This window comes from Aedes aegypti, chromosome 1 (genome assembly GCF_002204515.2).
Source record: "Aedes aegypti strain LVP_AGWG chromosome 1, AaegL5.0 Primary Assembly, whole genome shotgun sequence".
In the NCBI taxonomy this organism is placed as follows: Eukaryota; Metazoa; Arthropoda; class Insecta; order Diptera; family Culicidae; genus Aedes; species Aedes aegypti.
In genome coordinates, this window is record NC_035107.1 from 298,273,475 (window position 1) to 298,345,563 (window position 72,089).

At 37.7% G+C, this 72,089-nt stretch overlaps 2 protein-coding genes across 7 annotated transcripts; both read right to left on the reverse strand.

Annotated features, from left to right (window-relative positions):
- Positions 1–950: 950 nt before the first annotated feature.
- On the reverse strand, positions 951–32,026 carry LOC5565958 (serine/threonine-protein phosphatase 5). The gene is made up of 7 exons (XM_001650248.2): positions 31,577–32,026; positions 12,438–12,830; positions 12,260–12,381; positions 11,848–12,118; positions 11,337–11,787; positions 1,587–1,668; positions 951–1,516 (listed from the first exon to the last, which is right to left on the reverse strand). Exons 1-7 carry the CDS (start codon positions 31,734–31,736, stop codon positions 1,460–1,462), a joined length of 1,536 nt encoding a protein of 511 aa, XP_001650298.2. The 5' UTR covers positions 31,737–32,026; the 3' UTR covers positions 951–1,459.
- Positions 32,027–50,090: 18,064 nt separating this feature from the next.
- LOC5565944 (zinc finger protein 658B) lies at positions 50,091–65,661 on the reverse strand. Of its 6 annotated transcripts, none has more exons than XR_002498731.1 (10): positions 65,388–65,660; positions 65,057–65,328; positions 64,488–64,994; positions 56,954–57,199; positions 55,740–55,985; positions 55,529–55,678; positions 55,269–55,466; positions 55,011–55,214; positions 54,701–54,947; positions 50,091–50,246 (listed from the first exon to the last, which is right to left on the reverse strand). XR_002498731.1 is itself a non-coding variant. In XM_021838233.1 (10 exons), exons 1-10 carry the CDS (start codon positions 65,538–65,540, stop codon positions 50,240–50,242), a joined length of 2,175 nt encoding a protein of 724 aa, XP_021693925.1. In that variant the 5' UTR covers positions 65,541–65,660; the 3' UTR covers positions 50,091–50,239. The 6 variants fall into 6 exon arrangements, 4 of the variants coding, with proteins under 4 accessions (XP_021693925.1, XP_021693923.1, XP_021693926.1 ...); XR_002498730.1 differs by having other exon boundaries at positions 55,517–55,678; XM_021838233.1 differs by having other exon boundaries at positions 54,756–54,947.
- Positions 65,662–72,089: the final 6,428 nt, after the last annotated feature.

Consider the following 72,089-nt stretch of genomic DNA (forward strand, 5'->3'; position numbering starts at 1 on the left):
ACTGATAGGGCTTTAGGGTAACTCAGTGTTGCCACTGTTCGAAAGTGCCTGAGCGGCGGAAGTTCATTTGCCGAGGCGAACAAGCTTGTAGCCGATTCGCGCAAGACAATGGGATGAACGTCGCACAATAGAACCCCAACTACCTGGAGGGGTATAAAAGGAGCTCGCACCCTAGAGCAGCTCTCTTTTGGTGAACATCCTGGCTGACGAAGAAGACTGGTGCAAGTATACTAATCCAAAGTGCTCAAAAAGTGATAATCCTCAGTGAGTCTCAAAAGTGTTACGATCCGGACAGTAGTTGTGTGTGTAGTGATCATATCACCCATCCGGTAGATTATTCGAGTAGACTGGACCCCCTTATCGCCACGTTGGGGCCAGCTATAGTGAAAATCCGGTGTGCAAGTCTTGAATCGACTACATAGACTGTCCGTAAAGTGCGTTATCCGGTCAAGTACGTGAACAAGATAGTGTCGTAGTGAAGTGAACCGTCTCTCCCAGGTGCACTGAGCCGGTCGTAACGTCACGAAACGACCGTGGCCATTCGTTATACACGGCCCAGCACCTCGTTCCACGTTTTGGAACGAAACCCAGCCCTGGTACGGGTGAAGCGCTCCAGAAAGATCCGGCAGTCATCGGTTCCAGCCTTCAAGGTCAAGGTAACTCGAGCAGTGAGCTAGGCCAAGAATAATCAAAATCAGATCAAATTAACCCCCCCCCAAAAGATTGAGTAGAGTTAGATTATATTTTAAATGGAAAAGCTTGGTGTTTAGAATTTGTAAAACCGAAAGAAAGATTTACAGGTTGAGAACGATCGAGGTCTGTTACGGTGAGTATTCCCCAAACACGTGTGCCGACCCTGAGAGGCAGAATTACAGGTGAGCTAGCTCGGGACGTGAGGACGTCCATGCCATAGACGCGTGGGCGTCATCGGTAGTAACAATATTTTCCAATTATCATCTGTAAGATGTTACTTTTTAATCTAACAGTCTAGAGTTTAACAACTGCTTCGTTTGTTTTATTTGTGTATGTTTGAGAACATGTTTGAAGTTTTAAATAAAAAAAATCAATTCCCATCCTTCCAACACTTGAATCACACAATGTTGTTCTAAAAACTGTAAAACGATGTAACTACACAAAATGCAGTATAATTTCACTGAACTCAATGTTCTTCGCCTTGTTGTACTGGGATCAGTTAAAAGAAAAAAAAAATACAATTGTTTAAAAGTGATACCTACCTCTACAATTTCTAACAGAATGTCTAAACAACGAAATAGCTAAGTGTGGTTGTTCCGATAGAAATCACCAGAACAACAGAAACGCTTCCGGTAGCGTTCAGCCCCAGACCGGGACAATAATAAGGGTTCATGCTGGGTGCTGCTAGTCAAATCATCCCCGCCGATCGCTTCCACTTACTACTAGGAAACAGTGTGTTGTTGGCAGTATCCGTTGGGCCTAGGTACTACGCTAGAAAACTTAGTGAGCTGGCGTAGGCCATTGGTTTGACTTTGGGGTGTGGCTACACGGAGAAAAGGGATTTGCATAAGTTACCTATTACATTGGGCCATGTTCTGGCAAAGGATACTTACAACAGCGGCATAGGTTTTGTACTGGGGCGTCAGATCGTTGCCTTTCATGTTGATGAACGCTCCTAAGTTACCCATGGTGTCACTAGAAAGAAAATTGAAATAGCAGTTAGAGTAAAGACATTGTTTGAACGATAAATCGCACCAGAAATGTTATGCTGACAATGCAGGGAGAATCCTTACCAGGATTCCGGGAAAACCCTTCTCAAGATTCCAGGAACAATTCTTCTCATGATTCTGGATGAATCCTTCTCAAGACTCCAGCAGAATTTACAGAATTGTGGAAGAATAATCTTTTTCAGGATTCTGGGAGAAACCTTCTCAGGAGAAGAAGAATTCGTCTCCGAATTTTAGGAGAATCCTTCTCAGGACTCAGAGAGATTCCTTGTCAGGATTCTGGGACAACTCTCCCAAGGATTCTAGAAGAATCTTCCTCAGGATTCTGGAAGAATCCTTTTCAGGCTTTTAAGATAATCTCAGGATTTCGGAAGATTCCATCTCTGAAAAATTCTTCTTTATATTCTGGGAGAATTCTTTCCAGGGTTCTGGGAGAATTCCTCTCAGGATTCTGAGAGAATCCTTCTCAGATTTCTAGGAAAACCCCTCTCAGGACTCTGAGAAAATCCTTCTCTGTATTCTGGGAGAAACCTTCTCAGGTTACTGGGAGAATCCCTCTCAGTATTCTGGAAGAACCTCTCTCAACATTCTAGAAGAATCTCTCTCTATATTCTAAGTGAATCCCTCTCAGGATTCTTGGTGAATCCCTCTCAGGATTCTGGAAGATTAACTTTCAGGATTCTTGAAGAACTACTCACAGGATTCTCGGAGATTCTCTCTCAGTATTCTGGAAGAATCCTTCTCAGGATTCTGGAAGAATCCTTCTCAGGCTTTTGGCAGATTCCATCTTAGAAAAAAATCTTCTCTGTGTTATGGAAGAATCATCAGGATACCGGAAGAATGCTGCTCAGGATTTTACAAGAATAAGGATTCTGGAAGAATCTTACTTAGGATTTTGGGAGAATCCTTCTCAAAATTGTGGAAGAATTCTTCTCATGACTTTGGGAGAATCTTTTCCGGATTTTGGGAGAACATTTTTTTCAGATTCTGGACGGATTTGGGGAGTATTGTTCTTCGTACTTTGGGAATATTCTTCTTTGGATTTTGGGAGTATCCTTCTCGAGATTGTAGGAGAATGTCTCTTAGGATTATGAGAAAATCCCTCTCGGGGTCCTGGGAGGAACCTTTTCACGATTCTTTCTCAGGATCCTGGAAGAACTCTTCTCAATATTCTGGGAGAATCCCTCTTATTGGATTGGATTAGGATTCTTAGAGAGATTCTAGGATAATCCGTCTCAGGATTCTGGAAGAACCCTTCTCAGGATTCTGAGAGAACTCTTCTCAGGATTTTGCGAGCACCTTCTCAGGATTCTGGGGAACCCTTCTCAGGATTGTGGGAGAACCCTGCTCAGCATTCTGGGAGAATCCTTCGCGGTAGAGACTGGACTCAGAAAAAATGAGACGCACAAAAATGATCACCAAAAAAACATATTGAATCGAATACTTCTCAGATTTTCAGGGATCAAATAACTATATATGTAAGATGTTGTAACGCCCTTTTCGAAATGTACCGCTTCTAACACAACCCAGAAATAAATTAAAGAGAAACACGTGGTTTTTTGTTTTTTTGTTTTTTACAAGGGGGAAATCTGCAAACAGATCCCCTGAGAAGATAACTCAGGGAATGCGGGGATGACGCACCAACGACGACCCGCTAAAACCAGCCTATGCACTGTGCATGAGCAATTCATTTAGAATTGCTCAAGTGGTGAACAGTGCATCGACATGACCCTTGGACTCAGACCCTCATCTCCCCGGAACCACCTTACGGTATTTCTTCGGGAAGGGACCAGTGCATATAGCACAACACGTGTAGCAGAAGTAGCCTAGGCAAACTGCTTCTCCTAGCCAACTTAAACAATGTTACAAGGGACCAGCCTCGGCAGGGCTAATCCTCTGCAGCCAACTCTTGGTCGGCGCGCCATAGACGCTGCATAGAGAAACACGTGGTAACACTAACGAACTGGTGGTTTATTGGAAACTGATTTTCGGTCTTGGTAACATGTGGATATTTACATCAGAATGGTTGCTATGCAGTTGTTATACATAACGATCATAGTGACATGAAAATTAACTGTACATAAACAGAATTCAAATATTGCTGAGTTGCTTTGATTTCAACATAAATTTGTCAGATTCTAGTACTCCTTCCACTCCTTTTCTACAAAGCTCTCCACAACTTCGAGTGAGGTGTCACATCTGCGTCTTACCCTGAACTCGTTCACTTTCGCTACAACCAGCCAACCGTTACCAGCTCATGAGTAATAAACAATACATGAGCTACACTCAAAATAATCCAAACGTCATTGTTACGTGAAAAAATACGTGATTTTTTTCCATCGCACTTTCCACGTAGCTCTTACGTTAATCATAGGTAGCCCAGAATGAACGCATGAACTTTTGAACTTCGTCCATTCCACCGTCGCTAAACGTAAGAGCTACGTGGATTTTCCGGTAGCCTTTACGAAGCGTTTCAATAGGACCTAGATGGTTTTGCATTAAATTTAACGGTAATAAAGACCAATCTTATTTCTAATAGGCTTTGGAAGAAAACGAATTCCCAATTGGAAAATGTAAACAAACTTAAAAGATTGTGATATGTTTATTGTCAAACTGAGCATTTTGAATCCTGTTTCCCCAATTTTGTGAGTTTGGTCTGCCTTGTTGTAGCCTTCGCGTGCTATAATTGATAGAGGTTGTAAATCACGTATAAAATATGAAGTAATGCAGGGATTCTTCGGTATTCAAAGCATATTTACCTTGAAATCAATCTTACACAGTGTTTAAAGCAGCAGCAGCTTCTGAAGTTCTTCAAAAATCAAGCGGGCGCCATCTTAGGATTTGAGCTCAACACCAAATGTACGTCCACAATGTCAAAATGAACTCAGGCACCTACGTGAATTCCACGTAAGCGCGATAGGTAACCTCAGTAAACATTACCGAGTCACTATTTGGTGATTATGAATGGTTCAGTGATCTTTATCTTAGTCAGGTGAAGTGAAGGTAAAATGAATTGATCTAAGTGATTTTTCACGTACCAATGACGTTTGAATTTTTTTGAGTGTATGTTTTGGCATAATTTATTTATTGAATTTCTTCCCCCAAGCTGAATGCTTGTACTCTTAACGAATGGCAGATCGCCTGCCACAACAGGTACTTTTTCGCGAAATTGTCCATCTTTCTCTTCTGGAACTTTTCCGGAACCTCCATGCGGGACGTACCGACAAAAAACTTGATGCCGAGGATTTGTTTGGTGTCTGCCTTGATATATGTCTTGTCGTCCATGACGAAACAGCCCGGCTTGACAAGTCACTTACGTTACGGTACAGCTTCCGCGCACGCAATTTGGCCACCGTGTTTTGCTTGTGAACAATTCCACCGAACATGACGATTTTTTTTTTTTAATTTAATTTTTGTATTTTTTGAATGGCCTGAAAATTTGCATACAGATTCTTCATGACCAAAAATGCCATTTTGCACCTTCAGACCGCCATTTTGAACCTCGCCTTATTTTTGAGAAGGGCGTATCGGAAAATGCATAGCAAATCTTTAAAAAACTGTAACTCGAAAACGGTTTGTCCGATCGATTTGAGATCTTCTACAAAGCTGTAGGTATTACTTAGGACTATCTGGAGAAAAATATGCACGGTAAAAAAAGTTACAAATTATTTTTTATTTCAAAAACAAAATTTTAAAATCGATTTTCTCCAGAAACGCAGTTTTGATTTGTTTTATTTTTGGATATGTTTTAGGGGATAACTTATGTGATTTATTGCACAGTGTTTCAAAATGGAAGAATTATGGACAAAAAAGTTATGATTTTTTAAAAAATTACAGATTAAAAAAAAACGAAATAGAGGAAAACAATATTCTTTTATGTGATTATTTGAAAGTACAGAAAAATTGCAATCGAAAAGTACTTAAGTAAATTTTTTCTAGGTTGCATCAATTTCGAGATATACTCATATTTGTATAAAATTTTCAAATAAAAAAAGTAAAATAGGCCCTTTTCAAACATATTTCGTGTTTCTCCATTCCAGAAATATTTTATTTTGATTGAGTGAATCGTAGCTGTATTGTTTATTGTTTGATCAAAACCTATATACTAAAGTATTTAAAAAAGTATGCACGGCAAAAAAAATATAAACGAAATTTTCAAATGAAAATTTGAAGTTCATTGTTCTTAAAAACCGCAAAATTGATGTTTTTAATTTTTGGATATGTTTTGCAGCATATTGTTTGTAATTTCTTGCACAATGCCTCAAAACGGAAATTTTTTGGATAAAAAATAAATTATTTAAAAAAATAAATAAAACGAATTTATCTAAAACGATATTTTTGGTGCGTTTTTTGAGTACAGAAAAACAACTATATATTTTTAAATATGAAAAATTTCTATCGAAAAATACTCAAGTAAAATTTAGCTGAGATGCATCACTTCCGAGATATACACGGTAAATCTAAACGTGGCATTAAAAATGTGATTCTATCACAACGGTGTACCTTTGGTCCCCAGGGCTAAGCCCGGCTAATGGGTAAAGCCCTCTCATCGCGGCAAGATCGTACAACCATGGAGAAAAAGTTTCAATATCACACCTGTCGGTTGTGACCCACTGTTCAAATTGTAATTCGTCAATGCCATTCTCTTTGATTTCTGATAACAAGCTTCGTTCAAAGGTAGTAGAATCTGAACATTTTTCACAACAACGTAAGGTGCAATCCACTGTTTTTGTTTCACATAATAAACTATCAGTAAAAAAAAATTAAATCATGCAGTAAATTATATTTCTTTAAACTATGGATTATCAAATTGACATTTTCGTGAATAGTACATACGCACACATTATGTGTTCCAGAGCTAGTTAACAATTTACAATTCTTCGGTCTCAATTTTGGTAAAGATGAAATTCCTATTTGAACACCACTATGTAATTCAGTAAATCGATTAAACGACTCTTTTAATGTAGTCATCATTAACCTTTTTTGAATTGCCAGCCTCTTTCCGTCTCTCATTACAGAAACATAATTACGTTGGCCAGGCATCACTCGGCTAGTTTCATCATCTTCGTAAAAGTTTACTACAATTTCTTTTGCTACATTACTTAGCCCGAAAGATGTACGAGATTTACTTGTTCCTTCTAATGACTGTTTAGCTTGTGTTGCCAAATACCTGGATGTATTAAATGTATCCATTATTTTCTGAACCGTCCATGACCTCGGCAATATTGAAAGAAGTTGGAGTTTTTCGTTCCTGGTGATACCGTCTCTTTAGAAAATTTATCTTTAATTTGTGCAATCATTTCATCAAACTCGTTAACCTTATGTCTGTCAATTTCGTCAATTGTATTTAACTTGAATATTTCTCTTCTTATTTTTTTCTTAACTTCTTCATATTTTCGCTTTACATAATTTATTGAACTCATTTTTTTACGATCAATTGGAGATGTTAAAATACTGGAAATTGATTTGTTAAAAATTTCAATATTTACACTTTGTGAACATTCACCTATTTCAGAATCAGTCGTATTGACCGAGGTCATTGACGATACAGTTACCAAAGACTCCTGACTTGGAACATTCATTTCAGTATCAGAAGTTACATGTTCATCACTGCTCGATGAGTCATCGCTACTAGAAAGTTGAGTACAATTAGACAGTTTTAAACGACAAGAATCACAAATTTTAAGCTTACTATTTAATTTATTCTGTTCAGCAAATCCCAACAAAACCAATTTCTGAATATTATCTTCCGTAAGATTTCGATAATGTTTAGAACAACTTTGTTTGAACACTTCAATACATCTTGAACTGATATAACTCATTGCGAAAAAATGATATTTGTACAGCTTCACGCACAACAAAAATAAATACCTCTGTAAAACGCCTCCTCAATCCACAATATAATGCTGTATCTTCTTTCGTAGCACGTCAATTTCACAGGCAAATAAATGTCACTTACAACTGTTGATACAACACTAATGCTCTCACGGTTTCAGACTTATCTTATATACTATATAGGTACTTCACACCACGAAGTTTTTGTACCGCATTTTTTTCAATGATGATTGCTACAGTGATAAAACTTGACAACATAGCGCATTATTTTTGTACCCATGAAGTACGTTTAACAAAAAGCATCGTTTTTCTTTTACTCATTTACCATGTCCAAATGTATATTGTATTCTTCGACAGTTACGCGTATTTCAACCTCAACTGTAAAGCCGTCTTCAGTGTTGTGTACTTGACTTGATTTGGTTTGTGTTGTTGAAATCAAAATAAAATTTTCCGAAATGGAGAAACACGAAATATGTTTGAAAAGGGCCTATTTTTCTTTTTTTATTTGAAAATTTTATATAAGTATGAGTATATCTCGAAATTGATGCAACCTAGAAAATTTTTACTTAAGTATTCTTCCAATGCATTTTCTGTACTATCAAATAAACACATAAAAAAATATTGTTTTCCTTTATTTAGATTTTTTTCAAAATTTGTAATATTTTATAAAATTATAACTTTTTTGTCCATAATTCTTCCATTATGAAACATTGTGCAATAACCACATAAGTTGTCCCCTAAAACATGTCCAAAATTAATAAAAATCACAGATGCATTTTCATAGAAAATCGATTTAAATTTTTTTTATTAAAAAAATCAGTCATTATTTTTTACCGTGCATATTTTTTTCCAAATAGTCCTAAACAATACCTACAACAACCGCAAAATATATCCAAAAATTAAAAACATCAATTTTGCGGTTTTTAAGAACTATTAGCTTCAAATTTTCATTTGAAAATATGGTTTATATTTTTTACCGTGCACTCTTTTTTCAATACTTAAGCATAAATGTTTTGATCAAACGATAAACGATTTAGCTACGATTCGCACAATCAAATTAATTTGTTTCTGGAATGGAGAAACACGAAATATGCTTGAAAAGGGCCTATTTTTCTTTTTTTATTTGAAAATTTTATATAAATATGAGTATATCTCGAAATTGATGCAACCTAGAAAAAAAAAACTTAAGTACTTGTCGATTGCAATTTTTCTGTACTTTCAAATAATCACATAAAAAAATTATTGTTTTCCTCTATTTCGATTTTTTTTCAAAATCTGTAATTTTTTAAAAAATCATAACTTTTTTGTCCATAATTCTTCCATTTTGAAACATTGTGCAATAAATCACATAAGTTGTCCCCTAAAACATATCCAAAAATAAAAAAAATCAAAACTGCGTTTCTGGAAAAAAATCGATTTTAAAATTTTGTTTTTGAAATAAAAAATAATCTGTAACTTTTTTTACCGTGCATATTTTTCTCCATATAGTCCTAAGCAATACCTACAACTTTGTAGAAGATCTCAAATCGATCGGACAAACCGTTTTCGAGTTACAGTTTTTCAAAGATTTGCCATGCATTTTCCAATACGCCCTTCTCAAAAATAAGGCGAGGTTCAAAATGGCGGTCTGAAAGTGCATAATGGCATTTTTGGTCATAAAGAATCTGTATGCAAATTTTCAGGCCATTCAAAAAATACAAAAATAATCGGGTTTGCGAAACGGCGTGGAACCGCTCTTGTCAGTCCGGTTTGGCGCTTTCCTGACCTTAAAAACACGTAGCCCAGCTAGCGTTGGGCGAATTTGATCAGAACATCGATGTTACTGAATCGATTCAAATTCGATATGTCGAATCGATTCGCCGATTTAATCGAATCATTTGAATCGATGTTTTTGAATCGATTCGATTTTAAAATTCACATGAAAATTTACAAAAACAAGGTCTTAAAATAAGACCAAACGTAATTGCATTTAGTAATTAAATTTCTTGAATTAAAAAACCTTTGAAATTAAACAAAATGAAATAAACACCTCAAGGCTGATTCAAAATAAGGTTTATGGTTCTTCAACTCATTAAAAAATTCTGATTAACTTCGTCTTTTTGAATCGAAACGAAAAATCGAATGAAGAAAATCGATTCACTCCATTTTGAGTCATCCCAACATCGATTCAAAAAATCGATTAATCGGAACGAAAAAATCGATGTTCGTAACATCGATTCAAAATCGCCCATCGCTAAGCCCAGCCCGCTTCATCGACGAATTGAGCTTTTTGGCCACGTCTCGGGTGGAAAGGTTCGGGTTATTCTGAAAGTACTGCCTTCTCTTCCATGCCTTCTCTGGGTATTCCGTTTTCGGACTTCAGTCTCGTGGAACATCTTCACAACGCGGGATACGGTGGAATGATGAATTCCATGCCTTTTCTGTGCGACTGACCAGAATTATCGATCATCGCGCCCAAGATTTGCGGACATAGCTCTTCTTGTTTCGAATGCATCTTGAAAACTACTTGACAGATCGCGATAAACATAACACTCTAAACTACACGTAGAAATATTTTTACCTAATTTTTGAGTTTACTTTACCCAAAATTAAGTATATCGATTATAGTTTCAACCCAAAATCTCTCGGTTTTCTCTTTCTCCCACACGAATGTTGTCAAAAATAGAGAGAGCTGCATCTACCCAATGGGGGTACTTTGGCCCAATAAGCCAAATTTGGGTAAATGCTATTTTTGTATGTTTGGGTGGAAAGAACTCAATTTTACGTTAAATCAACCCAAAATTGAGTATATTTTTCTAATGGAATTAAAGCCAAACTACATAGTGGGGACCTTGGAAATTTAGCCAAAATTGAGTTATTGGGCTCAACTACGGAATTGCGTTGAAACAACCCAAAATTGAGTTGAATTCCGTCTCCGTGTAGTATTTCCCAAAATTTCATTAAATTTTACCCACCCACGCGATAAAAAGTTACACCCAAAAACAAGTGTCGCATTTTTTCCGAGTCCAATCTGGGAGAACCGGATTGTGGGAGAACTCTTCTCAGAACCGTGAGAGAATCCTTCTCAAGATACTGGGAGAATCCTTCTCGGGATTCTTTAGGAATCCTTCTCAGCAGTCTGAGAAAATCCTTCTCAAAATTCTGGGAGAATCATCCCCACATTTCTGGAAAAATCCCTCTCAGTATACTGGAAGAATACCTCTCAAGATTCTGGGAGAACCCTTCTCAGTATTCTGGGAGAGTTTCTCTTAGAATTCTGGGAGAATACCTCTCAGGTTTGTGGGAAAATTCCTCTCAGAATTCTGGAAGAATCTCTCTCAAAATTCTGGAAGAATCCCTTTTAGGGTTATAGGAGAATCTAAGGGACGAATGACCTTCGGGTTAAAGTCCCTCTCAAACAACAACAACAACATATAGGAGAATATCTCACAGGATGCTAAGAGGATTCCACTCAGGTTTCTGAGAGAAACCCTCTCAGGGTTTAGGAAGAATCCCTCCCATGATAATGGGTGTATTTCTCTCAGGATTATGGGAGAATATTTCTCAGTATTACTGGAGAATCTCTCTCAGGATTATGGGAGAATCTTCCAGAATTCCGGAAGAATCTTTCGCAGGATTCCTGGAAAATCCCTTCTTAGGATTCAGGGAGAATGCGTGTCAGGATTTCGGAAGAATCCTTCTCAGGAATTCGGAAGAACCCCCTGAATCTTCCATGGGAATCCAAGCGAACAATATTGTCGTACACAGTCAACAATGACTTGTATAAGTTTATCCCTTCGCCCTCAGATTTCAAAAACTCACCAGTAGTTGGGTGCCGAGAACACCGTGATGCACTTGCCGTCGTGGGCCACCTCGTATCCGTCGTCCTTCACCTCGTGACTCCGGATGATGTAGTCCAATTTGTTATGCTCTAGGAATTCCTTCGTCACGTCCGGCCCGAAATGGACGCCGACGCCGCGCTTCGATGGGGCCAGCCCATTCTGCGGCTGCGGGTCCGACCACAACAGTTCGCACATGAGGCCCTGCTCCGGCGGCTGTCGGTTCCGGTCGATCGCACGGAGATCGTCCAGCGACACTCCAGACGTCGAGAAGAGACCACCGTGCATGACCAGCACCTTCTGATTGATGCAGTGGCACAGCGGAAGCCAGTTGTACACGATCGTGAACATCTCCGACATGGTCTGGGAATACTTGGCCACGACCTCACCGGTGAAGCCGTACATTTGGTTCATGTTGACGCTCTCGTGGTTGCCTGGAAGATAAGACCGTTGAACCATTCGCTGGTCATGACTAGCAGTCGGTTAGAACATACCTCGCGACAGGAAGAAATGATTCGGATACAGCAGCTTGAACCCGAACAGGGTGAATATGCACTCCACCGAGAACGAACCCCGATCGACAAAGTCCCCATTGAACAGATATGGATTGGTCTCCGAGGGCAGTCCGTTGATTTCGAAAATGTTGAGCAAATCGTAGAACTGACCGTGGATGTCGCCACAAACGGTGAATTTGCACTCGTCCGGCACGGTGATGTCCACCAGCGAGGGTTGCTTCTTGAACAGGGCCTCCACGTCGCAGAGGATCTGGAAAAGAGGAAAAATGGTTTTCAAAAAATGATACCTATAAATGTCGCACGTCGCACGCCCTTTTTCGGGATAAACTTCACAGTTAAATCATGACAGAATCTAGGAAAAAAACCCGTTAGGAGTGTTTTCAAAACTTACCCTATAAGCAAAGTTTTTGTGAAGCTTCTTCTCATTTTTGTACCACTCCATTAGGTGCTTCATGAACTCTAGCGTAACTTTGCCCTCTTCCAGTTTAGGCCCTTCGTAGTCCGATTCGATTGCTGCAAACAATATTCCCAGATTAGACAACAGTCACTCAGACTCAGGCTTTCCTTACTTGCCGACTCCAGGTCGCGACACATCTCGAGTAGACTCTTCTCCTGCTTGTCCACGGCGATCGCCCGCTCGAAGGCCATCTTCTTGACGATCTTGTTGCACTCCGTGTACTTCAGCTGAGCGTCTTTGTCGTTGGGACACCGCTTCGCCACCAGCTCCAGATCTGCCAGGGCCAGTTTGTACTTCCCTAGGGCCATGTGGGCCCCTGCTCTCCGGTAGTAGCCTTTCAGGTAGTTCGGGTTGCACTTGATCGCCTGGACGGCATCGTTAAGGGCGTACCCGAACGCTTCCTGTCGGAGGTAGGCAAAGCTACGATTCGCGTAGAGGATCGCATTGGAACCGTCCAGCTCTATCGCTTCCGTGTACAACTGGATGGCCTTGTCGTTGTCCTTGTCTGAAAAAAAGGGGAGAAAACATGAATAATCAGAAATCGCTTTGCCTATTTTCAAGCACACTACTTCCCCAGATTTTTTGAAAAATATCTGGAAGAATTTTTGGACGAATCACTGATAGAACTTTTGGAAAATCTAGAAGAATTTCTGGAAGAATGTCTGGACGAGTCCCTGATAGTATTACAGACGTTTTTTTGTCGAAATTACCAGGATAGTTTATGAAGCTTTTCCTCGAGGATTCTGTGAAGGAATTCCTGGAGCAAAATTGCGTTAGAGTCAGTAGAGAATCTAGAATTTTGCTCCAGGATACATGGCAAATCATTAAGACCGTTTTGATTTAAATAGGAGACTTTAGAGGTCTTATATAAAAATAGAGGGTCTGGATCATTTGACGTAATGCCATTTGCAATGAGGTCATCTGGCACAGCGCCATTTGGCATAAAGGAGTAACGGTTGTTTCCCATGTCATCGATGAAACTTTTTTCAATTTACCTAGAACTTCCTTCCGTTTAGAGCATCTTCTCGAATTCAACCTTTAATTTCTACCAGTAGTTTTCTCGTATCGCAGGTAGATTATCTTTACGTGGTGCGTTACGAGCCAAGATCTACCAACCTGAACCATAGCGTCATTCCTTTCCAGGGATTTCGTTCTGGTTATTTAGGGGCTTGCAGTCTCTAGTCCTTTTTTCCGGTAACAGTCTTTGAATTAAACATCAACCGCTTAAGATGAAACATCTCGGAATCCAAAGATGGCCATCATAATGGTTGATTTAGTTAGAGTACTAATTCTTCAAAAATCTACTACTTTTCCCTCGAACGCCAATTCTCCGAATACCCCGATTCTCCGAAAAGTGTTTGGCACTCATCATTGTCATAACTTCATATATTTTATGGTGGTGAACGAACCGGTCATCTGATTGTACTCTTCATTACGTGATAGACGGTTATTTCAAGTTTCGCCATCCTTGGTATTATTGGCAATTAGGTATGTTCAATCCAGAATGATCAAAATATTACATTCTTTTTTTTTTATTTCATATTTATCCTTAACTTATACAATTTGATGGTAAGGGCTGTTACTGAGATGTGGATTACCTTACAGCAGTGATATTGAACATGTTTAAACATTAACAATTAGGCCAAGTAACAAAAATTGACGAATAAGGAAAAATATAGAGAAAAAAACCTTAGGAATTACATGAAGGAAATAGACAGAGAGAGAAAAAGCTTAATAATATAGTGTCGTAACCACATTTTTTCGGAATGCCCGGGATCCTAAAAATTACCGAATTTCACTATTCGCCAACACTCGCCGTAAAAAAACGCGGATGTCGGACAAAGCACGTCCGATCGTGTAAACTTTAGTCAACAGAATGATCTTCTCGTGTCGTCGTGCTATCTTCGCCCCCTTCTCTTGTGGCTACATCCGATTACCGCATTCGTTTTTACCTCTCGTTTTTTATTAGAGACAATCTTCCGAAGCTAAACCGATTTCTCCCCGACACGAGGAGGTCGCAGTTTAAACGGTCTCACTTTTCACCACATTCGCTCTCGCTGACGAAGCGAAGTTCATCAACACATCTGCGCATGCGTTCTTTCATCACCCTCATCAGTACGATGTTCCCCACACGCTCTCTTTCGCTATCTGTCTATCGATGATCGCCCACCATACATACAAACCATTGCCAATCATCCGAGTCTGAAACACCGGATAATTTCGCGCCAAAACTCTCGCTCTTTATTCGTTATGCCGAAGCATCTGTATTGACCCGAACAAAATACCAATACTCAAATCACATGCAAGCGCGCTCTGCATTTTTTTTCGGCCAACGACCGCATCATATTTCCAGGTCATTCGTTTCGCTCTTTCCCGGACGTTGAAGCATGCTTCGAATTACTTTCAAACACGCTAAAATTCGCTTATCATGTTTTGTTACTGTCCGTTTTTTTTTCTTCATGTTTACCACCAGACTTTTATCTACTACATATAGTATCACAGTTCTAGATGGCCAATTCTTGTATTAGGGGATTGGCAGAGGCGAAGCAACTAAGGAGAAATTTTGGCATCAGTCTTAGGAACCAATCGTCTACCAGCTCAATTTTGGCGAGTTGATGAACTTCATCGGTGGGATGAGACGGGTGTAGATTCAGCATCATCTTCAGTAGGCGATTTTGTTTCACCTGAATTTTCTTCCGGTGACTTCGTGCACAGTTGGACCACACAGGAAAACCGTACGTAACCGTGGGCCGAAACACGGTTTTGTACAGTATCAGCTTGATGTTGGGGTCCAAGCGAGATCGTCGGTTTATAAGAGGGTACAATGTTTTGATGAGCATATCACATTTGCGAAGACAAGAGGTAACGTGAGTTCCAAAATTAAGCTTTTTGTCTAAGGTTACTCCCAGATACCCTACGGTATCTGACCACGGGATAACTATGCCCCCGCAGATCACTTGATTTTGGGGCATATGTCTCGGACTTCGGGCGATGACATATTGCAGGAGTAGAGAAGGGATAAAAGGAGAGAAGAGAAAAGAGTCAAAGCTCTCTCAATGCAAACTATATGGAAAACGCGCTTACCTGGTATACTGAAGGCGAAGTGAAGAGGTTCAAAGAGATCTGTGGAAATCATTTGCTGCTTCGACGCGCAAGAACGCTAGTGAACGCTAGAGGAGTATGATATGACTGCGCTCGTTTTTGGCGTAAATGGAGCACGGATCAGAACGTTTGCTAGTAAATTAAATCCACAAATAGGGAATTTTATAATTAAATGAATTAACTTTTGTAACTTATCATAATTACAACTGATTTATTGATAAACTGTTACCGTGATGAATCAAAATCCGGACAGGACCAATATCCGGACACTCTGGTGAAATTCAATCATTTCAATGTTAAATATTCTTCCTAGTGTGAGAATATTATTCCTACTATTAATGTTAACTATTGTTGACCATTGTAACATGAATCGACATCAAGTTAGTCTTGTAAATTATTAATAAAGACAAAAACAAAAGTCGGTTCCGCTAGGACGCGTTTGCTTTCAAAATTAACGATAACCAAAGAAATTCTACTCAATGCGCCATCGCGTTTCGGCGATTCATCACGCGTTTGCTACGTGCTTATCATATGTGATTCATGTTCTGTAGTGATTTGTTTGTATTTTGTTCTCGGTAAAGTCAATAGTTTCGAAGAAATTAATGAAATGCATGTAATTCTATGCTAGAAGAAGACTGTCCGGATACTTATATGTGTGGTTTCGAATCCTGACACAGTGTGTTAGCATACAATTTTTCAAAGTTCAAAAAGAAATACAACATCATAATTGTTCGAAAACCTGGAAAACTCGATGAATGTTGTACCGTTGTGATTTTAAATAGTATTAACTGAAAATGTTTGTAAATGTGTAAATGTGTAATTATTGGGGGAACGATGCACATATCACAAGTATCTTTTGAAGACTTCAAAACCTACGTTTTATGATATTTCTGTATAATCCAACAGAGGAACAACATTATTTTTACAAATCCATGAATCTTTGTATCGTGATATCAAGGTATGTTTCATGGTTTTTATTTTTTTAAGAACAACTGCGATTTTTTGAATGTCCGGATCCATTGACTGCTTACAATTCTGAAATTATTCTTATTGTGCATGCTCATGCATTATATTAGTAATGATCATAATCATGCAACAGATAAGAAGGTGAGAAAGAGAGAATTAGGAACAGTGATTAGTAATGAATAATTATGTAGATGTAGATGCACCGATGTCCGGATTTTGATTCATGTGTCCGGATTTATGGACACGACATGATGCAGAATTAACTCAATTTTCATTTAATTCATTGCAAATTTGGTGAAAATTATCAAGTTCTAACCTAAAAGCTATCATCTCAAAGTAATACATACTACATTATGCCACAAAAGTTCAATCCAATGGACGCAGTGGCTTAACCCAACAAAAAAAAATACATAATAAAATAACGATTAACCAATCGTATGCGAGCATTTGAATATGTGAATCATCTTAGGTGTCCGGGTTTTGATGCATCACAGTAATCAGTATTTTTGTTTTCTATATTATTTTATTGCTTTCTCCAGTTAATAACTACTTCAGAACATCTTTTATCATTAAATGTGGTGGAAGAATCCCTACTTGGTATTGTTGGCGAAAATTAAAAACTGTTTTCGATCGAAATGGCATTTGAATATAAACAAGAACAGGGGTGAATAATATTTTGCTTGTTCAGCACTAATCTCTCTTTTAAATATCTATATTTTTCAACATTTTTATTACAATCATGAATAATTATAATTCGTCAATCATATATTCCTTATTTCTATTTGTCTTGTTTCCTGTATACATTTTCCTCAAAAAACGAGATAAAAAGATGTCGAAGAATATGATCAGTTGATCATGTAAGCTCAGGCTTTGATTTAAACTTTCATCAGTTTGAATATTCACTCTTGTATAATTTTCAGAGTACTCTTGGCTTTATGTGACTCCATTTTGCTGATTTGAAAAGCAGATTGTTCATTGTTAGATGATTTGACAGCAAATAAACAGAAATACAGAATGATAATACTGACATCTAAATTCATTTTCATTTTCATTTCATTTTGCAGCGTTTGGTGGGGCAATGAGAGCGCAAGTCAGTCCAAAGCCGGGGGCAGGGATAGGTAATGGCCGTAATAGTCTATGCGGACCACTTGAACACCATCGGAAATGATAGGAAGGGTTGGGGTAGGGTATAGGAAATTGGAGAAGACTTGACACAGTAATGCGATTAATGCTGCAAAATGTAAATGTGCTGAGAGCAATTTAATTTAAGTTTTGAAGTTTGGTTTGATTTTTTAAAATTTCAAACAATTGTACAAGTAAGAAAGAATGAGCTGATCGCTTTACATAAATTTAATAAACAACAAAGTAATAACAATATGAGAGTGATGCTAAGAACTGTTGATGGCACGATGCGACGCTTTAGGAGCTTTTGATAATGATTGAACATTACTATAAAGAACGCAATTCAATTGATGGTGACAACTGTACAAACTTTATCTGTTTTTATCATGTACAGATATAAAATTATAATTCAGTTCACTGATTGGCGGTGCTGATTTATATGAAAATATTTGATATTATTGAAATGAAATGTGTTACTTACTCATGATGGTCATACTTCCCTGACCAGAATTATTCTGTTTTGAGCATCCTTTTCGAAGCTATTCTATCCAGTTATCCATTGACTGCTTACAATTCTGAAATTATTCTTATTGTGCATGCTCATGCATTATATTAGTAATGATCATAATCATGCAACAGATAAGAAGGTGAGAAAGAGAGAATTAGGAACAGTGATTAGTAATGAATAATTATGTAGTTTTGTTAGAATAATAAACAATTAAACCGCACTAATGAATAGCTTAAAAATGACATTACAGCATAGCTGAGCCTTTCGGATCATAAGACCGATGTATAAAAATAATTTGTTTCGAAATTGTCCGCGTGGTCTTCTAGTGCCCCTATTAGATCAGAATCAGTCATAGACATACATACCGAATGCTCGCCATGACCCTATGACCAACATTTGTATATGTATAGCCTTAGCTGATGTGGCTTTTCTAATAGGTAGTTCTTTCACTCATTGATTGTCTTCAAAACCTTGTCAAGTATAGAAAATTGATTTTATTTCATTTAATACTACATTGAAACTACATTGTACTTATTGAGTATTAGGTATTATTTTATGTTTAGCACTATTTATATTATCAAGGCCAGAATTCCCAGTGAGTGAAGAATGTTATAGTACTAGAACACCATAGAAGATCGCTAAACATTACCTAATCATGGAACGGCTTTTTGCTCTATTATTTTAAGTAGATGCTATTGATCTTCCTTTGCTCCTATCCGCAACCCGGTGCACGCGCCCTGTTGGTTTTCGAAAACCTCGTAGAAGATTACAAACCGTCAATGGCATTCCCAATTACTACCCCACATTGCACATTCAAGGGTCTGACTGTGCTCCTAACCCACCCTCAGTTTGTAATCTTCTCACCAGTTTGAAATTATATTTTCCCGAAGTGAAAGTAATTTTGATGAGTGATAGCCTAGTGCAGTCCAACTGCATAGTACAGTAGTTTAACCAGAATCTTTAGGTCAGAAGATAAAATCTAAATTTTGTAATAAAAAGGTTGCCATTGCTTTGAAATTCACCCAACATCTAATCAAAACTAGGGTTTCAATGCTAGTAATGGACCCCTTAGTAGCTGAAATTCATTCTAGACGCTTTTCCGCAATGATATCTCAGACGCATATACGTTTTGTGGAGTCTAACAACAAATTCAATGTCTTTACTTCATAGTACGTCTATGAAACATACAAAACCATTCGATTTTTCCAGCGAAATATGCATTTGAAAAACTGTTGTCCGAATGCCTATTATGGACCCTCCCGGGGTCCATAATAGGATTGTTTACAAATTTGACGTTGCGTATTATGGACCCTCCATTTGATTCCCATGTAATCCGGCTCGCTGCCGACGAGCCTATTATGGACCCACCTGGAAATGCGTATTATGGACCCTTTAGTGCCAAACACTGTCGAATGCTTTTTCTATATCTAGATAAGCAAGACTAGTAGAATAGCCTTCAGATTTGTTGGAACGAATCAAATTTGTTGCACGTAAAAGTTGATGAGTGGTCGAATGTCCATGGCGGAATCCGAACTCATTGGCAAAAAATGAATGTTCGTTGATGTGGGCCATCATTCTGTTCAAAATAACCTTTTCAAAATGTTTATTGATGGAGGAAAGCAAACTGATTGGACGATAGCTAGAAGCTTCTGCAGGATTTGTGTCTGGTTGCCAAATTGGTACAACCCTACCATTTTTTCATTTGTCAGGAAAATATGCTAATTGAAAACATTTGTTAAAAATATCAACTAAGAATGATAAGCTACTCTCGAGAAGTTTCTTGATGAGGATGTAAAAAATTCCATCATCGCCAGGAGCTTTCATATTTTTGAATTTTTTAATAATAGTTCTCATTTCTTCCAAATCAGTATCCCAGGAATTCTCGAAAACGTTCTCTAGATTGAGAATATTTTCGAAGTCCTGAGTAACTTGATATTCTATTGGACTAGTAAGTCCTTAATTAAAATTGTGCGCGCTTTCAAACTGCATAGCAAGTTTTTGAGCTTTTTCGCAATTAGTTAGTAGTAATTTGTTTTCTTCTTCCAATGCCGGTATTGGCTTCTGAGGTTTTTTTTTAAATTTTAGATAATTTCCAAAAATGCTTAGAGCCAATGTACAATTGAGAAATTTTATTTTCAAAATTTTTGTTTCTTAATTGAGAAAAATGTTTCTAGATTTCTTATTTATTCTGTTATATTTTTTTCCAATTTTTATGTTGTTCCATGCCCACGCAGTTACGGATCACCCACAGTGACGGATCACTTTGGCGTTCAACATCGAATAACTTGCCCAAAACATAAACGTTTACGTAAAACATATTGTTCCCATGTTATACTATTTGTCTTCTACCATTTGTAATGTTCAACCGCTAAATAACGGTGTATTTGACAAATGTTTAGTTGGTACCACACAGCTATCATTATTTGGTCGTTTTCTGTAAGAAGTGCCGTCAGCATTCATAAGCTCCCACAGGTGGTAAAATTCAAATGTTATAGCATAAAACATGCTCGTTCGCTTCGATTCAGTATGAAATCATCATGGGAAAACATTTTTCTTGATTGTTGATTCTAAATACCAAATATTAGCACTTCTAACTAGTGATCCATAATATGGACCAGGAAATGATTGTTTACTACGGTTATGGATCACATCCAAAGAATGTAGATTTCTTCACACGCCATCGAGAAGCAGTCTTCCTGCTTGATGAGAAATGATTTTAACAAACTTGATGAATTCTACAGAGTCGCCTTTACAGGCCTCTGTTGATGCGAATGGGACATGGGAAAGGAGAAGAAACCGAATAAAGCAGCCGTGCGCGCTCTCTCTCCGGTCGCAGGCAGCATGCTGTTGCCGAAGCACAAAATCAATGAAAACACGGAGCGCATTGAAACTCTTTCGAAACCTCTTCCAATATGCCATACCATTTTTACCTCTTCTCTTCTCTTTTCGCCAACACTTCATTTCACTTCTCTTCTCTTTCGGTATGCCATCAGCCTTCTTCGGCGAGTGAAGAATATTGCTTGGGATTTTAGCGCATTCACCTTCACCTTCCATTTTTTGTGGTATTGCTGTATAGTCTCTTGAGCTCGTTGAAAATTTTCCACGATAACTTGTGCGTCTCGATCGGAAGTTAAAAATCCGGTATCATCAGCGAAGCAATAGTAATTAACTCCATCGATTTTGGCGATGTCAGCAGAAAAAATGTTGTACAGCGTTGGGCTCAACACCGAGCCTTGGGGAAAACCAAAAGGCACTCCCATACGATCTGATGTACAGCCGTTCACCATGACTTGGAACGTTCGATTTTTCAGGAATTCTCGTACGACTTTCAATAAATAGACAGGAAAGTTACCCAGAAACATCTTATGAAGAATAGCGTCGTGCCACACCGAGTCGTACGCTTTTTCGACGTCGAGGAGAACCAACCCCGAAGATTTTCCATGCTGGAAATATTGCCTCACTTCATTTACCAAACGGACAATCTGGATTACATTCTTTTGATTACTTATAATTATTTCTAGTGCATTACCCTGTGTCTGAACACTATTCTTGTTCTTCTAAGAAAATTAATCAATTATGAATAATAAGAGCCTTTGTTGAGTTAATTCTCTTGAGGTCAAAATTGTGGGACGTTTCGAACTTCTTCAGATGCTTCTGAGTAAACGAAACAAGAACTGCATCGAAATCTAGTTTCCTATGAAGATATAAAACATGGAACTCGTAAGGACCATTGGGTATTTAGAGAATCGCTCTTTACATTTGTGAAAAGAAAGATAGGCACATATTTCCTAGATCTCCCGATAACGATAACGATAACGACAAGAATTACATGTGAAAATCGGACGTTTTTTGTGTTTCATAATAATCATTCTCTTATGACATTTGTACGTAATTTTTGGCACAGTGAGATATTCCTTGAAGGGTACTATACAGATTTTCTTGTATAATTCATGGATAAATTTTTGGTGCCATTTCTGGGAATTAAATGAATTTTTGAAGCAAATCATGGAATGCCTGGAAGAATAACTGAAAAAAATCAGTGTAGAAATGAGCCTCTATGGAATTCTTTGGGAAAACTTCTGTAGGAAGCATTGGAATAATCTAGCCAGAAGTTTATAAAGTATTTTTCAAGAGTTAGAGGAAAAATGCTTTCATTCAAACAAAAACCCCAAAAAATATCTTGCAGGTCAAGTACCGTAAAGTGCCCTAATTCAGCGCAATTTCATACAAAATTATTTTTATAAGTATGGAAATACACGTTAATATTGCAGCAACTTTTAATGCCAATTGATGCTACTACGATTTATAATAAGTTTGAATCACAAATAAAAGCAAATATGGTATATTTTCGCAGCGTAAAAAAATAACCAGAGTAGGCACGTTTAAGCAGACGCTATTTTCCTAATTTCTTTGGCGTCCGTGCTAAGACTGTAGGACGAAAACAAACGCGATTCCTTTATTGAAAATGTTTTTTTTTTCTATGCAATATTTAATGCAACTACCTACTTGCTAGAGATACGTTTCATGGTGCTTCTATGAAATCTTATCAAATATTAGCATAATTATTGAGTTTTATCCCACAATGCGTTGCGAAAACAAAATGTTAATAGGTACTACTATTAGGCCATGTATTGGAAAGCTTGCCTCATCCACGCCCTGCTGTTAAACTATCTCCGGTAAGCTACCAAAACCCGAGGCCTATTATTAGCAGCAAGAGTATTTCAAACAAGGAGATTCGTTCAATAATAAAGATTCTCGTATATTCCTCTAATACCGGCATTTACCAGTCTTTGACGATCCCTAACCTATTTTTATTGCTAGTAGCAAGGAACAAACAACATAATCGAATTATGAAACACTACTCCTCCATTGATTTTTGACGAATTCGAGGCAAACCGAATCAGGTGAATACTATGCAATAGTTATTAGAATATGATTCCACACTCATAAGATTAATTCAACAGTGCAATAACTGTTTCAATTGTAAAACTGCAGCATTGTTTGTTAAGGTACTTAAAAAACGCTTGTTCGTGAAGGAATAGTCGTTCAAAGTCGTGAGAAAGAAAAGATTAAGGATAACCTCAGAAATTCCTCCAGAGACTCCGCAATTAATTTCTTCATGAATTCCTCCAAAGATTACTTAACATATTTCTCTAGAAATTCAGTGACTCTTCAAACGATTTCGCTATGATTTTGTCCAAGATTTCTGTTTAGGGCATTTCAAGAGTTCAAGCAATAATTTATCCACATATGTCGCCTTAGAAAATCCATCATAGAATCTTAATCTTCATTTTTCATTATCCATTTTCTTTGCCAAAACATTTAGCAGCATCATCTCGCCTAATCCATTGACTGGTTGCTCCGGTAGCTCCAAGTTCTTCAAACCGTTGACGTTCTTAGTGCATGTGTCGATGATCTTGCGCAATCCCACTGCACTATCCTTGTTCATGACTGGCAGATTGAAAATGGCATCGATGGGCTTATCGATGATTACCTGTTTGCAGTGCCGGGAATGGTAATAGTAGTAGGCTTGAATTTCGAGAAACTCACGTGGCTCTTCCCAGTACAGTAGTTTAAAAACGTGAATCTCATAAAGTAGCCTATGTTGGGTGCATACACTTTTTTGTATAGCTGAATCAAAGTAAGCTCTGCTGAAAAACCAGTTATGTTGATATCGGAACGTAAAAAGTTTTCACTTTTGTGTTTTGAGAACAACAATTGAAAACTTATTACGAATATACGAATATATATAATAATAATATACAAATTAATAGGAATCATATTTGTGGTTTGAGACCTACAAATATAATCCTAGACTAATTGAAAAGCCCAGATAGCCGTAGCGGTAAACGCGCAGCTATTCAGCAAGACCAAGCTGAGGGTCGTGGGTTCGAATCCCACCGGTCAAGGATCTTTTCGGGTTGGAAATTTTCTCGACTTCCCAGGGCATAGAGTATCTTCGTACCTGCCACACGATATACGCATGCAAAAATGGTCATTGGCATAGTAAGCTCTCAGTTAATAACTGTGGAAGTGCTCATAAGAACACTAAGCTGAGAAGCAGGCTCTGTCCCAGTGAGGACGTAACGCCAGAAAGAAGAACTAATTGAAAAGCAGGAGGAGGTGGAACTTACTCCGAGTGATAGATTTCTGAACACAATTCAACAGTCTGATGTCTGTTAAGGTGCTATTTTATAAGATATTCCCCCAACCCCCCCCCCCCCCATATAGCGATATTAGATAACTCTGTTGAAATCAAGGAGGTGGTCACTCTACGCACTTCATTCGGCACAGCTGTGCCTTCAATGCGCCAAGGTGTGCCAAACGTGCCGAACGTGCTATAATACTAGGGTGATGTGCTAGTATCCATCGTACAGTCAACTCTCTACATCTCGATGTTCTATATCTCAATATCTCTCCTTATGTCGATGATTTCTTAGGTCCCTTCATTCTGCATACAATGTCTCTCTCCACATCTCGATATCCTCCTTATCTCGATTCTCTCCATATCTCTTTGTGTTCCTGTTGACTTTTCGTTCCCAGTTTTCTCTCTGTATGTCGATATGACCAAAATCAACGGTTGCTAGACGAAATTTTTGGGATTCAAAGCAAATAAGGAACAAGCAATGACGTCTGATTGTTTATTATTTTCTTGGTAACGGAGTGTTTTCAATCTAGTATTCAATAAAAATTCGTTCTTTGTCTCAATCTCTCCCTATCTCGGTGGTCCCTTCGATATCGAGATGTGGAGAGGCGACTGTATTAAGCTTTGATCAGTGAGAACCTGCCATTTTCCCAGTATTGAAATGAATGCTGCTGATACAAACGATGCCAAACAATTCTTTCCAAAAACGGCTTTCGCATTGTACAATAAGATTCTGATAAATCTTGATCGTCTTTTTGGAAATAATGCAATGAAATCGCATTTTGCCGTTTTCTCAATCCGTCAGATTCGTCTCACAACTTATGGCGCGCTGTGATATAGTGAGTGGTCAAGATACAACATATCAACAATTTAAAATGTTTTACTTATGTCGTGTGATGGAATGAAATCTTTCACTGAAGAAGTAAGAAGGTTTTCCAAAGTGAAAATAAGGCCCCATCTTATTTTCCGCTAACCAGGATATTTATCGCAAATACGTGCTCATTTCTATATTCGACTGAAACCGAGTTGAGGCCTATTGAAAAAAAACATCAAAATTGCAATTTAGATAACAAAAAAACATTTCAACTTACTAAGTAGAAGTAAGTTATGCTACGGAGCGACTACGCTTTGTATTATTTTACACAGCGCTTGTCGCAACGGTGAACATTATCAAATTTTCTGTCAGGTTCCTGTAGACTGATGTATTTTGTATCACACTACCTAATCATACCTGCGTCAGCCTGTCTGCACTTCACTAATTATCAACAAAAACACGATTTGATTACTATTGCATAAAAAATAACGTTCAATCGCAATATTATTAAAATTGAACCAATATTTTCTTGACGACAAACTAGCGTAGCACATACCCTATGTTCATGAATGACAAGGGAATTAATAAATCACATAGGAATTTAATCGACCGCACGAATCTTCTTCTGCTATAGAGATTTCCTTGTACCTTACTAAGTGAACAAACATTTGAAAAAGGGCCCAAGAGGTCTTGAGCCTTTTTTCAGAAACGTTGCTGTTGAGCCCTTTTTAGCCCGCCCACGTAAACTAACACCACTATCAGAAAGATTGGTCTGAGCTCTTCCTGATAGTGGTATTCGTGAGCGTGATCGAATTGAATTGGGCTCAACAGCTTCTTGCAATGCCAATGTTTACCAATGTCGATGTGCTCTTTTGAAATGTTTGTCCAGATTTCACCACTTAACACTCTTTTACACTTCAATTTTCTTATTTCATCATCAATTTTGGATGATTTTCAAAAGGCCACAACTAGAAGGCCTCAACACATGTAAGAGTAAACAAAGGCGTCAACTCACTGGCCTCATCAGCGTCGGCCGGCGTCTATGGGCACAAATCAAAAGGGCTCAATAGCTTTTGGTGAAATAGAAGCCTCATTTCCTTTGACTCGTTTTTTAGCAGGATTTTTTGAATATTCATTACTATAAATCAGTTTGTTCAGCGACTTTCTGGACGATAAAATAACATACGATGCATAAATTCATAATATAAATTTGATTTTTTTTTTGACAAAACAAGATTGCGTTTTTCTCTTTTTTGGAGATTAGGCCTTTTGAATTGTTAGTCTTGAATAGAACTGAAGTAATTTAGCGAAACACAGTAGTTTTATAGCATTTTTGGTGTATAAGTGCACGAACCATAACAGCTTTCACAAAATTGCACTTGGAAAATGAATCCATGTTGCAGGTAAGTTGGAATTTCCGCCGTACTGGAATATTTTAAGTTTGATACGACGAATAATAGCGTTTGCGATGAAATAGAACGAAACCCTACATACCATATAAAATCAATGATCTGAAATTATTGAAAAGCGTTCTCAGCAAGCATTGGCATATTTAATTTACTTCTAGTTTTCCTCTTATGGGACGCTAGTTTCTCGGGATACATTTTACTTACATTTTATTTGTGAAAAAACATTAAATTTGATCAAATTTCTTCCATTAAGGTAATTATAGAACGAAGCCACACCTCAAATTTTCAAGACCGCAAGACTCGAGAACCAAACAGCGCTCCGCGTTGAAAATTTATCCCATTAGTCATCACCAGCAAACAAGTAATTTGATTGATTTTTAACGCGAACTGTTGTCGGATTCTCCAGTCTTGTGCACTTGAAAATTCAAAGTTTGGCTTCGTTTTATAATCACCTTAAGCAAAGGGGTGTTGATAAACTGCTAGCGATCGTACATTTCGTTGTCAGTTATTGATAAGACATACTTCTCATATTCATTTTTCAAGGAAACCAATATATAAAAGCTTGTTTTTAGGAATTGCATCATACATAACTTTCGGGCCAATTGTGTCCGGAATATTAAAGCACATTTTTACAAAAATGTGTCCAACGCCAACATGATATTTTATGACGCATTTTATGGTCCCGGATTTTACTGTACCTTTACAGTATCTTCTTTTTCAAATTATGCCGAACGACCATTAGCCAAACGGCATTATGTCAAATGGCATTATGCCAAACGGGGTAGACCTCAAGGAATATATTGAGTACATTGGAAGTAACTCTTATAAACGATAAATTTTAACAAGGACGATAAGTTAGTGCTGCCGAAACTACCCTCAGGGTGCCGAAGCCATAATTTACCCTAAATTGATTGGACTTTATCTACAGCCCTACAGCATAATCTCCCAAACTTGGTTTTCGGGACCCCCAACGCATCGTCAGCTCGCTTTTTGTAGTAGATGCAAAGCGAGGCGTTCTTAGGTCGAAAGATCGCGAAAGCCCAGTTTGGGAAACGATGATCTATAGGGTTTCTTAATAACAGGTATATGAAAATCATCAAGGAAAAAAGCTATATGTTTTTTGTAATGAACCGCACATGACAAATTTTTGGAGTGTAGAGTCTTTTTCAGGGCCAAAAATGGACCGAAAAGAAGCAAAACAGGAATCAAAAAACAAAACATTACCTAAGAGAAAGCCGGCTATTCGGCTCAATGGAAGTTGATCCTCAATATCAGCTTCTATACTCTAATAGCCTAGATAGCCGTGTAGTGTCGGTAGCCAAACAAAGCTAGAAATAACACTACGGATTGCCTGTTCAGTGGTATAAGTCCATCCCAAGTAACCAAGCTGCCAATGGTGTAATTTATGCATGTAAACGGTATACAGGTATGTTCCGTTTTTATCACGTTCCGATTTTGTCACACTCCGATTTTGTCACGTTCCGATTTCGTCAACATATTATTCCGTTTTTATCAACACACAAAAATTGATTTTTTTTTAATTTTCAAAATGTTCAAAACTAAATACTTATTTTGAAGCAATTAAAATGCTTTTCAATAGCCTCAGAGTTTAGTTTTTGACACCATGTTAATGTTGACCACCTTAGATGGTAAGTGTCAAGTCATATACGATTCAATAAGGTTTGGCTCCTTCTTATCCAGAAATCAATGGGAGTTTTCAAACTTAGCATGGTCTGTTGGACAAGATTGACCCATCCTTCAACAATCGAGGGTTGTTCTGACACCGTCCTAGCAACAACTGAAATTTGTGATTAGTTGAATACGTACTTAAGAGAGTTGAAAAGACCTCTTCTTTTTCATACATAACTGCCACCAAAGAATTTTCTATGTAAATTTGCCCCTATCCTTCAATTACATAAGACCATTTTGGCGGTTTTCAACTCACCTCTCCCTATGGTTCGATTTTTTGTATGAAAATAAAAAATAATTTATATGGCACGTAAGATATTTCAAAACCCCCTCCCCCCATTACCCCTCACGTGATTAATGGACGATCCTATATATGTTCAGTTCTTTTTCATAAGGGATGCCCTTGGGAATGAACTCAAGAATGTTTGGGCAACGACAAGAGACATGATCGAGTTCATTTTATTTTTGATAAGACTGCGGACCTCGTCATATTTTTGACATTGTTTTCTATCTCTCAAGCTCGACAGCTCTGCTCAAATTATAGCAAACATCCATTAATTAGATCCTGTTCTAAGGGGAAGGGGAAGAGGTCCAGCAAAACCAAGCAAAGTATTGAAACTTTGGAATCTCCATATAATAAGTTTGCATCGAGGAAGAGGGTAAAGAGCTGAAATGGCTGACAAATTGAGAAACATTCCCACGTCACGCACGTTGACATCCCAAATTTGCTGGGATCTAGATCTTTGAGCCGACATGAACTTCTTCCCCACTTGGAGACTAAAAGGTTAATTAGGAGTCGTGTACCAACAGTCTTATGCTTATTCATAAAACTTTACAAAAGTGTTTCTTACCAAAAAGTTCTAATTTGGTGATGCATGTTCTATTTTTCAGCAGCCTACTTAATGACAAAACGACGGACCACTAGTATTTAATGTTATTTTTACTTAACAAAAAACTAGAATTTTAGGTTAGTTTATTGCCAGTCTATTCGAGATCTAACGTAAAGCTAAAACGCAATGGCAGCGCTGAATTGGCGATTAGTGCATCCCTATCGGAGTTAGTAGTAATAGCTTAAAAAAGATCACCACAATCATTTTACTAATAATATCTTGACAGTTCAAAGCACAGGAAACCGTAAAAAATCATTCCAGTTTGCAAAACTTTCGCTACATAACTCAACATTTAATCGCTAATCGGGGGTGGCCAAAAATGCAAAAAATGTACCTTGGCAAAAAAGCATTCATTTGATATTATATGTTGCATGGACAACAAAACTCGCCGCAATTTTTCAAACAGACCGATAAAATGGTCGCCAGCAAACGAATCCAAGGAGGTGATTTGCCGTTGTGTTGGTAATACTGGTGAAACGTCAAATTCACAGCGGCTGGTTGACTGGGGACGATTTTGGCGACGGTTTTACCGGCGACGATTAAAAATTGTCGCGTTCGATAAGATGCAAAATTTACAATAACTGCAAAGTGTTTATAAGAACACTTAGCTGAGAAGAAGACTTTTTCTCAGTTGGGATGTAATGCCATAAAAAAGAAGAAGAAGCAGAAGGATGCGGATAAACAATAGAAAAAGAAATTGTTTCTTGTTTTGAGAAAAAAAAAACACTTCTTGTAGTTATTTTTACAAATAGGACGCAGCTTGTGATGCAAAGGACATTTATGTTATTACCGTTTTAATATTCTACATTACATTTATTGTAATTTTAATCAAGAAAATTAAAACTATTATTAATTTATTACAAAATCATATTGATTGGTAGGCGTCTGCAATCATTTTTTATTACGAACCTATAAGAACGAACAATCTAAATGCTCCTCACAGCTCCTAAACATCAATACTGTGCATTGAAAATGAATGTGAATGATAAAAATGTGTATTATTCTGACAAAATTTTAATTTTCTTTTCGAATTTGTAAAATATTTTGTCCAAGAAAATTATTCCGTTTTTGTCACGGTTCCGTTTTTGTCAACTGAAAATTGCCGATCGTGTTGATAAAAACGGAACATACCTGTATATGAATTTAGCACTATATAACTACAATTAAAGTAGATTTAGTTTTAAATAATAACTTCATTATGGTGTTAGTGGGACCTTTCCCACTCTAAATCAACTTTAATTGTAGTTATATAGTAATGCTAGTTTCATATACACCGTTTATATGCATTGCAATTGCAGCTTGAGCAGCATGATTACTTGAGTGTGAATGAAATGCCGTCCAAATTCCCAATGGAGTTCATCAAAAACTCTACCATTAACCCTTGCGTGTTATATTAGAAGAAATTCTGTAAACCCCTTTGGAAAATCTCATAGAGTAACAACTGGAAATTTTGGTTGATTACTGAAAAAATATCTAGATAAAATTTTCAAAGTAATACCTGAGAGGTAGTAACGTTTAAGTGTTTAAGGGAACAAATTGTGGATAAATTCCTCTAATATTTTTGGAAGAATATCTGGGAGAATTGGTTGAGGATTCTCTAGAAAAATTCTGAAGAGATCCCTGAATTTACTTCCGATGAACTTTCTGGAGTAACCTTCATGATAATTTCTGAAGCTTTTTCTCGTCAAATCTGAGAAGAATCAGTTGAATAGTCCCGTAACAGTCTCTGGAAGCTTTCCTAAGGCCTGTCGAATTTTGCTTTAGCATTCACTGCGAGCAGAATAAAGAAAAAAGTATCTTTAGAAACCATTTTGATTTCCATTACAAAAAGAGTTTGTTTAGAGACTTCCAATAAAATAGAAACTAAATCTCTGAAAGAGGCTTGCTACCAGCTCTGTTAGATCTAAAATCTTCTAGCGCGAGTCCCATTACGCCACCCCTTCCCCTATCCCCATAAGAATCCCAACTGCGATGTGACCCATTGTCCAAGCTGTCATCGTACCACTGTATACGTACTGCGACGTGGTATACTATCCAGCATTAACGGAAGCGCTAAAGGAGCAATTACACCGAAGCTTCAAATCAGCCGTACGATTCGTCTACAATCTTCGCCGACGTGACACCACAGCTGACATCCGTCATACGATTCTAGGCAGAAATCTCCTAGACAATTATAGACTGCGCGTCTGCTGCTTCCTACGGCGCGGATACCTTCGAGAGCTACCCCAATGCTTACTACAGCACCTCCAACCAGGAATAGACAACCGAGCACGCTCCTTCGTCTTGCCACACCATACGACGGCCAGTAGGAAAAGTGTGCTTATCAGCGGAGCTTCAACATGGAATCATTTGCCTTTAGCCCTTAGGCCACAATCGACGCTTGCAGCGTTTAAGAGAGACTTCACGTAGATTTATGGAACTAGAAATCTTACTTGTAATTGTACTGATTCCCTTTGAAATTCTCTAGACAACACCAAATTTTTCCGATTACTTTAAATTTCCTTTAAACCTTTCCTTGACCTGATCAAAAGTTTTTAACTAACAGGCTTACGTTGAATGAATGAATAAATTACAAAATTACCCAACGCAGGACTAAAGGAACTTACTTTTGAAGTGCTCGTTGGCCTGACTCTTGAGTTCTTCTGCCTTGGCCTTATTCGCGTCATTGACATGATTGGCAGCTTCCGGCGGCGTTTCCACGTTCGCAGGCGGATTCCCTCCGGTTACACCATCGTCCGGCTTTACGGCTGCTGCTGCTGTAGACATTTTCCTCCACCAGCAAAGAAAGCAGACAGAACTTGACTTCCCTCTCGCGAGTTGATCCGGAATGGCTTTTCACAAACTTAACTTCTCTTCGTTGCCGGTGGTATTGATTTTCTGCAAAAGTTGCAACAGAATCGGAACTGAACCAAACCAGTGCAGCGCAAAAGTGGTGTTTCAATGCCGAAATAAACTTTTACAAAAATTCAAGAAAAATTGCTGCACTCCGCTGTGTAATCACCGAATGTGGCTTTTTGACAGGTCCACTGCGAAGAAACACGCAAGGAAGAAAGGAAGAAAACGACAAGCAGGCGCCGAGAGGGCCGAGAGAGGAACTAAAGAAACGTCAAAGCTCTAGCGTAATGTGCCCAGTGGGGATGCACTTTCTCGTTTAGCATTGGGTCCACAGTGGGAGTCGCACTGCGGTCAAAATTCAGGACAAATAAGAAAATCAATAACACACGCGGAGACGGAATTCAACTCGATGTTGGATTGTTTCGACGCTATTCCTTAGTTGAGCCCAATTACACAATTTTGACTAAATTTCCAAGGTCCTCACTAGAGTGCCTGTAAACAAGAGTGACGTCATGTTCCAGTTTTGACAGGTCTCCTGCTCAATTGGAACGCGGATTTGTATGGAAATGACAGTTCGCCGCTGTTCCAATTTTGACATTGACGCCACTCTTATCTAGATCCACCAGAGTGGATCACTAGGTATTTTTCTTCTAGTTCTAATAGAAAACAATACTCAAATTTGGGTTGATTTAACGCAAAATTTGTTGTTTGAATTTGTTGTTTGAAACATGAGAAAAGTTGCATTTACCTCAATTTGACTTTTTGGGCCAAAGTACCGGAATTGACAGGAAAAAAGTATTGTAAATTTGATCAATCATTATAATGATTGAAATTTGATATTTTCTATAGAAAATGCAATTTGCCGAAGTTAGATTTTTCTTGAAATCTACGCAAGATACCCTACACAGCAAAAAAAGTTGTTGAATATTACATCGAAACCGCTGCAACCAAGTCATTCCCACGGTTGTGTAATATTACACAACCCGACGTACTCGAGGGCTTTTGGTGTAATAAATGCAACCGATGTAATTTGTCCGATGTAATATATTCAACGTACAGAATACGATGTAATAGATACGATGTAATATGAGAACTATGTAAACCAAGCGATTTAACGGAAAACTGGATCACAAATTATTTTCAATGGTTGATTAAATTGCTTTTTTTTTCCTTTTTCTCGAAGTTTTACTCAAATGTAAGAATTATTGAAATATTGAAATAAATTAAAGCAATTCAACCAACCATTGAACAGAATTTGATAAAATAAAATATGTTTCAAACTAAAAATAATAAATTTTGATTATTCATTACATTTTTATTTCACTAGACAAACAATGAATGATCAAACATAATGGCTGGGACGCCTATTGTAGGAGATAACCCCGAGGAATCGCATTGGACTCCTTCAGATAGCCAAAAGACGTTCATGGTACAAGATGTTCTCAGCAAACGATCGCAGAGCCCGTTGAAATGGTTCGTGCCAATCTAAAAATAAAGAAAAGAAAAACAGAAATATTATTCAATTTATACACATCTATGACGTTAGTCTTTTCCAATAATCTCTAGATCTATAGTAAATATTCAAAGTGATATTATTATGTTAAATGGAGGTTATATTTAAACACATAAAAGTAATATCAGTTCTCAAGGACTTACATTCTTTTCTTTGTTTTTGGGGAACTCTTAGGTGCAAAGCTTGTATCAAAACTCTTGCATGCATTTCGCAAGAAATTCATCTTCTAATCATCATGTTGATCCCAAAGATTCCAAGTTTATTTTTTTCTTAGGAAGCGTTCCTAAAATGTCATTAGGAATACTACTAGAGATTATACTCCAAATTAAGCAAAAATAAACAAATTAAGCAAAAATAGACAAATTAAGCAAAAATAAACAAATTAAGCAAAAATAAACAAATTAAGCAAAAAAAACACAAATTAAGCAAAAAAAATGCTTTTTGTAGAAATTTATACAATTTAAGGAATCTGTTAACATTGCTTGTAATATAGCACAGAGTATTGTCATAGACAAGCAGACGTAATACTTTAGAAATTCTAATTAACCACTCATTTACCGATCATTTCAAATTTGCTATGTTTCTAACATCACAGCCAAAGGCGCGCGCATTTTTTGTCTTCTTGTTTGGCATTTCAAACTAAAGCCATCTGAAAAAAGAGTAAGAATTTATGTGTGATCACTTTTTTTAGAAACATGGTTTCGGCTTCAAAATAACCAATAACTGAACAAAGAAATGATACATTATTTATGCGTTTTGAGTACTTCGATTATAATGTAGACTATCTGAAAAGCATATTTTTCTTGGAGTAACTTTGTAAGAAACTAACCAGATATTTTTCGAGGTCGCTCATCACTGTCAAACATTTTTAGAAATCAGCTTCCCCTAGACATTTCTAACAATTTTCAATATTTCAAGTTATTTTTAAATATTCATTAATAATTCATAAAAACAAACAAATTCAAATTCGATTTTTAACAACGATTCTAACATTTTTGGAAATTTCGGCTTTCACTGACACTTTTTCAAATATTCTAGGATCATCTAAAAGTTTTCCAGAAACTTTTGGTCTTGTTTGTTTTTTTTATCATCACTAACGAGATTTTTGGTCCTTGACTAGTTCATATCTGGACCAATCTTCCCTTCCGAAGCAAGTCGTCACTATAAATCTTACGTCATACGTGACTATCTATGAGATTCAATCTCAGGTCCTCAGCGTGAGAGACGTGTGGTCGAACCCCATGTCCGTCCATCTTGCTTGTTTGTAATACTCAGGAAATTTATCAACAGTTGTTTTTGAACTTCAACAATAATCCGATATTGTTTTTATCTACCGCAGAAATTAAAAATACAGATACTGAAATTATTGTGACTAAAAAATGCATACCCCTACAAATAAACGAAATAATAACCCTCCTCCTTCAATTTATCTTGGGATTACTCAGAGTTATTTTTAAAATTTATCATTTATCTTTCTACTGAAGATTTTTCAATTATTTTTAAAATGTTTTTTTTTCTCTGGATTTGTGGGCAGACTTCCGAGTTTTCCAGCAGCTCTCTATAAATACTTAACAAATTCTTCGTGACAAAAATTTCAGGATACTTTTTTTGTAATTCCTTCAATATTTTGTAGAATGTCTTAAGTTTTGAAGTTCTTGAGCTTTTGAATTATTTCTACAATTCCATTAGAAAAACCTTTAACATGTTTAATCAGGAGTTTTCTCAAAAATTCCTCCATGAGGTTATTTATCAATAATTTAAGAGTGATGTATGAAAAAGCTACAGGATATTCTGGCAGAATTGTTCTGTGTGTTCTGTTGTGGATTTCTTTAAGTATTTCATATTGGAATTCTTCCAAAATTTCTATACATTTTATCCTAGTAGTTTCTATTGAAATTATATCTTAAATTTCTCCATGAATTTTTACTATTAAATTCTCGCAGAAGGTTAATTGTTCCAGGGGTTACAACCGGCTTAAAATTACTGTAGATGTTACTTTTGTGAACCCTTCAGGAATGTTTTCTGCAAATATTCCAAGATTTTCTCTTAGAATCTGTAAATTAGTGCCTCTTGATTTTTTAGGAGTTCCTTACGAAGTGCTAAAAAATCTCATGAGTTTCATCAGAAGCTCCTTAGAAAATTGCTCTAATCCTCGATAGAGTTTTAGCTTACATCTTCTCAAAAGTTTTTTTTAACCCTTTATTTGGATTTTTATGGAGCTCGATGTTCAACTGCTTTTGGACTTCATCCAGTTAGAAATTTCTTAGGGTTTCTTGTGCAATTCCTACAAAATCTTCACATGATTTTTCCAAAGGTTAATGAGGTACTGCACTGTTTTGATTTTGCATGGGATTTCGACTTTTACTGGCCTTTTTGCTTACAAATTGCATGAGTTAAAGAGAGGAAGATTTTTGAGCAGAACTCTATTCAAAATTCCACTCGGAGGATTCTATGAAATTGTTCATAAACTACTTTGGGTCTTTCTTGAGGAATTCTTTCAGAATTTCTGCAAGGTTTATTTATGAACTCCTCGTTTAGTAACTTATAACATTGCCGCAGAAGTTCCATGAGGATACAAGAATTGAAAGTATCGTTTGGAAGAGAATCTCTGGAGAGAAGATTTCTCTAAAAAGTTCATTTTGAATACTTTCACATAAACGAAGAATAAAATATAATATTCTCAATATGTTATCCGGTAGAATAAGCTATTTTTTTAGGTTTTTTGGAGATAACTATAAATATTGTTGGTTTGACATTACATTACATTATTGAAAATAACTGGGCATCATAGTTCAATTCAAATTTGAAAATGAAATTCCCTGATTTTTCCTGACCTTCCAGTCGCATTCCGCGTTCCAGAAAAAAATACAGATTATTAAATTGTCGTTTCATGTTTCACAAGAAAATTAATATCTGACTAGGTATTTGTATAACATATGTATATTTTATGTCATCATTGGAAAATAATATGTGAAATGAAAAACCAAACAACAGCTTTGAATTCAGTAAAATCCATCTGACAGATAATTTTCTTGAACAATTCAAGTTAGATAAAACTAAGTATTTTACTTAATTCACATTTACTTTTCGATATCTTAATTCGTAAGAGCAATGTGAGCAGATAAGTAATCAGAAAATCCTGAAATCAGTAGGTGTACTGACCATGCCAAGCTGAAAGCTTCAAGCGCGATAGTTACATGTAAAATTTTTACAAAGAAGGGTGACCTCCCTCAGAAATAATTTCACAAATTTCAGATATAAGCCTGATTCGCTGCTGACAAGTAATTTCTCGGCCTATCTTGATGCATGGGAAATTCCTGCAAGGAAACGATCAAGAAAGCTCATTTTTCTGATCGCAGCACGCAGTTGAAAAGAAATGTCAGCTCAAACTGGAGTCGCTGTAGAAAATTTCTGCAAGGAATCAGCGAGAAATTCCTTTGGCGATTCCTGTTCAGCAGCAAATCAGGCTATAAACCACAATTTTTGACCCTTTACGCTCCCTGATTACCCTCTTTTTTATATGAGACGCTACATTATATGGTTCATCCATCACTGTGGATTAGTCCCAAGGTTCTGGATTTACTCAGGTGGCGCAGATCATTGATGCGTGCCACAAGTTCTCTCTTTTACTCTCCCGCTGTTCTTATGCAGCGCAAATAAGTACGTCACTATTGTTAAATCAATACTTGTTCAGTTAAGGTAATTATAAAACGAAGCCAAACTTTAAATTTTCAAGTGCACAAGACTGGAGAATCTGACAACAGTTCGCGTTGAAAATCAATCAAATTGCTTGCTTGGTGGTGGTGGCCAATGGGATAAATTTTCATCGTGGAGCGCTGTTTGATTCTCAAGTCTTGTGCTCTTGAAAATTTGAGATGTGGCTTCGTTCTATAATCATCTTAAGTGCTTTTAGAATTCGGACAGTTACATGACATAAGTCGGCCATTGAGATGACCACCTCTAGATTCCGATATGTTTCACTTTGAGCACAATGGATAATGTACCTAAGTAATCAATTCACCTACGACTACAAATCATCATATGAACACTTGTGTAATAATAATAATAGTAATAATAATGAAAAAAGTAGTCTTTTGATGGAGAAAGAAATTGTAGAGAGAGAGGACCAAAGAAATAATCTAAAGGCAAAAATATTGAGATGTGGATAGGCGGCTGTATTATCGCACAGAAATATATAAAAAGGGTCTTATTTAAAATTTTCTTCTTCACGTTCACTAAAAGTAGTATCTAAAATCGTTAAAATGCACACAACAGCGAAATGTATAGCTTGTTCATGGTAACAGATGATAGTCCGATTGAAAGCCGTTTCGTGACATACGAACACCACTTTAATTTTATTTATACCCAACAAACATTTTCGCTAAATAAGAGTCTAGCAAATCACTATCAAACTTACTTTAGCTGAATAAACCGTTATTCACCTTCTAATGTTACTTGGGTATAGCAAGATGGATAGATTTATAAAGATTATGTTCTCTTGTAAATCCAACAAAGCAAAATACCAAAGCTAAAGAAAACATTCCTTTCTTTATGATTATTATTATTATTATTTTAAGCTTAAAAAGGATGACTTCCGTTTTTAGGCAAAAATATTATATTATATTAGGATCTCTCTTAGGATTCATACATCTAGTTTCCACTGTAAATGAGAAGTATGACGTTTGATATCAAGATATCCTATCTTAAGCAACATTAGTAGCTGAACAACAGTTTATTCAGCTGAAATAATGTTTAGAGTGGTTTATCTCTTAAAACTCAATAGATAGAGCTAAAGTGTATTCAGCAAATTTTCATGTAGAGAAATGATCTACAAATTTGCCGAACAATTCCATTGGAAATGTATGGTTAAAATTAATATGGAAATTCTTAATAAACTAAAAAAGGATTTCCAATAAGATGAAGTTAGATAACTAGAACTCATGCTATATAAAGAGCATCCAAGCCAAATGTAACACATATATAAAATGGTTTTATGCACTTATCAATAGAAAATCGAAACATTGTCTTAAGAACAAGCTCTTGATAATCAAACAAATTTTCAGGCCAGCCACTTGTATGCTGTACCAATATGGACTAGCTGATGTAATATTAGAAAAAAAGCTTTGCAGCGGATTCAAAATAAAATTTTGAAAATGATTCTGAAGCTCTCTCCCTGGTATAGTACTAATTAGTTACATAGAATATCCAATGCTGAAACATTGGAACATATGTCGAATAAATTTAATGATGATTTTAGACAACAGTCTTCTATTGCCACGATAAATTCGTTATTTATCTAGGTTAAGTTAAGTTAAGTTATTGAAACGGTTTTTTTTCTCTGGAATCAACTCACCTGCAAAAATTCTGAACTGCTACGGCAAACAAAATGTTAATAAAAGCTCAATTTTGCTTTACCAAATTAGGATGATATTGTTTTTCAACACAGAACACTTAGATATTAGAAATGAATATAATGATAGGAATGATACTAATAAAGAAACTAAAAAAAAACAAATGAATCCCTAGATAATATTTTCATCGCCACGAATTTCTTCAGGAATACCTGCAAAGATTCTTTTAGGAACTTCTCAAGAAAATTATGGATTTCTTCCAGTTCAGTTCGCTTAGAACAATTGCAAGAACTCGAGGAATAATTTCTCCAGTGATGCCTCCACTGATTTCTTAGAATTTCTTCAAGAATTGTCGTTCAGTTTTTGCAAGATTTCACCCAAATAATTTTTTTAGGGAATTTTTTTTTATAAATAACAAACAATTTCCTTATTTTTCAGAATATTTTTCACAAACTTACATGATTCTGTGAAACAACTTTCTTAATAATTCCTGAAATCTATCCTTGAATAATTTTAGAAAAAATGCGATCAAAAGTTCCATCTAAGAATTACAAAACTTTCGACAATCATGTCTGGAACATACAAAGCTTTTCCCCGTTGATAGAATTGATGCCCATTTCAAATAATTAATCTATTCGAAGTGGACATTAATACTATTGGTGACGATCAGTTTGCCTTTTGCTAACCTGAAATATCCGTAGCCACTCTTACTATTAGCTAGCTAGACACATCGTTTTTATATTCGACGTAGGGAATATTACTCTGAGGAAAATTACTAGTAAATTCACTGAGTAGAAATAAGTGGCGACAATCTTATTTTAATATGGTTTTTACATTGCCATAATAAGAAATACCTCTTTTGTAACAACGGTATAAATAATCTGATTCCAGCTTCATTTTCGCAAAATTTACAAGTAGAAAGTAGGCGTTGTGAAGCATTGCATTTGCCACCGAAAAGTGAATCTTGTAGGAGACTGTAATAGAAGCCTAAGGCAACTTTACTCTTAAATATTCACTATAAAATGACCATGGAAAGTAAGACGCTGAGATCGATCATTAGGGTACACTTGCTAGTTTATAGAAATTGTTGAACAGACAAGGAAAGTGACTTTTTTCTTTAAGGATATATGAACGTAAAGACCTGAAATTGACTAGAACTACTACTAAACAGCCTAATTTTGTTTATACTCGACGACAATTGACATTTAAGACTCTAATCTTACGTAAAAGACAGGAGTAATCAGAATAGCCCTTGAATGACAAATTATTCAAAACCACTAACACTACTACACTACTATTTCAAATAAATTCTGATGGAGCTGCTGATTTTCACAATGCTTCCTTTTCTCAGACGCAAGGGAATATGGATATTTTTAAAAAACTACCACGTCACAATACTAATAAAAAACAATGTTCATGTGGGGCACCATAGCCTAGCCCGTCTGAGTATTGGTCCTGGTAGAGGGGAAACTTGGCAAAAGCCAGACCTAGAGTTCAGCCTTGACAAGTTAAGCTGTCAGGCAGCTCCAACTAAATTCCGCACAAAAAAATTCTATTCTAGGATTTTCGAAGTCCAATTTTCGATCAGGCTTATTTCAAAGGTCTTGATAGAAATTTTCAGATTTCGTCAAGAACCCATAATGGGCCTTCAAAGAAATCTCTCAAATATTATTATGCAATTGGCTTGTTTAGGGGTATTCTTTTTTTTTACACATTCTGATTCTACGTTAAAAACTTAGCCAGAACCCAAATTTTCATAAATTTTCCTACTTTGGAACTATTTTAAAAACACGCTTGAATTTAGTATGGAAATCGCGTTTGAATCACCCCTCTGCAAATTTTACTGCGGGACGAGCTGTCATTATGTAAATTGAAATGTCATTGAGTCGACGGAATGAAATCTTTTTTAATCATTTACTATATCAAAATTCAGCTATTAAAGCGCAATAAAATCGTGTTACACTTAGAAATATGTGCTCTTTTGATCAAGCTACAAAAAACTATGATTTATTCATCACTAAACAACCCAATTGCCCACAATAATGTCACTAGATCTCAAAACCAGTTTTTGGGAATTTATAAACAGATTATCTTGCAAATTTCTCCTAAATATTATTTTAAGGATACTGAAGAAGTCTGTACACGGAGCCGCGAATCAACCCAACTTTGACTTCTTTTGACGCAATTTAGCTCTTCCGTGGGACAACCCAAATTTGGGTTAACTGATATATACCTATCAGTAGGTTGTTTCTATTAGACAGCAGCAAAACAAACAACTCAGTGCAAAAAAAAGTTTACCTAGCGTTAGCTTTCGAAGTCTCCGTGATGGGTTAAAACAACTTAACGTTAGGTAAACTCGAAAGAACCCAAATTTGGCTCATTCCATTGAACTTCAACGCTGGGTCGGTGCGTCTCTCTCTGTTTTTGACAACATTGCTGTTGCGAGAGAAGCAAAACAACCCAACCATGAGTAAAAACTAAATGCAGTTTACCCAAATTTTAGTAAAAAGAACTTATTTACTTAATTTCATATGGGATTATAGCCTTGCAAACATCTACAAAAATCTCAAAACAAAATTAGCTCAAAAAGGATTTGTTTCTTCAGCTGCATCCTTCAATAAGGTATGAAGATTGAGTTTTCACTATTGGATAATAAGATTATACTTACATTACAATACTAACGTGTTTGTAGCATTTTTAAAAAATCTTCATGGTAATCTGCATATAAACCTACATTGCCTTTGGACCACCTTTAAATCATCACCGAAAAAGCTGAAAATTTACAGAACACTATTTATATGGTAAGAATGGTAAAAAAGATATGGGAGATTGGATTTTCAAACATTTTTGTATTTTGAATCGCCCTACTATACACCTGAAAAAAAGTAATTGCCTTGTAGAAAATTTCTTGCCCATTTCTTCCGCAGAAATACTCAAATATTCTCCCGGAAAAAATACGCACTCATTTATCATTTAGAAATATTCTGATAATGTTATAGCTTAACAAATCTTGATTTGAGTTGAGTTATAGATAATTCGATTTAGATTTGTCAGATATTCACCCAACTCCTGAGCACTCACTGAGTGTAGAAATATTCGTAAAATTCAAATATTTTATTCAGATTGCCGTTGTCTTCAAATTTTATTTTTCAAAAGCTTCAAGATTTCAGATTTTTTTTTTCAAAATTATTAAAATAATTGACAAACAATCTAGGTTGACTTAAATATGTTTAATTTGACAGAAATCGCGATTAATTATTCACACGGAGAAATCAAACTACCCAAAAAATAAGTTATTTTTACTCAAATTTGGGTAAACTGCATTTAGTTTTTACCCACGGTTGAGTTGTTTTGCCTCTCTCGCAACAGCAATGTTGTCAAAAAAAGAGAGAGATGCACCGACCCATCGTTGAAGTTCAATGGAATAAGCCAAATGTGGGTTCTTTCGAGTTTACCTAACGTTAAGTTGTTTTAACCCATCACGGACACTTCGCAAGCTACCGCTGGGTAGATTTTTTTTGCACTGAGTTGTTTGTTTTGCCGCTGTTAAATGGAAACAACCTAATGATAGGTATATATCAGTTAACCCAAATTTGGGTTATCCCACGGAAGAGCCGAATTGCATCAAAAGAAGTCAAAGTTGGGTTGATTTGCGGCTCCGTGCACGATACCTATGTTTATAAAAATCTAAACAGTTGAAACACGTCGCGAGTGAGTCACGTTGTCCGGTTTAGTGGCGGTGCAACAATACTCATTTGGAATCCTTGGGTCATCTACAGTTTCATAATTTTTGAAGCTCTCCATTCAATTTGTAACTGTGGTGAAGATGACTTTAAAAAGACACCGACACGTTAATGCTTCCAGTGGACGATTTGCCCTTTGTGGGAAGCACCACACTAGACAACGGACTAGCATGCAACGCCCAGTGGCACAGTCGAAATACATTCTTGACGAAAAGTTTTCCGGACTGAAGTGGGAATCGAACCCACACTTCTTGACTCAATGCGGCTAAATGCTTGGTTACACTAACTGCTCAGTTACGAAGCCCACTTTAGATTAAAAAGTTTCCTGGGATGTGCTAAAAACGAGGGGAGAGTTTCTAAGTAGGCATTCATCTATTATTCATCAATATTTTTTTGATGATTCTCAATATTTAAAATAACTGACAAACAATATCAGTTTTTAGCGCTGTTCCACGATGTAAAAGTTTTTTAAACAAAAAAAATCACAAAATCAAAATAATTTTAAAATGTCCTTCTAAGTCTTCAGATGTCTTATAAACAGTGTTGCTCAGACTCATTTTCCGAACTACGAAGTCACGAACTACTACAACCATGCTCTATCCTCCTAAGATAGAAAAACAGATGGTTAAGCTTGAGTACTGCACACAAAATCGATCAATATTGATCCCAGAGAGCCACAATTCAAGTTTCGGTGAAATGAAATGAGTGAGTGAGTGAGTGCGAATCATTTCACCGAAACTTGAATTGCGGCCCACCGAGATCGAAACTGTCGGATCCCATGTGCAACACTCAAGCCCAACCACCTCTCCCTCCATCTCAGGAATACAACGCACAGTTATAAAAGTTCATGGCTTCACAATTAGAATTTCGGGGAAATGAGTCTGGTCAACACTGCTTATAAATATATATTCAAAATATTCAAACAAACATTCTCGTTGTTCTCAAATAATCGCCCAGAAGATCCAAAAGTTTTGCATAGTTTTCATGCATTTTCCTAGAAATTGTAAACACTCAACTATAATATTTCATTTTCATTTTGCAGCGTTTGGTGGGGCAATGAGAGCGCAAGTCTGTCCAAAGCCTGAGGAAGGGATAGGTAATGGCCGTAATAGTCTATGCGGACCACTTGAACACCATCGGAAAGGATAAGAAGGGTTGGGGTAGGGTATAGGGAATAGGGTCCTAAAATGTTTAATGAAATCTTGTTTTCATTTAATATTACGAAAGCGCATGTTACTGCAACTACTTTAGCATTTTTTCCCGCTCAAATATCGGATAAATCATAATAAAACTTTAATTTAAAAATTGGATCTATAAATGAACCTTGACACTTGAGATCATGTTTGACGTTCGCTTAGTCGACAAAAATACCACAGGGGTTCAACTTTTTAACACCGGGGTTGTTCTTTTCTGACATTTCGGAAGGGACACGGAAAACAAAATACACCCCAAATTTGAGTTTAAACCAAGGGGTGTGACAAAATTCAAAAAAAAACTTAAAAAATGTTTTTTGGGATTAAACCATCGGAAAACATTAGAAAATTGAGTAAACATATTTTTTTGACCTAAACTTATGCGTTTGGCACTAAAATTGGGACAGGGTTTTAGGACCCTATTGGAGAAGACTTGACACAGTAATGCGATTAATGCTGCAAAATGTAAATGTGCTGAAAGCAATTTAATTTGAGTTTTGAAGTTTGATTTGACTTATTAAAATTCCAGATAGATCGGCCATTGTACAAGTAAGAAAGAGTATGCTGATCGCTTTCTAGAAATTTTATAAACAACAAAATAATAACAATATGAGAGTGATGCTAAGGGCTGCTGATGGCACGATGCGACGCTTTAGGAGATTTCGATACTGATTGAACATTACTATAAAGACCGCAATTCAATCGATGGTGAAAACTTTACAAACTTTATCTGTTTTTGCACTGATTGACGATGCTGCTGAAAAATATTTGATATTATTAGTTCATTTGTTTGTGTGATCTATTAGTTAATAATGGAAAAATTTTACATACCCTTGATGATAATACTTCCCTGACCAGAAATATTCTATTTTGAGCATCCTTTTCGAAGCTATTCTATCCAGGTATCCATGTACTGCTTTCAATCCTGAAATTATTCTTATTGTGCATGCTCATACATTATATTAGTGATGCTCATAATCATGCAACAGATAAGGAGAGAAAAGGAGAATATAGGAACAGTGATTAGTAATGAGTTAAATATGTAGTTTTGTTAGAATTATAAACAATTAAACAGTAGTAATGAATAGCTTACAAAAACTTTGCAACATAGCTGAGCCTTTCGGATCGTAAGACCGATGTATAAAAATAATGTGTTTCGAAATTGTCCGCGTGGTCTTCTAGTGCCCCTATTAGATAAGAATCAGTCATAGACATACATACCGAATGCTCGCCATGACCCTATGACCAACATTTGTATATGTATAGCCTTAGCTGATGTGGCTTTTCTAATAGGTAGTTCTTTCACTCATTGATTGTCTTCAAAACCTTGTCAAACATAGAAAATTGATTTTATTTCATTTATTACTACATTGAAGCTAAATTTTACTTCTTAAATATTAGGTATTATTTTATGTTTTTATCACTATTGATATTATCAAGGCCATAATTCCCAGTGAGTGAAGAATTTTATAGTACTAGAACACCATAGAAGATCGCTAAAGATTACCTAATCATGGAACGGCTTTTTGCTCTATTATTTTAGGTAGATGCTATTGATCTCCCTTTGCTCCTATCCGCAACCCGGTGCACGCGCTCTGTTGGTTTTCGAAAACCTCGTAGAAGATTACAAACCGTCAATGGCATTCCCAATTACTACCCCACATTGCACATTCAAGGGTCTGATTGTGCTCCTAACCCACCCTCAATCTGTAATCTTCTCGCCAGTTTGAAATTATATTTTCCCGAAGTGAAAGTAATTTTGATGAGTGATAGCGTAGTGCAGCCCAACTGCATAGTACAGTAGTTTAACCAGAATCTTTAGGTCAGAAGATAAAGTCTAAATTTTGTAATAAAGAGGTTGAAATTGCTTTGAAATTCACCCAACATCTAATCAAAACTACTAACAACAGCGATCAATTCTCGAAAACTTATTCATACAGACTCAAGTCAAAAAAGTATACAAACTTACTTTATCGATCCTACGTGTTAATCAGGCGGAATTCTACACGTACCGCTCTGTACCAACTCAACTTTTCACTTTCAGAACGTTTGATTTCCGGATTTACAAAACGACGAAAGTAACATTTTCAACTTTCGCAACCTAACCACTACTTTCGCCGCCCCGCTGTATGGAGAGACAAAGTGACTTAACCACGAATCAAAACAAAACACTACTTGAGCCGATTTTACACTGGTAGAAAAACGTCGAAAGTAACTGAATGAAACGGCTTATCATTTTCTTATAATTATTTTTGTGGGAAATTATAGAAACTACCTAGTTATTGAACGTGAGCTGAGTGTATACAAAATTTGAGCGAAGTACACGGCAAAAAAATGTTAAAAAAATGATTCAATTTAAAACAGTTTTAGAAGATAGATTGTGATTTTTCCTAATTAATTTTCTCAAAACCGTATAAAAGTTACTTACGTCGATTTGAAAAAGTAATCGAGAATTATCAAAATTAATCGCTCCCTGGAAAATATAATTCCAAGCCCAGGGTGTAAACACTCAACTATAATATGCAAACATTTTCCGAATTAAAGCCAAGAGGCGATTCAAAAATTATTTTTTAATTGAAAAAGAGACTTCCTTACAGATCTGTTTAGATGCTTCCTTTGAAATAGACACCTACTCCTACTTTTGTGTACGTACGAATGAACTTATTATCGAAAGTCGCTGTGCATTCCCGTTTACGCCAGCACAATCAAATGGACCGGAGATTCGATCGAAAGTTAGATCCGCCGCAAACAAAAAATAGGGTAAAAGTCTCTAAAAAATAACCTGCTACCAGCCCTGATATTATTTAAAATTGAATTATTAATTCTGTTAACAAAATTTGTATATGAATCAATGTTTTTGGAATCTGAGACAATTAATAGTAAAGCAAGGATTGACACCAATAACTATCTTGGGGATGAACCTGCCTACGGCAGAAAATCCCTTCAATAAAAAGTAATTCAATTCAAATTCAACCAATAACTATTTATAAGTTATAAATTCTAACTAAATACCAGAATCAGCCAAAAATTAGGAAATTGGATGCAGAGCTACTTCGGCACTTCCATGATTTACTTCAACATGGCGCAGCTTAAAAAAACACTGCCGAAGTGAATTATAAGTGCCAAGAATAGGGTCAGGCTCCCTACTCAGCATTTGTCGAAAATATACTATGTTCTTCTTGTTGGCATTACGTTTTCACTGGAACAAAACATGCTTCTCAGCTTAGTGTTATAATGAGCACTTCCACAGTTGTTAACTGAGAGCTTTCTATTCCAAAGTTGCCATTTTCGCGTTCATATATCGTGTGGCAGATACGATGATACTCTATGCCCAGGGAAGTCAAGAAAATTTTCATTACGAAAAGATTCTGAACTGACCGGCAATCGAACCCAGCCACCTTCAGCATGGTTTTGCTTTGTAGCCGCGGACTCTAAGCACTCGGCTAATGGGGGTCGTTAAAAATTCACTATCAAAACAATTAAAAGAGCTGATTTTTTTTTTCAAAACTTCATGGTATTTCCGTGCTGACTACATTACACGATAAAATAATGCAAAAATATATAAAAAGCAAATAAAATAGAGCTCACAGAATATAAGTGATCCAAATGGAACGTAACGCTAGTGAGAAGTAGAAGTTTGAGAGAGAATTATATGAATAATTACCCTTTCACATTATTCAGCTAGCAAAGTTTCGGCAGTGTTGTCTCTAAATGCTGGCACATGGATCCTGTCCGTCAAAACCGTTTCCTGCTCCGGGTGTTTTTCTAGCGTTTCCAACTAGAATTTAACCCTTGCCTTGCCTTGCACGGATCACTTCCTCGATGGCCAGTTTCGGCCATAGCACCATCAGCAGCACGACATCGGCCAGTATCCGTGACACCGATTTCAGTCCCCGGCTGTCGGCGTTGGCCGCATATACAATAGTGTCCCGCGAGCTGGCAATCACAAATCCCGCCGTGTTTCTCCAGCTTCTTAAAATAGACATCCTTCTCGCCAAAAGATTGCGTCGACTGGTAGCCCAACATCTGCAGAAAGCGGGACACTCACAAGCGCGGATCGGAACCGATTCCCCGACGAAAAGTTTCTTGTTCTCCTTGCCAGGCGTATTGAACAAGCGGAAGATGGGCTGTGAAAGCGGATGCATCGGAATAACTTTGTCCTTCGATGGTTTGTCCGTCAGGATTGCTGGCACGGATTCCTTCATTGAGTTGCTACCGCTGATGGTCCTTGCACCGGATGAATTTAGCTGCTTTCTGGTCCTATTGAATGGAAGAAAACTTTAATATACAAGACAATTTCGGCGGATTCCAACGACCGCTGGGATTCAAATGAATCATCGCTTTTTTTACCTGAAACCGATACTTACCAAACTTAATATATCTTAAGCACTAGACTTTCGAATTTTATTTTAAAAGGTTCGCGATAAACCACTAAAATTTAATAAAAATTTGAATTGAAACGCGATGATCTTCGAACAAAAAAAATATGGCGTCGTCGTCCGTCGACCATCAAACAACAACTTGCGGACAGTGTTGCGCGATTTATTATCACATCTGGATTGAATGTGAAAAAGCATCGATTTTGTGTAATATCACGAAAGCAGTTCGGAACGATGTGGTTGCAGCTGTTTATGTGTAATATTGTTTGTGTTCCATATGTAAATATTACACAAGATCAACGTACTGCAAAATAATCATGTCGTTTCAATGTAATTCAAGAGCGATGTGATATCACATCGCAGTTGATGTTATTATGCATCTGAAATTTGCGATTACATTGATATTTTGTTACATCGGCACTATTACATCGAGTCATTTTACATTATTTTTTGCTGTGTACTTCGAAAGTAGGGCGCATTAGAGCGCATCTGGACGCGAATCGAATGCACCACTTCCGCAATTAGATAACTCGCATTTAATTTTTTTTTTTAATTTTTCATTTGGAGCAGGGAAAAGCCTTTCGGAGTGAAGTTCCTTTTGAACCTCTTCTCCGAAAGGCATAAAACCTCCTCTTCTTTTCTAAATATTTTACAATTCGTTGAAGGAAGTGCCGTTACCAGTACATTGAAATACTTTTCACTAGAGTAATGATTTGCTGAAATTGACGAAATTGACGAGGTGCCTGATAGATGCGTCCCATGTGACCAATGAGAATATATACCAAGGTGTGGAAGAAGAATCAATGGCTATGTGTTAGTAAAGAGAAAAACGTAAACAAAAATAACTACGTCACTGATTTACACGGCTTTTTATGGGAGCTCTCATGCTTGTGGTTGTGATACATCTTGCACCGTACACGGATGTCACGCTCAATAAATATCTTTTCCACACCTCGGTATATATTCTCATTGGTGAGTGACTGCAGAAATTGTCTTATCATAGATTTTGAGAAAAATCCAACTTCGGTGAGAAACTGTTTCTAACTTTTTACCGCGCTGACAATAATCGCCTATCTCGATACGTTAAAAATTTCTTCCAAGCAATGGACAAGAAAATCACATGCAGCACGCAGTTGAGAAGAAATGTAATTTCAAATAGGGCTCTCTACAGGAAATTTCTTGACCCATTTTTTTTTTCTTGAGCAAAACGCTTTCAATTAACTTAACCTTAATATATAATGCATTAATCGTGATTATAGCAGATTGCAACGATTTGTGTCTAAAATTAAAGAAAAAATATCCGAACTTTTTTGCAATCTAGAAGCTTTTGAAAGATTTTTGTCTGGTTCCAAAATTGGCACAACCTTGGATTTTTTCCATTAGTCAGGAAAATATTCCAACTGAACCTGAACTGAACATTGAGTTATCTTAATGAGCAGGCCCCAATGAACGAACATGTCCTTACATCATTATTGACTTCGCAGCACCAATCTGGAGTTCGCCGGTTGGACTTCCGAAGCGAAGTTTTGAACGAACTAACTGTCATTGCTCTGCCGGCTCGGCTTTTATCTCGACTGTTTTTTGAAAACAGTCCCACATCACGTCGACGGAAGAAGTTTCACCACAACGGAGGATTTGTCAGTTCGAGCGCGCAAAACTTCTTCCGATTGGAAATGTGTTGGCGGTGCTTTAGGTGCAACTGTTTGCTATCCATAAATGATGATCAATTTTGTAGTTTATGGGATATGAATCCCGTTCTACCGGATAGAGATGAACTGGAATTGTATCAACATGCCTGTTGCTAGCAAGTATATGATCCAATAGATCACCGAATGACCGATATGATGTAAAACAGAAATATTTTCTTTTCAATGATAGTTTGAAGATAGATTGTTCATGGATGCCACGATGAGTCTATCGTGTGTTACCTTAAGTTCGTTGATAAAGAAGAGGAAATTGAGCGAAGTACTCTTTCTGAATTTTATCGGGATGCACAATATAAAAATGGAAAGTTAGTTAGACAGTTGTTACTAGATACCGAAGAATGTTCTGCCTCTTTACAGTTGTGTACATGTGATATCCAAAATCATCACTTTTATTTTGAGCTACCATTTGTACGTGCAATGAGCATCCTTAGTAGAAATTTTATTCAGGTTATCTTGTTTTATGATTCGAATGCTTCATTCAGGATTTCTTGGATTTTGTTGATCGCATTCCTCTTCTTGCTGGTGTGTTGTTGCCATATGTTTCTCCAATCAATTCCTGAAATGGGAAGAACATTTAAAGAAAATAAGCACTACAATGCTACCCAAATAACATATGAATGTGCATATATAGCTAGCATTACTGTATAAGTACAATTGGGTCCTAAAATTTTTAATGAAATCTTGTTTTTATTTAATAACACGAAAGAGCATGTTACTGCAACTACTTTAGCAATTTTTCCCGCTCAAATAATGGCTATATCATATTTAAATTTTATTTTGAAAATCGGTCCATAAATGAACCTTGACACTTTAGATCATGTTTGACGTTCGCTTAGTCGACAAAAACACCACAGGGGTTTTAGTTTTAACACTCTGGGATTGTTCCTATCTGACATTTCGGAACGGACACGTTAAACATAATACACACAAAATTTGAGTTTAAGCCAAAAGTTTGACAAAATCGAAAAAAAATATTTTTTGGACTTAAACCATAGGAAAACATTAGAAAATTGAGTAAACATGTGTTTTTGGCCTAAACTTAAGCGTTTGGCACTAAAATTGGGACAGGGCTTTAGGACCCTATTAGAGTTAACGTAAAGTGAGATATGGTCCCATTTGAATCATAATTATGTTATAATAGACCATTTCCGTCAGATCTAACCCCCAGTTTTTGTATTTTTCTTCGAAAGACAATCATTGGAATGCTTGTTTACATTTGCAAACGTCAAATCAGGTGCGCGCTCAAACTGACCGTGATCCCGGTCAGGGCGCCCCAAACAGGAGCGCCACCGAAACTACTCAAACAAACGTTTTTAAACCAGGTTGGAACTGGCGCAACCCGTTCTGAATAGTAGTTCCAACTCCAACCCGATTCAAGTCTTCCTTTAGGAAAATATATTTTCCTCCGCAGATTCAAAATTCAAAACCACCCCCTAACAACAAATCTCTCATCCACCCAGCAGTTACGGTACCGCTAGTTCTATTAGAGGCTATTTTGTACTATTCATGCCGACAAATGCCTTAATCTATCTGTTGGCTGTTGATCCGGAAGATTTCCGCCTTGAGGCAGCAACAGCCGCGTAAGGAAATTTTGAGCGGCTGTTGCTGCCTCTAGGCGGGAATCTTCCGGCATATTCAATCCCTTCAATCCTCGTCGGCACAAAGCAGAGAGATCAGACATCTGTCGACTACAATCCTTGCGTTACAGAACCGTGTAGTGTTCGCCGGGTGCGGTCATAACCGGCCGAAGCGGTGAAGGTGGTTTCCGCGGTGATTACGGAGACTTCAGGAGCCGTGAAGGAAGGAGGGAGCGAAACCGCAACGGAGCCCATTGTGATGAATAAAAACATAAACAAAAATCATCTAGTCCAGCTGATCGTAAATTCACCACAACGTGGTGGCAAAATCATAGGGGAAAAAGGGGTCTGCATTTTTTCGAGGTGAAACAAATTGTAGGGGACCGAGGGGAGAACTAACGTGCCGCAAGTTTTTCATTGTTTTCTAACAGTTAAAGGCTCCAAAACACATCGGTTCCTTAGGAAAGTTTGACAGAAAGCATATAAGCCAATAAAAAAATTTCACGGAAATGGTCTATTTATATAACATGTGGGATCCTTCCCCACTTAAGCGAAGTATGCACTTCAACAGAAAAGCAATTTCTTGCAAGAAATGCTCAAGAAAAGCATCGCAGTGCGCAATTGAAAAGAAATGTCATTTCAAATGGAGCTCACTGTAGGAAATTTCTTGACCATTTCTTGAGCAGAAGTTTTTACTTTTCTTGAGCGGAACAGCATACCTAGCTTTAAGCTAAGTATGCTGTTCTGCTCAAGAAAAGTAAAAATGTCTGCGGAAGAAATGGTCAAGAATTTTTCTACAGTGAACTCCATTTGAATTGTCATTTCTTTTCAACTGCGTACTGCGATCAAAGAAAAATGCTTTCCTTGAGCATTTCTTGCAAGAAATTTCCCACGCATCGAGATAGGCGATTAATTTTCTGTTGAAGTGCATACCCAAGAAACATTTGCCTATTTTATAATCATTTATTAAGCAATTTTTCACAACTACATACTGAATAGTTGCTTTATTATATTACTTTGCAGCTGCTACGCACACATTGTTCAAGCAAATCTGGCGAAATTATTAAGCTTCTTATCATTTAGTGACTGTAATCACATATTGCAATGATGTTTATTCAGGTTTCACTTAGCTTATTAAGGATTGATGATTTAACAACGCTAGGTTAACAAACTACATTATTGCAGTTTAATTCAGCATCATGTTTAACAACATTTTAATTATTTCCAAGTGAAGCCTTTGTTCAGGCGTTGTTCTCACAAATTTGGAGAAGTTATAAAGCTTTTATTCAACTGCCACAAAATTGATTGAAAACAAATAAATTACTAAAAATAGCTAACACTGTATACATCAAATGCAGTGTATACCTTTACCATGAATTAATAACCACACTTTCAATAATTACCTGAATACTGGATTCAAACTCGAGACCTTCCCATCGTCAGCGGTATACCTTGCCAACTGCGCCATCCTTGAATTCATATATCAGCCTTCCAGTGCGCAATATAAACCTCTTGTAGCTGATTATTGATCATGCTTGAGCTTCTATTCAACAATAACTAATCAACACGTGCTATGCTGATCAACAACTGAATAAGCGCATTACTTCTGCTGCTGTTCAGTACTGATGCGAGCTGAACACAGAGGGCTATTTATAGCGCACAGTGAGAAAATTTATTACAATGCTGGTCAAAAATAAAGTTAATTCACAAAGTAAATACAGTCTGAAATGATTAATCGAATTTCATAATAAGTTTTAACTTATTAAAACTTTAATTGAATTGTTCATCTAACTATACTAAAATTAATTTATTAAATGTATAATATTTCTACTAGGTTAATATTTCAATTAATTGTCGCACTTTTTTCCATCTATTAAACATTATACAAATATAATATATATTTCAATCAATAATCCTATGTCAGAAGACTGATTCAAAATATTTTGTAAACATATTTGAATATTGTATTGAGAAAGCATCAGTTATTATTGTATCCAACATGTTTTTATATATTAGTAAGTTAGTGACGAATTCGCCAAGGGCGAAAAGCCACTCAAATAAAGATAAATAATAATAATATTAATAAGTTGAACATTGCAATACATTATGAATACAACGCAATTTTTAGATATTTTGTCCATTTTTCAAAAATTTGGCTATGGTGTGACCTATTTTGTAAGGCTTCTTTGTTGCTGAACAATGTGTTTAGTAATCGTTATTTTGAATTTCTTTGGATGACCTGCTCGGATGATATATCTATGTTGTATTAGGATTTTATAAAATACCTATTCAGCTTTTAATCATGTTCATGTTAAACATGGAAACAGCTGAAGTGCGAAGCAACCAAAACGTTAGTTCGTCTCCTGTACATCTGTTTACACAATTATATTTGATTGGTGGAATATTGGCTCTTTAATAGAAAGAAGAATGACTTGTTCAACTCATTAATAAAACAATCTTGACAAGTCGGCAGAGATTCTTTGGAGAAGTTTTATAAGTGTTGATTCTACTATTATTCATTCCAATAAAAAATGTTGAACATTGACTTAAATTTGGATCTAAATACCATCTTCTCAGCTCTTTGTAGGGCATTTTTTCAGCTGTCACCATTATTCAACAATAATTAACGATGTATATGTTTATTTGTGACACTGGACTGTAAGTTGGGTAACCACTTTCATGTAACTATTGTTAAATTATTATGTATAATTTGATTATCATTAAAAAGATTATGCTTAGTAACTTTTTCCGATATCAATAACGTCGCAGATGATGATCACTACATTTGGAAAAATTAAATTTTGATATTTTTAATCCAATGTGATTCGAACTTTACCCTCGTTGATCCATTACGTCGCCATTACGTCCATTACGTTAATCCATCCATCGCATACACGTCTTGGATTTGATTTGAAAAACATTTGAAACATTTGAAAATAACATAAAAAGACATAATGCGTTTTGCTTGAATAAGAGCATACTAATATACTGTTATTCACATTGTTTATAAGTTTTACTAATCATGCTGGTCAACATTTTAAGTATTAGACACTGAAACTTTTGTACGATTTGTTGTTAATCAAATCTTCAATATTCTACTAAAATGATGGCTACAACCTATAGAAGCTTTTAATCAGTCAATTGTTAAACTTCTTATGTGTTGTAGAACAAAAGCTACTATATTTGCATTTTCGGAGGTTTATTCAGCTCTTATGCAAAACACAAACTGCAAGTGGAATAACAGCTTTTTTATAAGCGGAAATTAATTTTATTCAATTAATGATTCAACTTAAAATTTGTTCAGCAGTGGTTGCTGCTATGCAGCTTGTATTAAGCACGTAAGTATCTTAAAAGCTACCAATTGTTCCTTGGGTACTTCCCATTAAAACCAACTTTAATTGTACTTATACAGTGATGCTAGTTTTATATTAACCGTTTATATGCGTTTATGGCTTGAGCACCACACGGGGAGTAACATGTAACATTACGATCTAAATTCGGTTAGTACAGGCGTTGTAGAGTCGTGCTCAGAATGTTTTTCCTTTTTAATAACAATCACTTCACTGTCAAGATTTGTGCAAGATTCTTTCTGCTCAGTAGGTAACAGTTGTAATGAATCGAAGTCTTGCTCCATATCAATACTTTCATCATGACATTTCATATGTCGCAGCAGTCGAGATCTGCAATGAGGAAAAAGTTGCTGACAAACGGTAAATCAGTAAAGGATTTTTATGTTTTCTTACCGCCAGAAAAATTTCAAACCGCATATGTGACACTCATGTCGTTTTGTGCCATGACTATATTTCAAGTGGAATCGGAGTGATCTTACGTGTTTATAACTATTGTGGCATATATCACATTTAAATGGCAAATCTCGAGTTATGGATTTTCCTGCTTTCCTTTCTTTCCGGTGCTTGTGTGTTGCCAAATGTTTTTGCATCTGACTTCTGTAAAGTAATGAATGTTCACTAATGTCCGACAATTGTAATCTGCTCATTTACCGGAATACAAATCCTTTTCCACATTTAGAACATGCATGTTTTTTCGCTCCATGCCTTTGTGTCTTGTGCTGCACGAGGTGCAGTCTACTCCGGAAGGTTCGTTGACATATGTCGCACTTGAATGACTCACCTGCTTTAACTTCCAGCAGTTTTTCTTCATTTCTATTGTGCGTTGTTTTGTGATTAGCCATTTGATATCTGCAAAAATAGAAAATGTATGCACCCGAATATCATTTGTAATACCTTACTTCAATACAAACTGCTTATCATTGTGTTTCTTCTGACCATGTTGTGACGTTTTGTGAAACCACAATGTATTTTTATTTTTAAACCTCCTTTGACATACATCGCATTTGAATGCTTTTCCATTGGCAGAATCATGCGTTAGCATATGACCACGCATGTGACTTCTGAAAAGGAAGCGAATGTTCATAGGCAAGAATTTGAAAAATGACTTCTAGGGAAACTTACGGTAGAGCGAATCGCTTATGACAAACGGGGCAAGCATGTCTCTTAAATGCATGGACTAGTCTGTTGTGGTCCTTTAGTTTAGTTTTATCCAAGAATACCTTGTTGCACTCATCACATCGTAGTTGTTGCGTGTTTTCCTTTTTCTGTTTCACCTCCGCTTCGGTTGATTTAGCTTCTTTGCCTTTCTTCAATCGTTCGACAATTCTCTGATGGAGTTTGGAGTGAAAATGTCTTTTTAAATCAGATCTGAAAGATAACGACATGTGATGATATTTGACTGCCACTTTGTTCTAATTTGCGGCTTGCAGCCTTAAAAGTGTTCTAACGTTAAAAAGTTTCCGTTTTGACACCCCTTGAATGCATTCTGTAAAAATATTCTTAAAATTTTGTCTGAGTTGTTACATGTTAAGGACACCTATCCATCCCCTTCAGCGTTATGAAATTTGTGGATTTATTTTCTTGATTCCATGTTTTCGGCTCTCTATTACCTTATATGTGCCATAAAATTTTAGAAACATAGAGATCTTTATTTTGTTTTTGGTGAAACGGCAAACACGAAGGAAAATTATGTGCGCACTTGTAGTTGTTAGGTGTGGCACCTAGGAAATTTGAAATTATTGTTTGAAGCGTGGTCGATGAAAATTTCGTCAGAGATTTTATACGTCTCTTTGTTTGTCCATACCACATTAACATAACTTGAATAATTCCGTAGACTGTCTTACTTCGATACTAACTGCTTATCACAAACGGAATGAGTGTGTTTCATCTGATAATGTTGTAATCACAGACAAACAGACGTAACATCTAGAACAATAATCAATTTAAAACATAGTCACCTGAACATTTACGCCCAATGCTAAAAATACTTCATTTGGCCAACCGCGAACTAGGTGGCAGTAGTGAGCAAACGTCAAAGTCGAACAAAAGTTATGCGAGCGCCACGAGTGGCCCGTCGGCCAACTACCAAATATTAGAATTGGGCGCTATCTTGCTGTACGATGAAAATAATTAGTGTTTGTCTGAGTTGTAATGTTTTGTGAAACCACAATGTATTTTTATTTTTAAACCTCCTTTGACATACATCGCATTTGAATGTTTTCCATTGACAGAATCATGCGCTAGCATATGACCACGCATGTGACTTCTGAAAATGGAGCAAATGTTCACAGGCAAGAATTTGAAAAATGACTTCTAGGGAGACGAGGGAGACTTACGGTAGAGCGAATCGCTTATGACAAACGGGGCAAGCATGTCTCTTAAATCCATGGACTAGTCTGTTGTGGTCCTTTAGTTTAGTTTTATCCAAGAATTCTCTGTTGCACTCATCACATCGTAGTTGTTGTGTGTTTTCTTCATTCTGTTTCACCTCCGCTCCGGTTGATTTAGCTTCTTTGCCTTTCTTCAATCGTTCGACAATTCTCAGATGGGATTTGGAGTGAAAATGCCTTATTAAATCAGATCTGAAAGATAACGACATGTGATGAATTTGACTGAGATTTTGTTCTAATTTGCATCCTAAGTAGAGCGGTCAAGTAGAATTTGTTGCTAATTACCAAAGTAATTTAGACAATTAATCCACTATGAGCGAACTGTCACTATTTTCCTTGCGGAATAATTGAGCGGAACATTCTTCCGTACGGAAAAATGCACAGTACTTACGAAGTGGATAATACCCATTAAAAGGGTTCTAACGTTAAAAAGTTTCCCAACCATTCCCCCGTAAAGCTAAGTATGCTGTTCCGCTCAAGAAAAGTAAAAATTTCTGCCCAAGAAATGGTCAAGAAATTTCGTACAGTGAGCTCCATTTGGTACCTCGCGTACCTGAAGGAATAAAATAGACCCCTTTGTGCGGTCCTTAGCCTCTTGCCCAGCAACTCCTATCCCTACCTCCTCGCGGTACTGGCCGGGGTACGAGTAACCTTAGGGAAGATCGGGTAACCAACCCCCGGTGGGAACTTTGGTCGTATGCTGACAGGGAAGGGGGGGTTGCTTTTGCTTCTGCAAACCTTGAGCGTCTGTACTCCATGTTAGGAGCGGCTCACAACAGCGTCTGTTCCCCATGTCAGGGGCGGCTGATCATCGTCCGAGTGCCAGAGAAGGACTCTAAGATAAACTGCGCACTATGGTCCTCCGAACATTTAGGGGGAATGGTCCTCCGGAAATCTAGGGAGTTGGTGTCAGGCCCTGCAAGCCAGCCGTAAAAAAATCAAGCAACGAATAATCAACGAGAGAATACGAACCTGGACAATCGGCGAAGACCACAGCGACGTAAAGGGACTAGCGATTGGAAGCTCGGTACGTGGAACTGTAAATCTCTCAACTTCATCGGGAGCACACGCATACTCGCCGACGTGCTGAAGGACCGTGGATTCGGCATCGTAGCGTTGCAGGAAGTGTGTTGGAAGGGATCAATGGTGCGAACGTTTAGAGGTAACCATACCATCTACCAGAGCTGCGGCAATACACATGAGCTGGGAACAGCTTTTATAGTGATGGGTGATATGCAGAGGCGCGTGATCGGGTGGTGGCCGATCAATGAGAGAATGTGCAAGCATAATAAACGTGCACAGCCCTCACTCCGGAAGCACTGATGATGATAAACACGCTTTTTACGCGCAGCTTGAACGCGAGTACGACAGCTGCCCAAGCCACGACGTCAAAATCATCATAGGAGATCTAAACGCTCAGGTTGGCCAGGAGGAGGAATTCAGACCGACGATTGGAAAGTTCAGCGCCCACCGGCTGACGAACGAAAACGGCCTACGACTAATTGATTTTGCCGCCTCCAAGAATATGGCCATTCGTAGCACCTACTTCCAGCACAGCCTTCCGTACCGATACACCTGGAGATCACCACAGCAGACAGAATCGCAAATCGACCACGTTCTGATTGATGGTCGGCACTTCTCCGACATTATCGACGTCAGGACCTATCGTGGCGCTAACATCGACTCTGACCACTATCTGGTGATGGTCAAACTGCGCCCAAAACTCTCCGTCGTTAACAACGTACGGTACCGACGGCCGCCCCGGTATGACCTAGAGCGGCTCAAGCAACCGGATGTCGCAGCGGCATACGCGCAGCAACTCGAGGCTGCATTACCGGAAGAGGGTGAGCTGGACGAAGCCCCTCTTGAGGACTGCTGGAGAACAGTAAAAGCAGCCATCAACGATGCAGCTGAGAGCAACGTCGGGTACGTGGGACGGAGTCGACGGAACGATTGGTTCGACGAGGAGTGCCAGGAGGTTTTGAAGGAGAAGAATGCAGCGCGGGCGGTCATGCTGCAGCAAGGGACCCGGCAGAACGTGGAACGCTATAAACGGAAACGGCAACAGCAGACCCGCCTCTTTCAGGAGAAAAAACGCCGCCTGGAGGAGACGGAGTGCGAGGAGATGGAACAGCTGTGCCAGTCTCAGGAAACGCGTAGGTTCTATCAGAAGCTCAACGCATCCCGCAACGGCTTCGTGCCGCGAGCCGAGATGTGCAGGGATGGGAGCATTCTGACGGACGAGCGTGAGGTGATCGAAAGGTGGAAGCAGCACTTCGACGAGCACCTGAATGGTGCTGAGAGCACAGGCAATGAAGGACGGGACAACGGAGGAAATGCCTTCGTCAGTACTGAGGAAGATGGAAACCAACCAGCCCCCACTTTGAGGGAGGTTAAGGATACCATTCACCAGCTCAAGAACAATAAAGCTGCTGGTAAGGATGGTATCGGAGCTGAACTCATAAAGATGGGTCCGGAAAGGCTGGCCATTTGTCTGCACTGGCTGATAGGCACAATCTGGGAAACAAAACAGCTACCGGAGGAGTGGAAGGAAGGCCCCATCTACAAGAAAGGCGACAAGTTAGACTGTGAGAACTTTCGAGCGATCACCATTCTAAATGCGGCCTACAAAGTATTATCCCAGATCATCTTCCGTCGTTTGTCACCCGTAGTAAACGAGTTCGTGGGAAGTTATCAAGCCGGCTTCGTTTGTTGAAATAACTAACGACAACAACAAGGCTATTCCTTCCACACCGCAGGCTACTGACTGATATCGCTACCAGCCAGCTCCTCTCTTTTATTTCATGTCTGGGTAAAGATATCTACAATTGGGTCCTAAAATTTTTAATGAAATCTTGTTTTTATTTAATAACACGAAAAAGCATGTTATTGTAACTACTTTAGCAATTTTTCCCGCTCAAATAATGGCTATAACATGTTTAAACTTTAATTTAAAAATTTGGTTCATAAATGAACCTTGACACTTTTGATCATGTTTGACGTTCGCTTAGTCGACAAAAACACCACAGGGGTTTTAGTTCGACCACTGGGGTTGTTCCTACACTGAGATCAGCGTTGCAGTTGAAATTACTATATTAGAGGGTTAAATTAAATACATAACGCTACTTGATTTGTGCAGACAAAATTTGCATTTATTTCAAATATTTTGTGCATTCAATTTTACCATGGCACCATTTCGACAGTAAAAATTACTATTATCATGGTTAAAAACTTGCAGCTGGCCAGAATCGAACCGAGGATCTTGTGATTGTTAAGCGCGAACGCTTACCGCTCGGCTATCGATACGGTTGGATTAAGAGGGAACAAAACGCAAATAAAAAGCGTTCTTGATTCCTCAATCGTGATTGGAATAGTAAATTTAAAAACTTGTTCGTGGTTCTCATTACTTCAATGCTTGTTTCAGTGTATCTGACATTTCGTAAGGGACACGGAAAACAAAATACACCCAAAATTTGACTTTAAGCCAAAGGATATGACAAAATCTAAAAAAATGTTTTTTGGGCTTAAACCAACGGAAAACATTAGAAAATTGAGTAAATATGTGTTTTTGGCCTAAACTTAAGCGTTTGGCACTAAAATTGGGACAAGGCTTTAGGACCCTATTCATTCACTTAAAATACTACCTCTACAATTCTTACCCATCGACATCTCCACTGCAAGGTGTGTGATGTACCTGCTCTCCAACACTCCTCCTCATCACACAACCTTCAAACCGCCATTTGCCACCCGAGCTCTCTTGTCCACTAAGCTCCTCCTGGCACCGAGCTCCAGCTACCGAACTCCTCCTAGTCGAGCTTATCCTGGCCAGCTGCACCATCGTCCTTTTGGTCAACCGCGCCGTCCTTCAAGCTCCTCTTGACTTCCAAGTTCCTCCAGCTGTTCCAAGCTCGTCGTCCGATCAGTCAGCATCCGCACCTTCAACCTCGTTCTCAGCATCTTGGCCTCCAACTCTTGGGCACCTCATCCAAGCCACCTCCCGTCCAGACTCCACCTTCCGTCCAGGCTCTACCTCCTCGTCTAGGCCATGTCTCCTCGTCCAGGTGCTTCCTCGTGGTCCCTCATTGAAGCCACCTCAGCGTCCTCCAGGCGTTCCTGGGCCCATAACCTGTTGAACGAAGCGGACAGGTATGCAGCGGATTCGCGTGGAAACACGAAAGAACTATTCGGGAAACTCGGAAAAATACCGCGGGAGAAAAACTCGAGTTGTGCTGTACACAAAGCGTAAAAACATTTATATTTCGTCAGGTAAAAGAAACGTCAAAACACGCACACCAGTGGTATCGGCACATTGGTCGAAACAAGGGGGTTCGGCAAACTGGTCGAACTCAGGGCTACCTACCGTTGCATATTTGCCAACATCGTTGACGGCCGATCGACAACGGACCAGATCTTTACTGTACGGCAAATCCTCCAAAAATGTCGTGAATACCAGATCCCAACGCATCACCTTTTCATCGATTTCAAGGCGGCATACGACAGTATCGACCGCGTAGAGCTATGGAAAATCATGGACGAGAACAGCTTTCCCGGGAAGCTCACGAGACTGATAAGAGCGACGATGGAAGGTGTGCAAAATTGTGTGAAGGTTTCAGGCGAACACTCCAGTTCGTTTGGATCCCACCGGGGACTACGACAAGGTGATGGACTTTCGTGCCTGTTGTTCAATATTGCGCTAGAAGGTGTTATGCGGAGAGCCGGGCTTAACAGCCGGGGTACGATTTTTACGAGATCCAGTCAATTTGTTTGCTTCGCGGATGATATGGACATCGTCGGCCGAACATTTGAAAAGGTGGCAGACCTGTACACCCGCCTGAAACGCGAGGCAGCAAAAGTTGGACTGGTGGTGAATGCGGCCAAGACAAAGTACATGCTAGCTGGTGGGGCCGAGCGCGACAGGGCTCGCCTAGGTAGCAGTGTTACGATAGACGGGGATACGTTCGAGGTGGTCGACGAGTTCGTCTACCTTGGATCCTTGCTGACGGCTGACAATAACGTTAGCCGTGAAATACGGAGGCGCGTCATCAGTGGAAGTCGGGCCTACTAGGGCCTCCAGAAGAAGCTGCGGTCAAAAAAGATTCACGCCCGCACCAAATGTACCATGTACAAAACGCTCATAAGGCCGGTAGTCCTCTACGGGCATGAAACGTGGACGATGCTCGAGGAGGACCTGCAAGCACTTGGAGTCTTCGAACGTCGGGTGCTTAGGACGATCTTCGGCGGTGTGCAGGAGAACGGTGTGTGGCGGCGAAGGATGAACCACGAGCTCGCCCAACTCTACGGCGAACCCAGTATCCAGAAGGTAGCCAAAGCTGGAAGGCATGTTGCAAGAATGCCGGACAGCAACCCTGCAAAGATGGTGTTCGCTTCGGATCCGGTTGGTACAAGAAGGCGTGGAGCGCAGCGAGCTAGGTGGGCGGATCAAGTGCGTATCGATTTGGCGAGCGTGGGGCAGAACCGAGGATGGAGAGATGCGGCCACGAACCGAGTATTGTGGCGTGAAATTGTTGATTCAGTGTTATCTGTGTAGATGTTAACTAAATAAATGAATGAAGCTTCCTGTTATTTTACTGAACAAACTTTCCTAAGAAACCAATGTGTTTTGAAGCCTCTAACTATTGGAAAACAATGAAAAACTGGCGGCACGTTAGTTCTCCCCTCGGTCCCCTACAATTTATTTCACCACGAAAAAACGCAGACCCCTTTTTACCCTATGATTTTGCCAGCACGCTGTGGTGAGTTTTTAATCAGCTGGCATGCCAGATGATTTTTGTTTTTGTTTTCATTCATTCATGGGCTTCGTAGATTTCGTTACCGAGTCACAGAAATCTTCGCGGAAACTGCCTCCACGGCTTCCAAACTTCGATTATGATGTTACCAGATTCCTGTTCATCTTCTCCCGCACCCAGCGAGCGTTCTGCCGACTTCTACATTGTTGTTACTGTTGAGCAACGCAAGGAGTGAGCGGCTCAAAACAGAACAGATGCCTGACCTCTGCTTCATGTCCACGAGATAAAGTGATCCGGAAGATTTTCGATTTGAGACAGCAACAGCCGTGCAACATGAAAATTTCCAAATCTACCGGATCGTCAGCCAACAGTTTGGTCAGATATTTGTCAGCATGAGTAGTTGAAAATGATGAAGCATAAAGTCATTCCTAATTAAAACTAGCGGTACCGTAACTATTGGGTGGATGAGAGTTTGGTTTTTGGAGTTTTTTTTGCATTTTGAACCTGTGGAGAGAAATATTATATTTTTCCGCTGGAAAACTGTTAGCAGTGCTATAACTAAGTAAAAAAGGTGGGTAAATCCATTCTTAATGTTTTACAACTGCTTGTTTTCCATATTATTCCACTGCTTTCAGAAAAACTAAGATCCGGCCGGTGGGAATTCTAAGTTGAAATCTGCAAACTAAGTTATTTGAGGTTAGTTTCGTTGGCGCTCCTGTCCGGGGCGCGCTAACCGGCATCTCAGTCAGTCTGAGCGCGGACCTGAATTGACGTTTCCAAATGTAAATAAGCATCCCACTGCAGGGGTGGGTTTCAAAATTACCACGATGTATTCCCATAGGGTTGAACAAACTGTGCCGCAACTCGATTTATTTTTTAAAATGTGGTGAGTATCCATGTTTTCAAAAATTTGTAAGAAAATCAGGAGTGCATATAAACAAAATCTGAAGACGTTAACATTCATTAAAAATGATTGTCTTGCGAAGAAAAATACGAAACCTGGGGTTAGATCTGACGGAAATGGTCTATTGACATTTCTTTTCAACTTCGTACTGCGATCAATGAAAAATGCTTTTCTTACAAGAAATTTCCCACGCATCGAGATAGGCGATTACTTTTCTGTTGAAGAGCATACTTCGCTTTAAGCTATATGCTGTTTCGCTCAAGAAAAGTAAAGAAATTCCTTGACTGGATGGGCATTTAGTAAAATTATTCTTTTAATTTTGTATGAGTTGTTACATGTTAAGGACACCTACCCACCACCTTCAGGTTTATGAAATTTGTGAATAGGCCCAAAAGGACTCATGGATTTATTCCGTTTTTGGAAGGAAAATTTTGTACGCCCTCGTAGTTGTTAGGTGTGACACCTAGGAAATTTACAATTATTTTTTGAAGCGTGGTCGATGGAAATTTCGTCAGACATATTATACGTCTGTTTGTTTGCCCATACCACATTAACATTACTTGAATAGCCAAACGTGTAACAAAAACTTACAAAGAATTATTCGCAGCTGCGCAAACATTTAGCCTGCACTGTTGTCGTATTGTATGAGTTGGAAAGTCTTATGAAAATGTCTGTCTTTAAAACATCACTGTGGCTGAAATGTGTCTATCCAAATTTACGATTTAACGATCTATTCAAGTCTTCGAATCGTCTTTCAATTCTGCTGTTCATTTTTAGTCACGTTGTTCTCCATCTATTCAGGCCGTGTTGATTTTTCAATGCAACTTACCGTAGAGCATATCGAAAATCGCAAACTTCGCATGCATGAATTTTCGGTCCGTGTACTTTAATATGAGCTGACAATTTGTGCTTGGTAGGATGCACCTTGAGGCATATGTAGCACTGAAATGGCTCTTTGGTTTCGACCTCACTGTCCGTTTCACTGCTATCTGGCAGTCCTGTTGCCCAATCATCGTCCACTCTCGCTTCAATTTTCACATTTTCGATGTGAATCTCATCAATTACTTCTTCATCTTGAAAAGATGCCATTTCTAGTTCGAGTGGATCTTGCTTTTCTTTGAGTTCCTCGTGATCCAAATCATATTCTTCCGATTGTGTTTCGACGGTGGGCAACGTTTCTGGTTCTTCTGGCTGTAATTCAGTCAGTAAGACCACATCCTCATGCGGTTCAAGCTTCACAAACGGAAGTTCATCAAAGTTTGGTTGTTCATTTCCGCTTAACTCTTGCACAGGTTGTTCATTTGCATGATTCTTCATATGACAAAGTAAATAACGACTGAAATATTCAGAAAATTCAACAGAAATTAATTGTAATCTTAATACTGTTCAGTTACCAACCGTATTGGGAAGCCTTTTCCACAATATCCACATACATGAATTTTTGGTCCATGAAGTCTGTTGTGATCTGTTAAGTGCTTTCTTGCGCTGTAAACCTTATGGCAAATTTTACACTGGAATTGCTTGCCATCTTCCATTGGTGCTAACTTTTTAGTCATGGCCTGCAGGATATCTTGCACTTCCTGGCATCTTTCCCGAAACTGATGGAATTCTATCAACCGTGTTCGACAACTCAGGCAGATGACCTGACTCAAGCGGTCTTCGGTGGATACCTGGAATGCAGATTTTCTGAGATTAAAATGCCTTGAAACAAACAATTATCGGAAGATACCACAATCGATAGATATTCCGACATCCATTTATGGACGCCTTCCACTCCGAATAGATTTTCCAGTGATTCCTCGCTCATACATAGTCGACACATTTGGCATGGATGATTCTTCTGAGCTTTTCGCCGCGTCCTAACCCTTTTCGAAGTCGCCATTCTTGATGTCCGATTCACCGAATAAAACTACACCTTTTTAAAATACCCAATCTTCTCGCGGATGAAAAAGTTTTTGAACCGAGTTCTGTACACCCTCGAAATGTTGTAAACAAAAACAAACATGACATTTCACACAGCAATCTAAATTTACCTATTAATGGGTGCTTTCCGTTCAAAAAATTACCTACGCGCTAAGTTCAGTTAACCCAAAAACGGGTAGTTGATTCACCCAAATTTAGGTTTCTGTTGCATAACCTGTAATATGGGTAAATTATACTGAAGAATTTAAAATTATCACTTTTTGTTTTGAACGGCATACTGAAACAAAGTTGTAATAATATTTATGTCGAATTCGTTTTTGAACCTAGGTTGGAACTGGCGTAACCCGTTCTGAGTTACAGTTTCAACCCTAACCCGATTCAGGTTCGACCAAACTACAATTTACTTGACGTTGGTTTGTTTATGTGTTGATCACCGACCCAGTTCCTAAAAACGAAAACGACATTAGTATTTAGTCCGTGCGTAGATCCTATTTGTCTCAATATGCTATTTCAAATTGCTCGATTGTCAACCTGAAAATGGAGGAAAAGCGTGAAAGAAATGAAGAATACTTAAATACTTCTCTGATTATGAATGCCGGAAAATAAAAGTGAAAATTTTTGACAACAAATTCGTTGTCAACATTGAAAGTTAACCACAAAGCTTGCTTTGATTGAACTATAAAAAAATATAGTGTAGGCCTGGGAGGGAGAAACCGATACAAAATTTCTGTATGTCAAGGTGAGCCGAGATTTCTGCTGTAACGAACTGTCACTGTGAGCCCGGATCTTAAAAGTGGACAAACATGGAAAAAGCATGTAATTGATCACAACATATTTTTGCAATTCATCCAAGTTGACAACAATCTGTTAAAAATCAATTCCTGCACGTCCAAAAAGGATCTTTTCGGGTTGGAAATTTTCTCGACTTCCCAGGGCATAGAGTATCTTCGTACCTGCCACACGATATACGCATGCAAAAATGGTCATTGGCATAGTAAGCTCTCAGTTAATAACTGTGGAAGTGCTCATAAGAACACTAAGCTGAGAAGCAGGCTCTGTCCCAGTGGGGACGTAACGCCAGAAAAGAAAAGAAGAAGAAGACGTCCAAAAAGCAATGTCACGATATCACCTTTTATTTCGATAGAAATAAAAAATCATTGAAACACGCACCTTTTTACTCTTTTCAAATTAAAACGAAAATAAAATGCACAGGAATGGCCCTTTTCCCATGTTTATCCAGGAAGATCGAAGGTGCACAACAGAAGAAAATTAACGATTTTCCCCAAGCCTGCCTTGATTGTCGTTGGTGAAGTGGAGTTATCTTGCAGTTTGGAAAAGTTTTGATTCATATTTCGTGTGTAGTATATGTGCCTCCCTCCCAGGTGTAGGCTAGTAATGTTACCCGGATAAAAAATACAATACAAAAACAATATAACGTATTGAAACAGTACCATTCAATATATTGGAAATACAATACAGTATTTTGTGAAATGACAATACAATTACAGTACAATATATTGTTTTCAACAGTTCACTGTATGGTATATGAGATTTTTGCAATATAATGTATGGGTGGTTAAGTATCGTAACAATACAAATATAGATATTTTCTCATACAAATATTTTGAAAACACAATGTGATATATTGTTCATGTATTGTCTTGATAAGCAATTCGTGTATTGTTGTACAATACAAAAACAATTCAACAAACTGTATCATGGTTGCATGTCAGCTAATGTCAAGCGACTTCTAAAAAACTACTTATTTTGACTTTTTGAATATTTTCCACCCAACATTTCTTGCTTTTTGAACTTGTTTTGTTTATTTCTTTCAGCAAAGCTACATAGAAAAAAGCAACAGTTGTTTTACGCGAAAATAGGAATTTGACCAAAATTGTAAGGTATAAAACCAATTAAAAACAATACAATGTTCTGTTACAACATATTATATTGTTTTTGAATTGTATATCCAAACATGAATAATATTGCTTCGACATTCAATAGACCATTTCCGTCAGACCTTACCCCCTATTTTTATATTTTTCTTCGAAAGACGATTATTTTTAATGATTATTGACGCTTTCAGATCTAATTTATATGCACTCCTGATTTTATTGTAAATTTTTGAAAATTCGAGAATTTACCACATTTTGAGTAGTGCGGCACAGTTGTTTCAACCCTGTGGGTAAACAAAGTGGAGATTTTCCCACAACTTTCAAAACCCCTGCGCTGAGTGTTTGTAGATATGACGAAATGTCAATGTCAAATCAAGCACACGAGACGACACGACAAAATGGAGAAATCTGAGAGAAATCTGTGGTCCGATGGGCAAGCTTCGTTGTAAATGAAGCCCATCCTTTACTATTGTACTTATAACAAAAACTTTTACCGAAAGACGACTGCTAATAGACCGTATTAAGCTTAGCAAGTGATGGAATTCTCCTTGGAAGCATTTCTGCAACGCTGCGGAACGTTTTCTACAAGAGGGGCATATTGGCCGGTTTGTTTTGAAACGTCAAGAATTGGACCGTTTGCAGATTTTTCGGGGAGACCTACGAGAGCGGTAAAATGGGGAAGTATGTATAATCCATTGGTCATATGGTTCCGGAACAGCTTGACGACATAAGCAGCAGATATCAAACGGAAGGGTAAACAGGTATAGGCCCCCCTAAGGAAAAACTGCTCTATCACAGTGGCAAATCCATTACTTATACAGTTTTTGGTGTCAAAGTGTTATTTACTTAGTTAATCATGCTTTGCATGCAACTTTCTCTTGCCAGGTAGCTTCTAAAGCGAGTACAAGACGTTATCTGCAAACGGTCCAATTCTTGACGTTTCAAAACAAACCGGCCAATATGCCCCTCTTGTAGAAAACGTTCCGCAGCGTTGCAGAAATGCTTCCAAGGAGAATTCCATCACTTGCTAAGCTTAAAACGGTCTATTAGCAGTCGTCTTCCGGTAAAAGTTTTTGTTATAAGTACAATAGTAAAGGATGGGCTTCATTTACAACGAAGCTTGCCCATCGGACCACAGATTTCTTTCAGATTTCTCCATTTTGTCGTGTCGTCTCGTGTGCTTGATTTGACATTGACATTTCGTCATATATACAAACACTCAGCGCAGGGGTTTTGAAAGTTGTGGGAAAATCTCCACTTTGTTTACCCACAGGGTTGAAACAACTGTGCCGCACTACTCAAAATTGGTAAATTCTCGAATTTTCAAAAATTTTCAATAAAATCAGAAGTGCATATAAATTAGATCTGAAAGCGTCAATAATCATTAAAAATAATCGTCTTTCGAAGAAAAATATAAAAATAGGGGGTAAGGTCTGACGGAAATGGTCTATTACAATACGCTGTATTGTATCCAATACGTTATATTGTACATTAATGGTTTATTCCATTCACTGAATGATACGTTTTTATCCGGGTAGAAAGGGGTAATTCAAAATTCATAACACGCTAGCGTAAAAACCCGCATAAACCATTCTTAAAATGGTCAGAAATGTAATGCAGATACAGATCTCGAAAACTTATTCATACAGACTCAAGTGAAAAAAGTATACAAACTTACTTTATCGATCCTACGTGTTAAGCAGGCGGAATTCTACACGTACCGCTCTGTACCAACTCAACTTTTCACTTTTAGAACGTTTTATTTCCGGATTTACAAAACGACGAAAGTAACATTTTCAACTTTCACAACCTAACCACTACTTTCGCCGCCCCGCTGTATGGAGAGACAAAGTGACTTAACCACGAATCAAAACAAAACACAACTTGAGCCGATTTTACACTGGTAGAAAAACGTCGAAAGTAACTGAATGAAACGGCTTATCATTTTCTTATAATTATTTTTGTGGGAAATAATAGAAACTACCTAGTTTTTGAACGTGAGCTGAGTGTATGCAAAATTTGAGCGAAGTACACGACAAAAAAATGTTAAAAAGGTGATTTATTTTAAAACAGTTTTAGAAGATAGATTGTGATTTTTCTTAATTAATTTTCTCAAAACCGTATAAAAGTTACTTACGTCGATTTGAAAAAGTAATCGAGAGATATTATTTTTACCCATTAACGTTATGTTCACTGCACAGTTGATTTTGTATGGTAAAACAATAATATCACACTAATAAGTAAAGTAACATCATCGAATATTGTCTGAAAACATTAAAACCATACTGCTTTCGATCTACCATAATCAAACATTACCCAACCATAATGCGTAACGTACCCCTCTGGTCGGGGCTGGAAAATGTTGGTCCTCTTTTATGTAAACACAATTTTTTTGGCTGCTCTCACTTTGTGGAATTTATTGAAGATAAAACGTATACATGTCACGAAAAATGGACACCCTTGATGATGGTAAGTTTTATCGTCTGCATCAGCATGTATTAAGCCAGCAAATTATCATCGATTCGTTTTTGTCCTTCACAGATTGTTGCTTAAGTTATGGCTCGGGAACTGAAGGAGCAAAAGTATTCCCGCAGACAGACGTTCAAGTTAGACTCAGCCACTTGTGTAAAAACATGGCCGCCACAAATCGCCAAGTGGCAATCAGCTAACAGATGGCGTTAGTGGCGTATGCGTCCCGCCGCCACCCCGATCACATTTCGTTGACAGCATGACACACAACCGCTCCCACAGCCGGCGAGCTCAACGCTAAAAACTATGCACCTTTTTTTTGCGCTAGGTGGGTGATGTTCCCTTTTGGATCTAATTTCTCATGTAAAAGTTAATTAAATCTTTTGTAATTTTACCACAAGTTGGCATTCAATTTACTCACAGATTCATACTAGTATAATAACCTTGAATGATCGTTACTCACGTAAAATAAAATGGCGTGAAAGTATCACAATTGTGTGAATCATTTTTAAAGTGATTGTTTTGATAGTTTTGTTCAGTGGGTGGTGGATTGGGTGGTAAGCGAGAAGTAGATGCCACGTGCTTTTACGAACTGTCACTGTACTGCAGCAATTTGCTCCCTAGGTGACACCACGGTAGAATTTACACACACTGAGAAAAATCTACACGTCAAGGTCGTGTGTTTTACTTATAGATTTGCGCAATGAGGAAAACCACATGATTTGAGTGTGGTAGCCATATGAATTTCATCAATGATTTCACGGTATAATAACATGTGTATCAACATTAGGTTGTCATGTGAAACAAACATGAATTTCCAAATATTAAATCATGAAAACTAACTGATTTGCTTATTGAATTCAAAATGTTGTAGCTTTAGCTAGTCATGTGTGATAGAACATAAATGTCATGGGACTGAAAGAAGAAATTTGGTAGAAGAACTTTTGCTCCCCAAAATATGGATCCGAGGCTCCTCTGCTTGTCGCAAGCTCTCTTGATTTTTTTTTTCAAACCCGTGAGCCAGCATCAAGCGGGGCGCCGCAAATCCATAATTTGGGAAGCCAGGGATAAGCATATTTCATTTTTTTCGAAACTGAAAGCCAGGAAAATCTGTTAGTGGAATCCGATTTTTCTACTAAACTATACATTATAATCAATGTTTTCTTATAGAAAGGTAGAATTCTTGTATATCGGTCAACTTCACTAATAAAAGAAAAATCGAATTCACAAATTTTCATCTAACACTTTCAGCTTCAAAATTTGCTTCTTCTCTTTGGAAGCATGATGATGACTGTCGTTCGACACGAGGTCCAACCGCAATTCAGTTCACTATGCATCCCATGGGTTGAACACAAACAATTTAGAAGCTTTGAACATGGAAATCGATAGCATAGCTCATGGATTTCATCATAACAATCTCATTGCGCATATCAATGAATCAACCAACTTGAACATGATGATTATGACACAAGATAACCATAAGCAAAACACACTGAATCCGTGTGGAGTGATGATCTATGCGTCCATAGGTTGACACATACGAATCTGAAGAGACAGCTTCGGGAACTTATGTGGAAAAAATATGGAATCCCTGTTGTCGGTTGATGAATCAATCCATGAAGCAAAACAAAGGAATTTAATGTGTAACACACACAAAGTTTGCAAGAAAACCATAGCAAATCTATATAGACGTTCATGAATCGATCCATAATTTTAAACACACAGATCGAGCGTGTGGATTTTTATCAGTGCAGGAATTTTGAATAAATTTGTTCCTGCTTAAACGTCTGTCTGCGGTATTCCGCTGATTTGGAGGCGATGTATTTAGTGAATTGCATTTCGGATTGTTTTACGGTGCTTGAAAGTGATTACCATTCGTCCAAAAGTATTTTTTCCCGCCGAATGGGTAAAGTCAACAGCAAGAGGTGTTCCCGTTCCGGCGTCATTTTCACAGCATCTTGTTCATAGCCAAAATCCCAAACACAGTCGTTTTCATCAATTGCATTCAAATCTACATAAACTATGGCATCTACACAAACTATGGCGTACAAATTATAAACAGAAATAAAATGTGATCAAAAATTGAACAATTATTTTGTGTTTTGAAAATAAATCATAAATAAATATATCCATATATAAACCAT

Coding starts and splice junctions, on each gene's coding strand:
- LOC5565944 (XM_021838231.1), bottom strand. CDS start 65,540: ATGGCGACTTCGAAAAGGGTTAGGACGCGGCGAAAAGCTCAGAAGAAT. Junction 57,200..64,487: donor GATTTTCGATATGCTCTACG/GTAAGTTGCATT, acceptor GTTATCTTTCAG/ATCTGATTTAATAAGGCATT. Junction 55,467..55,516: donor GATAAGCAGTTTGTATTGAA/GTAAGGTATTAC, acceptor CTATTTTTGCAG/ATATCAAATGGCTAATCACA.
- LOC5565958 (XM_001650248.2), bottom strand. CDS start 31,736: ATGTCTACAGCAGCAGCAGCCGTAAAGCCGGACGATGGTGTAACCGGA. Junction 12,831..31,576: donor GGCCAACGAGCACTTCAAAA/GTAAGTTCCTTT, acceptor CCTTTTTTTCAG/ACAAGGACAACGACAAGGCC. Junction 11,788..11,847: donor TCATTTCTTCCTGTCGCGAG/GTATGTTCTAAC, acceptor CTTATCTTCCAG/GCAACCACGAGAGCGTCAAC.